Source organism: Chelonia mydas, chromosome 1, assembly GCF_015237465.2.
Source record: "Chelonia mydas isolate rCheMyd1 chromosome 1, rCheMyd1.pri.v2, whole genome shotgun sequence".
Taxonomy (NCBI): Eukaryota; Metazoa; Chordata; order Testudines; family Cheloniidae; genus Chelonia; species Chelonia mydas.
In genome coordinates this window covers 134,884,514-134,956,602 of record NC_057849.1, presented here as the reverse complement: position 1 = coordinate 134,956,602, position 72,089 = coordinate 134,884,514, and the positions used below count along the sequence as shown (strand labels likewise).

Here is a 72,089-nt window from a genome sequence, read left to right as displayed (position 1 = left end):
GGATTTGACTAGGCATCCCCAGAAGAGTGCTCTGACCACTGAGCTATGAGATATTCTGATGTAGCATGCCCTCAGTCTCTCCTGTAGAAGCTGTTCCACTGTAAGTAAATAATTAAAGAGTGACTGGAGCAGCAGAGTGACTGGACCCAGGGTATCTCACCTCCCAGATGAGTGCCCTAAACTCCGGACTACAGTCTCTCTTTCTGGCCCAGTGATGCTCCACTGTGGATAAATACTTAAATAACCATTGGGCCAGAGAAATAGAACAAATGACTCTGTAGCCTGATGGTTTAGGGCACTGACCTGGGAGGTGAAAGACCCCCAGATCCTGACCCCCTGCTCCAGTTACTCTTTCATTATTCACCCAGAGTGGAACAGCTTCACCAGGAGAGACTGGGGGAGCACCCACATCAGAATATCCCCATAGCCCAGTGGTTAGAGCCGGTGGTGTAAAAAAAGTGTCACATAAATTAAACTCCATATTCCCCAAATCAGCGTTAGAACCCCCTCCTGAGAGGTGGGATATCCCAAAGCTCCTTCTCCCCCTCCAGCACGGGAGAATTGAAATTGGGTCTCCCGCATCCCTGGTGAGTGCACTAACCCCAGCTAAAGTTTTGGGTGTGCGCTACCACCTCCTCCAGTCATTTTTTGTGGCGTATGGCAGGTGCCTAACTCATTCCCACAAGAAACTACTTAGGCACCTGAGCCTCCTGAATCCAGGACAGGGGTTCCTGGTAGTGGATTGCTAAATAGAAATAGGCACCTCCTTGCAGATTGGCCTTAATAGCTCCTATATCTGAGAAAGAGGAGGGGCTTAAGACACACCCCTTTCAGTGGCATCTCCCATTGGCTAGCTTAGGCAGCACCCCTCACCAGTGTATTGTTTTTGGAGGATTACCTTCTAAAGCACTTATCTGTCCCCATTCATTGTATAGGGAGCCAGGGCACTGAGCTCAGGCTTACTGGGTTGCAGTGTTGCTCCTGTGATTTTCTAGGTGCCTGAAAGTTAGGTGCCGTGATGCTCAGTGTTGCAATGCCTAAGTGCCTTTTTCGAATCAGGCCTCTGGGCCCAAAGTACTTGAAAAAAAAGCCTCTTTATTCAATGACATAGTTCTAACTGCCTCTGTATAACACAACATGGACTTCTGAAGTGCCCCTCCCCAGATTTCCCATCTGGGAAGCTACACCAATTAAAGGTACGGTTCCCAATATCACAATTAGTAGTATAACATAACCCACTGATGAATAAGTAAGCATGCTTGAGTTACCAGACCTACTTAACAGCTTATGAGTACCACAGTTTGGAAATACATGATGCATTTTGACTCGGTTTATTCTCTCAGCGATGACAGGAAGTGGGGAGGGGGTAGGGGGAGGGTCTGGAGGAACTGTTCAGAGCATTGACAAATTCCAGCCAGTGACGTTGTGAGAGAAAAAGCCCCTTACTGGCAATCTGAAGAAACAGATATTGATAGAAACAATAAGAAGACTAACAGACACAATTATAAGCAAAGCTGCCCCTCCTATAAGATTAATAAGTCTTGACATTTTCCAGATTCAGGTAGAGGAGCTCAGAGGAGTCGTAAACAATGGTAATGTATGAGCACTTAGCCTTTTGCAGGTGTTCAAGGCATCCAATTCAATTTTGACAGTCTCTAGGAATGAGCCTTATTCCTCTTGCCTCCTATTAGGGATGTTGAAAAATGGAAACGCAAATGTTTAGACTATTAACATATGCAATTTTTAAAGTGAGAACAAAAGTCTTTGCAGAAATGGCTAAAGACCAGCCAGTATATCCCACCAACCATGCTGCAGCCCTTCATATCTTGGTTCACTAGAATTAGCACTGGAAGCTTATAACCTGATTTTATAGACAGTACCATATCATAAAAAAACCCTAGCAGTTGCTACACAGAGTTGGAAGATCGTGAACAATTGCTGCTAAGTGAGTTGGAAACTACATTATGGCTCAAGGACTCTAGATGCAACATTCTGGAAAAGACACTGAATAAGATGTGGGATCAATGGTGAGCAACTATAAACACTGCTGCCTAGTTTATGTTATCATAACTATCACTGAAGTAAAGCTGAATCATTACGTTGAATTCAGAACATTTCTCTCCTTGGGTCATTTGTCTATTCAACTATTTTTAGTGTTCTTGGAAATGAAAGCAAAGGTAAATGTTTTCAGTGTCAAGTCCCACATGTTGCTAGGATATTTAATACCACCAGATTCCTCCAAACCTTTCAGTCTATAAGAAAAGAAATGTTAAAATATCAGTCAAATGACTGCCAATATGAAGTCCAAGTTTCTGATATCAGGAATCTGAGACTAAATAATGGGAGTCACAGATCAGTTTCAGAAAGACAACTGTATTGAGGAAGAAGTTGCTATCATTGTCGTCAGAGAACAAAGTTTTTGATAACAGGATTTTAATTACTATATTTTCTGCAATGTTGTATATAATGTGCCCAAACTTTGTGACGTCAAGGAACATACTGATGTCTTGCCAATAGCCTGAGGGCAGTAACTTGTGTATATACACTGTCATATTTTAGAAATAAAGCTAGATGCACACAATTGGAAAATTGCCTGTATAAAAATTGTCTTTGATAAATAGTAACCCTGCTGCTAATGGACCTTGTTCTGGGAGGAATAGCGTGAACTCCCATGGCAGCAGGAGGCTCAATGAAAGAGGCAGACAATACATCAAAGACCACTGGAAAAGAATGATATTCTCAATACGCTGGCCTGTCCAAGTCATTGCTCTTCTTCACGGGCTGTGCTTGCATAGCTAAGTTACAGATACAGTGTACCAGAAAGTTGGGCATGAGCTACATTTTAGGGTTCAGTGCATTTGGATCTCAGGCTTTTGTTGGGTATAAAGTACAAAGAGGGAGGATAATCATGTCATAAATATTACAGCTCTGTCAATCCTTCTTCAAACATTCATAGAATCAATTTTTCTTCAAACATTCTCAAGTAGTATAGGCATGCTCTTTATGAATTTACAGATTGTTAGTTTCATCATCATTTCCTTGGAGTTCCCATAGTCTGTCCCTAGGCGGTCTGAATATCTTCCATATTACTGAAGTTTGTTCACCAGTTTGGATACTTCCATCCAGTCAATGGTTTTCAGTACACCAAGATATTTTATACATAACACTACATTATATGTGAATGGATTCCCTTTGTTGTTTACATAATAATTATGGAATGGATCCTACCTGATTCTAGAGTTTTGTCATCAGCTGTTGCTTAATGGCCTTAAAGTGATTGCCTTCTGTCTTGATTATCCAAGGTATATTCTGGATTGATTTTCTTTGCTTTGTTTACTGTACTTGAAAATACTCTTATTTTCAAAGTAAAAAACTGCTTTATGCTTAGGGCCATAACAAATTTACGGCCATGAAAAACGTGTCACGGACTGTGAAATCTGGTCTCCCCCACAATAGCCAGATTTCATGGGGGAGATCAGATTTCACAGAGTTGGGCAGCCAGAGAGTGGCAGTTGCTGGCCGGGAGCCAAGGTCTGAAGGCAATGCCACCACCAGCAGCAGCACAGAAGTCAGGGTGGCATGGTATGGGTGGTAGTAATCACTTTTGTGGGGGCAGGGCTGGCCTTACAGGTGGGTGAGAGTGCGTGACTGCCGAGAGCACCAGGGTTAGGGGCTGCTGTGTTCACCCCCCCCCCCCAGTCAGCTCAAGGCCCCTTCAACCCAAGGGCTGGGCCTGGAGCCAAGGAGAGGCAGGGCTGGAGGTGCCCCAGCCAGGGGCTCCTACTGTTTGCTGGGCTCCAGCTGCTAGTCCTGCATGGGCTGGGGTGGGATAGGACTTCCTTTTCTTCTGCACAGTCTGCTCTCGAGGCTGAGTCAGACCCATCTCTGGGAACGATGGTTGCCAATTTTCATTGGATGTATTCCTGGAGGTTTCATCACATGACATTATCTTTAATTAAATCTTTAATTCTTGGAGACTCCAGAACAATCCTGGAGGGTAAGCAACCCTACCAGGAACCTCCCCAGGCTGCAGGAAGCTCCACGGCTGTCGGCTGGAAGTCCACCTCTGAAGGCAGTGCTGCCGCCAGCCGCACCGCAGAAGTGAGGGTGGCATGGTATAGTGTTGCCACCCTTACTTTTGCTCTGCTGCTGGTGGTGCTGCCTTCAGAGCTGGGTTCCCACCCAGCAGCTGCCCTCTGGCTGCCCAGCTCTCAAGGCAGCAGCACAGAAGTAAGGGCAGCAAAACTGCGACCCCACCCCCCCACAATAGCATTGCCACGATCTCGTTTTGGGTTGGGACCCCCACAATTGCAATACTGTGAAATTTCAGATGTAAATATCTGACATCATGAAATTTATGATTTTAAAAATCCTATGACCGTGAAGTTGAACAAAACAGACCATGAATTTGGTAAGGCCCTATTTACACTGTATTGATTAAGGGAGAAAGAAACTAAATTGTCTCATGAGGAACTGGGTAGGTCATGTAGTTCTCCAAGTACTCTCCAAGAGCTATTTAAATGTTCATATGTCTGTCCCCACTCCAGTACTACAGAGAGCATGGTATAGATACTTAAGCAAACAGATAAACAGGCCTAGTGTTCAAGGAGATATTTTTAAAATGTTTATTGATGCTCTTTAGGAGAGTTTGTTAAACACACTAACCTGCTGATGTTTTGTATCACCGACCAATGTTTAGAACAAACAGGTAAACAGAGCAATTAAAGAGACAGACCTCTTACATGAATACACTACAATTGTCTAGCAAGTCTGCCAAAGCATAAATAAACTACACACCCCTGGATTAAAAAGGTATATCCCCTCTATTTAAAACTGGGCAAACAAGAAGGTACATTATACTACAAGTCAAAATCCAAAACTTAATGGCCAAGATTTTAAAAAATGGGTCTCCAAAGTCAAGCTTCTATAATTATGGGAGCTGCAGAGTAGAAAAGTCAGGCCACTTGAGGTGCCTAAAGATGGACTCAGGAGCCTAACCTTAGGTACCAATTAAAAAACAAAACAAAACACTACGACCATACAATTTAAAAAAGTTACATTTTTAAGAAACTTAATGAAATCAAGCAACACAATGGGACAAACTTCAAAAAAAAAAAAAAAGATTAGCAATAGGCAAACTCCAGAAAATGTATCCTGCCCAGCCCCATTCTACGGTATGTCTACAGTAGAGATGGTACACATTTCCATGCATGGACTTGTTCCATAACCTCCCCATTTTTCACACTGGAACCTCTGAAGCACATGTCTCAAGGTAAGCAGGGGGCAAGCAAGCTAGCATGCCTGAGGCATGTGGGTAAGTTCACATGCTAGCTGTGGCCTGGCCCCATCCTGTGCCAGTTTGCAGTATGAATGGGGGCAAGGGACAGGTATATCTTGAGTTTCAATAGTCCTCCACCCCCATTCCCACAACGTACTGAACCCTTTTTTCCTGACCCTGTCCCCCCTCTATGCACTGGTAGCTGTCTGCTGCACTTATCACATCAGAACTGTCCCCTCTCCCTGAGCTCCCAAGAGGGAACTGACTCCTCTGCCCTGCAGCTCTCTTTATATATGGGCCTGCCCTGCCCTGATTGATTGCCTGCTGCGCAGCCTCCGCAGAGCAGCTTTTAACCCTTTCTTAACCAATGTGGGGCAGAGGCCCCATCACACACCCTCCCCCCTTAAGGCAATTCCTGGCGGGGGGGGGGGGGGAGGGACAGAGTGCATTCTATCTCTCAAGCTTTCCTCTCAGCTGGGCCCTCAGGGAATCCCTTTGCTGCTGCAGGTTATCCACCGACTGTAGCAACCTGCTTCCCTCTTCCAGGGTTTAGGTCCCTGCTGTAGCCTTCTCAGCTCCTGTGTGGGTTCCCTCTTCTGTTTGTTTTCCCACCATAGCCCATCCCACGCCAGTGTGGGTTCCCCTTTTTATCTGGGGCCACTCTGCCCCAGCTGATCTTTCTCTGAGGGTCCCAGTCCTCACTGCCACTTTGTTTTGGCCAATCTCAGCCCAAGCCCGTGTCTCAGACATCCCCCCATTCTGTCTCAGGGGGAAATGACATTTTCTATGGCCCTCTTGGTGGCATTGGAAGCACCCCTCATGCTTTCCCTTGGCCACGGCCTTCTCCACCCCTATCCCTGGCGTAGCTCCTCCCTGGGGGTTAGCCTGGGCCCTGCAAGTCCCATACAGGCACTGCCTCTTCAGGTGCCCTGGCTTCCTACAGGCCCAACATGTCCGTTGCCCTCCTGTTTGCTTCACAGAGAGGCCTCTATCAGGCTTCTCCTCCTTAGTCTCTGGGTGGGGACTCCATGCTCCATCCCGGTATGCGCACTCCCTTCTGAAGAGTCCAGGTCGCCCACAGGCAAAACAATTTCTTGGCCCAGACACTGGCCTCCAGCCCATGGTGCCTGGCCTCCAGTAAGTACCATGGAACCCCTTCCACAGCAGCCAGTACAACCCCCATTGCTGCTCGACAAGCCAGACCACCCAGGCTCTCCAATAAGAGTCCATCCCCATGGTCTCCACTCTAAGCCTCTTAAACAGGCAATAGTCCACAGTCCTTTCTCTTCCTCATGTATCAGGGATGACCATGTGCCCACATTCTCCACCACGTGTAACAGTTCCAACTCACCACTGTGGCACCTTCTGCTAGTTGTTCTGGGAATTAGCTCAGACTTTTTGCAGGGCGCTCTCCTCCGGTGGTGTATCACCTGCTGTTACTTCTGCTCTGGACCCTTGTCGCCTCAAGGATCACGGTGTCCTCTTCAGGATACAGCCCTCCAGCCGTGCCCCTTTCCATTCTCCCCCCGTCCGAGAGAATAGCAGTCCTCCGTCCAGCCACTCACTTCCATGGCTGACTGCAACCCAAGATTCTAGCCATTTGCCTCAGTGGCAAACTGCAGACCTTTACTGGCCACTCCCCTCAGGGGCAAGTGGGAGTGAGGGGCAGGAGGAGAAAGACCCAGGCCCGCCCACTACTCTGGGTCCCAATCCAAGGACACTCTATGTGGCAGCCACACACTACATATCCTTCAACCCCCACAGTCCAATTCCTGGGTCAGTTCGAGGTAGCCCTAGCACCCTCCCTGCCCCTGTATCAGGGCTTCATTCTTTCAGCCAGTGAGACAAGAGCTCCCTCTTGCTCCCCTGACCTGACCCGACCCGACCCGACCCGACCCTACTCTGTCCAGGGTGCTGGCAGTTCCCTCAGCCCTTTAGGGACCGAGTCCCTTCTCCCTGAGCTCCCAAAAGGGGACTGACTCCTCTGTCCTGAAGCTCTCTTTATTTATGTGCCTGCTCTGCCCTGATTGGCTGCCTGCTGAGTAGCCTCCCCAGGGCTGCTTTTAACCCTTTCTTCACCAGAGTGGGGCAGACACCCCATCATAATGCCAATCACCTGTGGGTAAACTACAGTCTTCATTGCCTCACAAATCTCCACAGCCATGACTCCAACAGCTCAGCTCTACTGTCAAACCTAAAAATTTGTGGTCAGAATACAGCATATATTTTATAACATTGGTTTTTAACCTTTTTTCATTTGCGGGCCCTTAAAAATTTCAAATGGAGGTGCGAACCTCTCTGGAAACTTTAGCCATGATCTGCAGCCCCCCAGTGGTCCATGGACCATGGGTTGAAAACCACTGTTCTAGAAAGACAGCCAATCTTGATTTAAAGATTCCAAGTCATGGGTAATCTACCACATTTGTAGGCAAGTTGTTATCTCACTATTAGAAATTTATGCTTTATTTCTAGTTTAATTTGTCTAGTTATAACCAGGGTGAGTAAATACTGATATTAAAAATCAAATTGTTTTTATTGAAATTGGACTTTAATTTTTTATTATTTAAATTAAATACAGATTTATTAAAAAGAACCTGTTTAAAATAAAATTTGAAATTGACAACCAATGTTAAGCCTTGATCTTATTATAATCTATCAGAATTGTTTAAATTAAATACAAAAAATAAGAGCAGACTTGAAAGGCGGGATTAATATCAATGGTGAGTGGCTAAACCATCTCAGGTTCGCAGATAATATAGTGCTGATAGCCGAAAATACAGCCCAGCTTGAGAGAATGCTTAAAGAACTGAATGTGAAAAGTAGTCAAGTCGGATTAAAAATGAACCGGTCGAAAACAAAATACATGAGATCAAATGTTCTGCCAAGAACCCAAATAGCGCTTGGAAGAGAGCAGATCCAAGAGGTTGATAAATACGTTTATTTGGGCCAGGAAGTCAACATGTGCCATGATCAGAAAGGCGAACTGTCGCTCAGAAAAAAAGTTGGACGGTGCGCATTTAATGATATTAAGGACACCCTCCAAGGAAAGATCAACAAAACAACTCATGCAAATCTTTTTAACTCAACCGTGCTTCCAGCGATGTTATATGACAGTGAAACATGGTTGCTGACAAAGATTGAAGAACATCAACTGTCTGTCACACAGAGGGCGATGGAACGAACATTTTTGGGCATTTCGCTCTGCGATCACATCCCCAACGAAATAATCAGGCAGCAGTCTGGAGTGCGAGACATTGTTGTTGAAAGCAGGCTCAGCAAAATGTGGTGGGCGGGACGTGTGGCCTGACTCAGCGACAACAGATGGACCACAGCTATATCCGAGTGGTATCCGTGAGAACAGAAACGGCCACACGGTCGGCCTCCAAAGAGGTGGGATGATTTCCTAAGAAGGAGATATGGACAAGCATGGCAAAGGATGGCCAGAGCGAGAGAAGATTGGAAGACATGTTGTCTACAAAAAATAATATTAAACAGTACATGTTTGCTGCCAAGTTTTAAAGAAAGTCATACCACTGAACTGATAGTAATCATTGGCTAAGCATCTGGAACCAGAGTTTGTTGAGGTGCTAAACAAGGTCTTGATAGCAGTACCCTCTTCTGTAGGTGCAGAGATATTTTTTTTTCAGTTCAGTTCATTCAACTAGTTCACTTCAATGACTAGTTCATTCAAAGTGGAGAAACCAACTGGGAGCTGAAAAAGCATGAAAGCTTGTCTATGACTTCGTCCAGTCTATGAATGAAAACTAAGTGTGAGAGGATGAGGTCTCCTATTTCTAAAATGTTGAAGGACACAATGACCAGAAAAAATCAGTTCAATTCACTAACAGATAATACATCCTTTGTTTGATAAAGCAGTCGTTTTAAATGCAAAACATGTTTTGATAAACTTACTTTTTTACGTATCCAGCATATTTAAGGTAGATTTAGTTAATAAAAAAATTAAAATGCTCTTCTGTGCATTTTTAATTGAATTTGAATTTCCATCCATGTTGTGATACTGGCAGACCAGATGCCAGCTCTTGCTAAGGTTTTAGGTCTCAGACAAGCCCTGAAAAAATCATTGCTGGAAACCAGTTTGTTTGACCTGTGTGTTAGTATGGTTAAGATGGGTATTGGACTTATAAAAATGTGTTTAGTGTTTAGACTTTATGGAATTCTTGTAAAATGCTGCATTCATTAATCTCATTTATAATTTCTTTATCACCTGCTATATGGTAATATTTAAGTTTTTGCTTTGTTACTGTAAAAAATCTTTGCTCTGAAACTGTGAATCCAGTCAGGAGGGATCATGTCCTGCCCATCAAGAAGGCCTATCAGAACTAAATGGACCATTGTCGGACATCACAATACAAAGATTTTGTTAATGGCCCCTTGGACCCATGAAGAGGCTAAGTGCAAAAGGGCTCATCCCAGCACCTTGAATTCTAGAAGAAGGAAATAAAAATAACTGACAAGAAAATTTTTCATTTCTTTTGCTGTTTGGACTCTCGCAGGTCCGAGTTATAAAACGGAAGCAGAGATCTCCAAGGTCAACCTGGGTTAGCCCTAAAAGAGATTCAGAGCTGATAATTGCTACAACTCTGTCACCTTTTGGAACTACAGACTGTAACTCATTTGTGTCTACATGCTTGCCTGCTTTAACCTTGTAATAACTCCCATTTCTTTTCTTAGTTAATAAATCCTTAGATAGTTTACTATAGGATTGGCTACAATCATTTTCTTTGGTATGAAATCTAAGGTGCAAATTGACCTGCGGTAAGTGACTGGTCCTTTTGGACTGGGAATAACCTGAATATTTTATTGTCTTTGGTGTATAGCAACTATCTGTCACTAAGTCCAGCTTGCCTGGGTGGCAAGATACGGATATAGTGTACCCTCCTGGTTATCAAAAAGAAGCCCCAAATTTAGAGTAAACACTAAATTTAGTTGCAAATCAATATAATGTCATCATTACAAACCAATGAAAATCATCTTTTCTTTAGGAAAATAACTAAAAATACAAATGTAAACACAATTAAAATCAATTATTTAAATCAAGGTTTCCTGCTTGTTGATTTAAATCATGATTAAAATTGATTATTTAAATAGTTTTGGTTTAAATCAACCCACCCCGGGTTTCAACTTCCAACCACTGGATCTTGTTAATTGGAAAATATAATTCTCCATTCCATTAATTAAATTTGAATATTTAGTGGAAAAGGTCAGGAAAGTATGCGCATACAGAAAGAAAAAAGTTTTAAACTGAGTTTCCATCTGTATATCTTGATCTAAATCAGATTGAAATGGATAGAAAGACTTGCACTGGCAGTCACTCATCTTCTAAACGAAGATCTTGTTTGTAACAAAATACTTCAAATCCTTCCCACAGGGTGTCTCTCTTGATCACAGTGTCATCAGTTCCTGGATCAACCAACAGTGACCTCCCTCACCGTGCCAGGCTGGTCACTTTCTAATAGTTCTCAGTTCTTTGTTAGCCTACTTCAGCAAATTCAAATCAGTCTATGCAATTTATCCCAGGGGGCAAGTCTTCTCCAGACTTGTTTACCTGCCTAGGGATTTGCATTAACTATCCCCCAGTGATTTTAGTTCCTGTGGGAAACCCCTGTAACTCCTCCATAGAGTTAAAATATAAAGTCTAGCCCATACAGATACATGTAAAATGTATACAGGTGATCCAATAGTCTCAAAGAAAGCCCCTGTGTCCCTAATAACTGTCACACTCTGTTCTTATATTCAAGCAGCATCAAAGAATATAAAGGAGATGTGCACAAGGATCTTTCCTTGCACTCCCTTTCAGCCTTGTTATCAAATCTACTCATCCATCACTTTGATCCACACAGCAAACAATGTTTGTAGCACACGACTACTTTTGCTTTTTAAGACCTGCACAGTGGTAGCCCTTTAAAACTGGCTAATTACCTTACAAAAGTAAGGGCTAGATTGTGCCCAGCTGCTCCATGGTTGTGCAATGGGATGTATCCTCTTCTACGCCTTCTTGTGCTGCCGTGTACTGATGGCTCAATCCTGCAAGGTGCTGAGCACTCTGGTCCCATTCCAGCAAAGCATTTAACATGTGCTTAGTTAAGCAAGTTAATAATCTTATTTTTAGCACTACCTGAGCACAGCTATAGTCCTTGTGCTTCCTGGGCTATAAACCAAAAAAACCCCTCCTGCAAAGGGTGTGAGAATGGGCAGCAGGACAGCCATCTAACTACCTACTGTAGTGCTAGTTTTTGCACATGCACCATGAAGGATAGAAATGATGTCAGACCATATTTTGAATCCACAGGATTCCAGATTTGCCAAGTTTAGTAATTGAATTATTAATAAATAATTTCCTGGGTCAATCTATTTGTATGTATGTATTTAAAACAGTTGTCCTAGCAGAGTTTTTGCTTTCATCAATCCAATGATTCGACTGCAAAGCTCAAATCCTGCCAATAATTGCCCATCATTGCTCAGTTTAATAGTAGCTTCTAATGTTTGGGAGTTCCAAGACTCTTGGTTATTTCCATTGAATTAAAAAATTCCTTTGGATCATCAACAAAGTCTTTGCATTCCCTTCCATTGAATGGAGTGATTCTTCCTAACCATGAAACAAATACATCCATCCAACTTTCTACGTCATCTTTAAGATGAAGAAGTAGACTATAAATCCATTCAAATAAATATTCTAATTGGGATGGGATATCTATATTCCCAACACCCTATGAGAATTTTTATCTTATGTAAATTAGAATTAATGTTTCATACTGACCTTATCACTAGCTGCTATATCTGTTCTCATAGCTTCTTTTATATATATGTATTTTAAACTCCAAACTCATTCCAAATTTTTCTTCTTCATTCAGGGCATTAGTATTTCAAAAATTTGGTGTTCTAATGCTAAGCATAACATCATTAGTATAGAGGGTTACCTGAAGTTCCATCTAGTGTAGCACAAACCTCAGATGGCTTTGTTCTTTCTAATTATTATGCCCTAGGTTCTACAATGATTGTAAAGAAGACAAACAAAATTGGACTCCCGGTCTTGTTCCTTGTAATATGGAGAAAGAATATAAACCTAACAGACAACCATCCAGCATTCTGTAACCACCTGTTCTGGACTTTACCTGGCTTCATTTATACACAAGACTAAAAAAGTCCTGGAAAATGTTTCTGTCCGATTCGGGGATTTGAAATAAATTACAACCTTATAGTTTCAGATATCCCTGTTTTTGGATTACTGAAATATGTTCTGTTTCATTGAGTGTGGAATAAGGCAGCCTACCTGCTCAGGGTGCAAGCCAATTTGAGCATAATGTACCTGTAGTTTGTAGGCTGCATTTTCTTCCTTTTTGTTTCCAAGTGCATAGTGTGAAAGGGTGTATTAACCCCTCACTGAGCAAATGAGGGCTGACCATTTACTGTGGGCCCAGGAGACCATGCCCTCTTGCCCCTCCTGTGTGTTCTGCAGATGGAGGAGACCGATAAAAGGAGGCAGCCCAGCTTAGTCAGGGCTGCCTGAGGAGGAGGAAGGATGTGTGCTGCAGGCTGCTGCAGAGGAACTGTCGACTTTCCAGGCCATTGGGACCGTGGACCCGTACGACACTGCTGACAACCAGTGGATCACAGAGACAACCCCAGCACAAGACCATGAGTGTGATGAAACCCCACCCAACGGGCCTGGATTGTCATGACAGAACTTCACAATGGAGACAATGAGAGACAGATGTTACGCGTGTGGCCAGGAGGGGCACTTCACAAGTGATTGCCCCTTCATGAATTGTAATTATGGCCAGGCCTGTGTGGCAGGCTTGCGGGTCCAGAATAGAGGCCAGCCAAAGCTTCTGATCACTATACAGCTAAATAGAACCCTGGTAACATGTCTGGTCAACTCGGGGTGCAGCCAGATAATTGTACAGGCCAAACTAGTGAATCACTCGGCTGGACAGAGGCTCCGATATATCTGCAGTGCATCCACGGGGATGTACAGCCATATCCCACCCCCAGGATAAAGCTAGATGTTGGTCATCGTGAGAAAACATGCCAGGGCAGCAGCAGAGATGCTAGCATACCCCTTGGTCGTGGGACATGACGGCATGGTTTGGGGAGGTCATGGAGGAGTGGGGAATCTGACTGCCAGTGGAAACAAACCCAAGACCACGGCTAAGGGTGCTCCTAGGCCAAAGCAGAATGAAGAGCCAGAAGGAGAGCCCCCTGACCCGTTCGAAGGCCCTGGACCATACTCCGTAGAGAGCGATGCACCGGAGGAAGTGGGACACGATTGTCTGATGGTCAATGGAGATTTCATGAGGGAGCAGAGGGAAGACCCAACACTGAGTTGTGCATGGGAACAAATGACCAACACCAAGGAGGAAGGGGGCAACGATCAACAGATACCTCAAGGGCCTCACTTCAAAGTCCACAATGACCGCTTATACCAGATGACCAAGGATCTGCAAACCCAAGAGGTACTGCAACAGCTACTGGTATCCCGGAAGTTCCAACGGGATCTGATGCATTTATCTCACTCAGTGCCATGGGCTGGACACCTGGGGCAGGAGAAGACTTTACAGAGGGTGGCCCTTAAAGTTTTCTGGCCCTGCATTCACAAGGAAGTGAGTTATTTTTGTGCCTCCTGTCTAGAATGCCAACGCGCTGGCCCTAAATGGATAAATAAAGACATCACTGATCCCCCTCCCAGTGGTGGGAGTGCCTTTTGAAAGGAACAGTATGGACCTGATGGGAATCCTTAAAGAAATGAGGGTCAGGGTTCCACCACATATTGGTAGTGGTAGACTATGCGACCCAATACCCTGAAGCCATCCTGTTGCATTCAATAACTGTGACTGCCATAGTGACAGAACTCCTGAAAATATTCCCCTGTGTCAGGATGCCAAAGGGGATACTAATGGATTGGGGGGGCCAACTTTTCATCTTGAATAATGGTGGAGTTGTGCAGGCTGTTGAACATTCGTGCCCTAAAGAAATCTGTCTACCACCCATAAACTGATGGTTAAATGGACAGGTTTAATGGGAACTTGATAAAAGCCCAGGAGACCCAGGAGCAAAGATACAACCAGGGGATCTAGCTATAGACCTTTGACCTCCATGACCAGGTACTATTGTTGCTCCCCTTGTCCGAGTTCAAGATGTTGGCCAACTGGCAGGGGTGATCCAAAAGGTCAGGCCAGTAGACTATGAAGTTTGGTTACCCAGGTGGTGACGAAGCACCTGAGTGTACCATGTCAACCTCTTAAAGGCCTGGAAGGCTCAGAAGGGCTTGTTGATTGCTCTCTACCCCGCTGAACTAGAATTGGGGCCAGTAGCGTTGAACCCCTCCCACTCAACAACTGTATCCATCGGACAGGAGCTCAGTGGACAGCAACAGCAGCAACTGGGCTCCTGTCCGATAGATACAGCCGTACTATCATCTCACCCTGGACAGACAAATATGACTAACTTCATATAGCCACCAGCCCAGGGCAGAAGGTGCAAGATCATCACCGGCCACTGCCCAGGATGATGTAGGGAGCCATCCAGGAAGAGATTGAGGCAATGCTGGGGCTCATGAAAGAAGCACACAGTGAGTGGAGGAGCCTCATTGTCCTCCTTCCAAAACCTGACAGATCCATGAGCTTCTGCATAGAGTTCCAGAAAGTCAATGTGATCTTCCGATTCAACGCCTACTCTATGCCCCAGATAGATGAGCTGTTTGAGAAGTTAAGGAATGTTGAGTTTATATCTACTCTGGATCTGAGAAAAGGGTACTGGCAAATTCCCCTGACCCCGGCCTCCTGGGAGAAGATGGCCTTCACCATGCTGCCTTTTCCAGTTTACAACTATGCCTTTCAGATTACATGGGGCCATGGCTACCTTCCATTGGCTTATGGATCAGTTGTTGCAACCACATGACCAATACACAGCATCTTATATTGATGACATAGTGATATACAGCACCAGCTGGGAAGACCATCAAAGACACCTCACCATGGTGTTGCAAGCCCTTGGGGAATCAGGCTAACTGTGAAACCATCCAAATGCTACCTAGGATAGAGGGAGGTAACGTACCTGTGATACAAGATGGGACTGGGTTGGTTGCATCCACTCATGAATAAGGTCCAAGCACTGAGGGACTGCCTGACAAACTCAACCAAGAAGCAAGTGAGGTGGTTTCTTGGGCTGGCCGGTTACTATAGGTGCTTTGTGCCTGATTTTGCAACCCTAGCAGTTCCCCTTTTGGACATGATAGAAAAACTCCAAGCCTAGGAGGGAACAGTGGTCTAGGGACTGCAAAAACACTTTCCAGACCTGGACGGATTGATTAAGTCGAGAACCAGTCTTTTTCTGCCCAGACTTTTTGAAGTGGTTTATATTTCAGACCAACACCTCAGAGATAGGCCTTGGAGTGATGCTTTCCCAGGAGCAGAAAGGAGAAGAACACCCGATACTCTACCTAATCAGGAAGCTATTTCCCTGTGAAATGAGGTATTCAATGATAGAAAAAGAGGGGAAAGAAGAAGAGGGAGGGCTGCTATCTGGTCCTGACTTGCAGGGATGTGTGTGTGATGGGTGTGTCAACCCCTCATTGGGCAAACGGGGGTGACCCCGCTTGACACGCCAACCCTCCATGACACATAATCTGAATTTGAGCTACCTAGGAGACCACCCTTCATCCTTCCCTGACAGTCCATGGATATGAACTCCACGGGACTGGAGGCAGGGCTCCACCAGAGCTTCTGCTCTGCAATTCACTCCTCTGCTTAGTCCTCCATAACCCAAATTTATTGACGGTCGAAGCACAGTGCAAGGTCCATCTATTTACTCAAAAATCTATTTGAGGGTGGGTAAGATAGGAGAGGAATTTCTCATAGGAAGGCTGCAGAGGTACTTGGTCATTCTGCCTTCTCTTGGGGTATTTTTGCTGCTATTTCCTGGGATTCAGAAAGAGGGATGTTTTTTGAGATTGCCTATGAAAGTTTAAAAAGTCATTCTGCATTTGTTCAGCTGATCATTGTGTAAATACTATGTTCACATAATAATCTGCTATGTCTTGTCTCAGGCCATCAGCTCATTTACTGTTTGATGGTGACCTTCCAAAGTTCCATCTCTACTGATTTCTTATTTTGTATTTGGTGACAGTTTTTCTTCATCTGCTCCATATATATATCTTCCCTGTCATTTTGTACTCTCCACTTTAAATATAATACAGGAAGCCTCAAAGTCATGCCTTCCAGCACGATTGTCAAACTTGTGTTGCAAGATAAATCATGTTTTGACATCTGTCTTTTGTTGCTCCCTTAGCTCAGCCCCAGTGCGAATGAGAATTTCTTCATTCCCGTTGTCACCAAGTCAGCACTTTCTCCACCCTTGCTGGCAAGCCTGGTGCAGCCTGCATAATACACAGCTTCTCCGAAGGGTCCTGGTGATGCCTTTATATCTGTAGCTGATTTCTTTCTTTCACCTATTTGTCAGCAGTGCTCCCCCCACTAAAATGTACCAATGGTGCTTAGTACTTAATTGGGGGACTTGCTGAGCTGCGAATGGCACCTTACCTCAGTGTCTCCTCTAAAATGAAATACACGCATACACCAGCCCCTAACATTCATTAGCATTCGAGGCTTGATGGTGGCCGCTAATAACTGCTCTCACTGGAATACCATGGTGTCATAAATATAAAGGGATGGGTAACCACCTTTCTGTAGACAGAACTATAAAATCTCTCCTGGCGAGAGCCCAAACCCTTTCACCTGTAAAGGGTTAAGAAGCTAAGATAACCTCGCTGGCACCTGACGAAAATGACCAATGAGGAGACAAGATACTTTCAAAGCTGGCGGGGTGGGGGGGAACAAAGGGTCTGTCTGTCTGTGTGATGCTTTTGCCGGGAACAGAACAGGAATGGAGTATTAGAACTTGTTAGTAAGTAATCTAGCTAGAAATGCTCTAGGTTTCCTTTTGTTTAAATGGCTAGTAAATAAGCTGTGCTGAATGGAATGTATATTCCTGTTTTTGTGTCTTTTTGTAACTTAAGGTTTTGCCTAGAGGGATTCTCTATGTTTTGAATCTGATTACCCTGTAAGGTATTTACCATCCTGATTTTACAGAGATGATTCTTTTACTTTTTCTTTAATTAAAATTCTTCTTTTAAGATTCTGATTGCTTTTTCATTGTTATTAAGATCCAAGGGTTTGGGTCTGTGTTCACCTATGCAAATTGGTGAGGATTTTTATAAGCCTTCCCCAGGAGAGGGGGTGTAGGGCTTGGGGGAATATTTTGGGGGAAGACGTCTCCAAGTGGGCTCTTTCCCTGTTCTTTGTTTAACACGCTTGGTGGTGGCAGCATAGGGTTCAAGGACAAGGCAAAGTTTGTACCTTGAGGAAGTTTTAACCTAAGCTGGTAAGAATAAGCTTAGGGGGTCTTTCATGCAGGTCCCCACATCTGTACCCTAGAGTTCAGAGTGGGGAAGGAACCTTGACACATGGCGTTATGTTGCCCTAGGTGGAGCCCCAAGAAGTATTGGTCCTCACAAGGCCTCCTGGAGTCTTCCATTGCACAGAAAGAGCACCCTGTTGCAGTAGCATGCGGAAGCAGCATTCAGCATGCACCCTGTCCTTTAGACGGCTGTAGAGTGCGGATGTTCATGGCTCCAGTTCTCCTCTGACTTCCTTTTCTGGGGTTGCTTGCTGTAGTGTGTCTAGCTCAGGAATGGCTGCACACATATACACAGGGGTGCTTGCTTGTGGCCTCTGCTTTGTGGGCTCCTCTAGTCCAAGGCTAGGTGTGCCAGGAAGGATGCCAGTGGCTGAGTGGAGCGATCAGGTTATAAGAGAGCAGTAGAACTCTGTTAACTCTGTTGTATCCCAGTACTCTATGCTGCACTCTGAGAGGTAATGCTACTCAGGAGAGCAGAGCGATTGCACTAGGCTAGCTCCTACATGAGGGTGAAAGGGGAATGAAGGGTCCTGGAGACATAATGTGGTTACTGATTGAGGTCCAAATCGTGTTTGAGGTTGTGACACTCTGTACCTCAGGGGAACACCCTGCACCCCCATGTTCATCCTTATAATATGATTGTGTGGTATCCAATGCAAAGTTTGTCATGTCGGGTGTCTTTGGAAGGGCCATGATGCACTGAGCATAGTTGTTATAGTGATGTTATAGTAATGTTATAGGTTGTAATTTCATGTGTATGGTTATGAGGCTGAAAATGTGTCCTCCTGGCTTAAAACAAGCCCAGGCAAAACTCTCCAGGAACAGAGGGGCAGTTCACACCTCATCAGGGCATGTATGGGACAAACCCAGCCCAGCCTCACAGGAACAAAGGACACTGGCCTAGGCAGCAACAAAGGGTCCATTGAACTCTGGAGTGAGTCATCCCCCCCTTCCCTTGGTCAGTCAGGGACTACGATGAGGTATGTTCACCTGACCCTGAAGAGTGGGGGGCAAAGCCAAGAGAGAAGAAAGAACATGATAAAAGGGAGAGACATTTGCCATGCTCTTCCTCTCTCTCTTCCACCTCCATCTACAGACATCACCACCAATCGACTGAAGCACTGATCAAAGCGGAGAGCCTGGCTGAAGGGCAACCAGCCAGCCTGTGGTGAGAAGCATCTAAGTTTGTAAGAACACTGAAAGTGTTAAGATCAGCTTAGAATGTGTTTTGCTTTTATTTCATTTGACCAAATCCGACTTGTTATGCTTTGACTTATTATCACTTAAATCTACCTTTTGTAGTTAATAAATCCATTTGTTTATTCTACCTGAAGCAGTGCATTTGGTTTGAAGCATGTCAGAGACTCCCCTTGGGATAACAAACCTGGTGCATATAAATGTATTTGTTAAATTGACGAACTCATATAAGCTTGCAGCGTCCAGCGGGCATAACTGGACACTGCAAGGCGGAGGTTCCTAGGGTTGTGTCTGGTACCGGAGATATTGGCTAGTGTCATTCGGTTGCACAATCCAAGCAGCTCACATGCTAGAGGCTGTGCGTGAACAGCCTGGGAGTGGGGGTTCTCACAGCAGAGCAGGGTCAGACTGGCTCCCAGAGTTGAGGATTGGAGTGACCTAGCAGATCACCAGTCCAGATAACACCACAGGAACATCACAGAGGTGCTCTCCCAGGAGCTCATCAGTGAACCAGACTCTGCAGTCCAGTCTTTCTTTGTGACCAATAGCGGATTACTGACCTTCTTCTGGGTCCCAAAATAAAAAGGGCAGGGGGTGTTTTCTCTTCTTTATGAATGGATCCTTTTGACTTTGCCATGGCAGCATTGTGAAAATTGCAGAAAGGACAAAATACAACTTATTTTCTATGTTAAATGGCCTAGATCCCTCTGCTCCATGCACTGAGACATTGAAGACATTAAAAGCATATAAAAAAGGAGCCAAAAGGACCCTGAACCCAGAGAAGGAGAAAGTAGAGCTGCTAAGATATGCTACTCTTTACTTTCACTCACAGAAACACCAGTCAGTATCTCTGTATGGATAGGACTCGAACATATTCAGGGGCTTCTTGGGGATGAGAAGTGGAGTTGGGGAGCAGACGCTCTGTATGGCATGTTCCCTTCAGATTTCAGCTAGCATACTTGTAAATTAATGCTGTTCCAGTCAGCATCAATTTCTGCTCCATAGAGAACAGGCACATAGGAATGAGCTGTGCTGCCTGTGAGAAATGGGGCCTAAGGAGCAATACAGAGCTTCAGGTGCCAGAGGGAAGAGCCTGCAAAATGGATAGACTCCACCTCACACCCTATCCAGAAATCAGCAAACTTTTTCCCATTACATGCAGAATTCAACTCAGAGTTTCTCAAGTACTTTCCCCCTCCTGTTGTTTTCTCTTTCATTATAGTTAATATCCCTAGAGATTAAATTCCGTGTGAAGCCTTGTGTAGTTTACTTTGCAAAACAATTTCAGTTGCACTGCTTGCAGCTCCCGCCTTTGGGGTATGGATGAGTATGCGAGACCATTACTGAGCCACCAGGAGGGCTGCTTCTCATAATCTAACCTGGAGGAGACTACAGGCTGGGGCTGGCAAGAACTCTGTGTCCAGTACATGTCATGCAGCACTGACCACCTGCCTGTGAAATAGAATGTTTTATTAGAACTTTTCTCTCCTGCGGTCCAGCCCTCCTGGCTGCCCCTGCTCATAGGCGTGCTCAGAGGAGCCACTACTCCCAGATGACGAGCAGGAGTAAGTAATTTCAAAACCTTAATAACTTTAATCCGGTGCTTTCAGAGAGCCAGATCTGCTGCAGCTAGCAGAAATCCTTCACAGTTCCACTGAAAGCAGTGGCATTATGCCAGTTTACACCAGTTGACCCATAATTTGCATTCACTGAATTGCACTGATCCAACTCTGCCCCCTGCCATTGCAGAGGCTGCGTAAGCCAATTTGTTGCCCTCAGCAATGCTTCAGTGTGCTGCCCTCCACTCCACTCAAATATGGTCCAGCTACCTCGGCCAGGCCAAATGTGAGCGAGTTGCATTGCAACCTGCTGCACAGAGTCACAGCACCAACTTTGTCAGCTTTGGCCCAGCTGCCTCTCCAGCATGGCTGAGAAGTGGCTGGGTCAAATCTGCTGCCCAGAAATCTGCCACCCGAGGCAGTTTTCTAGCTTACCTATAGCTAAAGCAGCCTTTGCCGCCATGCCTGCTTTCCCCAACACTCAGCAATGCTTATCTTGAATACAAGAAGAATGGTGTGTTGACACTGCTGTGAACTGGACCTATTTCTCTGCACTATTCAGAAACCACTCTGCATTGGTGCTCAGCAGCCACTCAGTGCTAGCCATTTTGTTCTCTGTGCTTCTTTCAGCTGCACACAGGAGCCCGCAGGGTCAAATATCTGATCTTTTCAATGTCAATTTCTTTTATGCTCACCCTATTCTCTTTTGTTTACGGGGCATCCGTAAACTGCAGGAAAAAGTTAGCATAGGCAGACAATCAAAATAATATTTAAAAGTCTTACTGTGTTTCCAAAAGTATATAGGAGAGCTAAGTACTAGTTTAATATCCTTATGAGAAAGTACTGTACAATGATGACACAAAAGGTCTATTTTCATGATAGTGTGTCACAAATAGATATAATGGCCAAACAGTAATATTTCCTGTTGATCATTATTGTAAATGGAGTAGAAACAGAGCACATTCTCAATACATTTGAAGATTGCAATCTTGTACTGTCGTAGGATGTGGTGCTTTGAATTGTGGAGAGACGGTGAGTTTGTTTTCGTGGTATTTATAGCAAAGAGTGTGTTCATAGAAGCACTGAAACATTCTAATGTTTTCAATGTGTTTTGATTGTTCCTTTCAGAATTCTGATCTCTCCGTCGGATTTTCCAGTATTAGCTGCTGTTTTAGAGAAATCGTTACTGCTTCTGGTTAAAAAAAACTGTTCACACCCCTTCTAAATTGGATTATCTTGTATCAATACAGTAAGATCTATTATGTTGAAGAAACTACTTAACTTTCCGACTAATTCACAGTTACTGCTGCCCCTAGCTATCTCAATAACTAATTTCGTAATTATTTTGCCATGATGACGCACACTAATGAAGTAGTTATGGAGAGATAATTAACACATCTCTGAAAACTCCAACCATCACTCAGCACTGGTTTGACGGAGCACAGCTTATTACTAGATTTTGAAAGAAACTATGGGTCTGATCCAAAGGGCATTGAAACCAATGGAGATTTTTCCATTGGCTACAATGGGTTTTGGATCAGGCTTGTATAGTCTGATTCAATTCCCCTTGAAGCTGTTGAGAAGATTCCTATTGATTTCAGTGGGCACTGGATCCAGGCTTAAATGGAGAAAACCTCACTGGAAAATATGTCACCCATGTAAAAAGGGTCCTTTTTATTATGGAGAGTTTTGCCAGGGTATAACTATGTAAAATGTAGTAGCTTGTAGGCTCTTCCATGGGGTTCTGCAAAAAGTAAAACATTAAAAATACTGCAGTCATTCCAACGTACAGCAGAATGTAAACATTGCAACAAATTTTGCAGTTGCCTAATCAGAGGTTGCTAGAGACCTTGTTATAGGATACATTCTATCTCATCCAGCATGGATAAAAAACACAGTACTATGCCACGTACGGTGAATTAAACCTCACTTCATGGATATTAGAACCATTTTCATTGATGTTTTGCAAAGACATTAATTCCATTGTCTGATTTCCCAAAGGGCAGGTGGGACTAGAGAAAAGTCTGTTTTGCTTTTGCTGGCCCTCCATCTGTGAGGATGGAATGTTGAATTGACCCTTCCATCATTTGCCATTAGTAATGACTGAAACCAAGATCTGATAAACGAAAGCAGAACACAAGTGATTAACTTCCATTTCTGCCCGAACCACAGAGTTCACTGTTGATTAGTACACCTGCAGAGATGTCAGCACAGCAGATAATTAAGATAATGAACAGCAATCCTAAATGTTTTTCTTACAGTTATATCAGATAAGGATTCCAGCTCATTATCCTGGCTCAGGTCGTAGCTTCTGTTGCAGCATATTGCATCCCAGCCTCATCTCCTGCATCCACGTGGACACATTTTACTTATGAAGTATAGATTAAAATTTTATTTTAATGAAATCTTTATGTCTGGGGAACTAAAATCTCCCCCAGACTTTCCAGAATAAAATGAGACCTATGTAGTTTTTGACCAATATAAAAGAGTAACAAGCCAAAAATATAATTTAGAGAAATGAATACATTTTATCTCTGGAGAGATTCAAAATGACATGATGAAGAGTTCTGGAAAGACACAGAAGACAGATGAACAATAGGTGTGTCATTCAAATCTGAGTAATGAGCAACTCAGAGATACTTGATGAGTTTTATTTACGCCGACATGTTGGAAGGCGGTACCCAGTGCTAGTGACATGCACGAATGTATTTCTCATCTCAAGGTCTCACAATAGATACATGGCAGCATGTCTTATCACAATTATCCATTTAATCTAGTGGAAATTGCAAGCATTGGAGTTTACACTAAGAACAGTTATGCAAAGGGCAATGAGAGCTCTGTTAATTAAGGTTGAAATAGACCTGTATTATCATAGGAATTTTAGCTTACATACAGTGCTGGCTCTAACAGAATTTTATCTATAAGTCTTCTTAGATGCACTCATTCATTAGTTAAGGAATCTTTCAGAAGTGTCCCTCACTGCTCCACTGTGACTGCTAAGCAGCTCAGTGAAAGGCTGGCACCTTTGCGAATGGGTTGGGTCCTTAGAGCCTTTTTTGGAATGTGCTGAGGCAGGCTAGGATTAGCCATTGCCTATTCATCGTGGAGTGCTACGCTGCCAGCAGGACACAAGAAGTAGCATACAAGTGGGAAACGTTATGTGGCGGGGCAGATAAGTGCCCCAGGGAACCAAGTAGTGAGCCTCTAGAGGCAATATGGACATATACTACAAAGCCACGTCATGGGCAAAATGCATATTGAGAGGCACGAAAAGGACGTTAGAAAGACAGAAATGTAGCTAACCAGTGTAAATGGTCAAGTGTAGACTATACAACGGAGTAGCTAAGCAGGAGTTCTGCTCCCCTGCTCTATAAACATTAACAAAAAGACACAAATACACTCCATACATTTATTGAAAAGGACAGAGACTTGAACCTGGGAACACACATTACAATAGAACCTCAGAGTTACGAACACCTTGGGAATGGAGATTGTTCATAACTCTGAAGTGTTTGTAACTCTGAACAAAACGTTATGGTTGTTCTTGCAAAAGTTCACAACTGAACATTGACTTAATACAGCTTGGAAACTTTACTATGCAGAAGACAAATGCTGCTTTTAACCATCTTAATGCAAATGAAACAAGCACAGAAACAGTTTCCTTACCTGGTCAAATCTTATTTTTATCTTTCCCTTTATTTTTTTAGTAGTTTACGTTTAACGCAGTTCTGTGCTGTATTTGCTTTTATTTTGGTCTCTGCTGCTGCCTGATTGCGTACTCCCAGTTCCAAAGGAGGTGTGTAATTGACTGGTCAGTTCATAACTCTGAGGTTCGACTGTTGTGAGCTGGCTAGAGAGCCTAGTTACTAAGAGGAAGCTGCAGCTTCTGGAGCAAGAGAGGGGCTGCAGCATGAGAAAGAGGACGATGGGGGCTGGAGGTGAGGGGTGGGGGGTGGGGAGAGACTGCAAGGGGAGGTGTTAGACCAGGAAGACAGATAATCCCCAGAACAGCCAGGAGGAGGCGCCGCCTGTGTTGAGTGAGTACCCCATGAGACAGCACTTTCCCTTCTTCACATCTTCACATCATAGATCTTCACATCTTTATATGTGGCACCTTCAAGAAATCAGCCAACCATTGACTGATGATAGACTGACAAGCAGCCAGGGATAGCTGATATTTTTATTTTAAGATAAACTTTCAAATGATTTGGAGCGATCAAACTGTACACATATGGAACCTCTTGACCTTATTGTGCTCATTTTCCCTTGCCTGTTTCCTGTCATTATTTGTTATTCACTTGTTTCAAATTAGATTGGAAGCTCTACGTGGTAGGTACAATATCTACTTGTGTGTTTGGACAGTTCAGAGCACAAAGGGGCCCTGCTCTACAAAGTAAGCATAAAATAATAAAATGAATAATAATTGGACCACTATAGGCTCCTGGGCCCAGCTCTTCAAAGATATTTAGGTGCCTAACTGCCACTGAACTCAAAGGGAGTTAGGCTCCTAAATGCCTTTGAGGATCGGGGCCCTAACCTGTTGCCAAGTGTGGGCCCAGCTCCAATTGACTCTACTGGGAAAAGAATCAGAGCCTATGTGAGCAATGCAATGGCATTGGCTAGTGCTTCCATTTATGTTTTTACTCAGATTTTTGCTTGTCCTATTTTACATTGAACTGAAAAATAATTAAGTGCATTGTTCCTTTCCAAAGTCTTTTAATCACTGGTCTGCTGCTGCAGCCCTGGACTTGACAAGAAGGTGATTGATGGGTTATTTTAAATGAGATTACATTTAGTTATTGTTGGAGGTATTTTTTCATTAGCTCTTTTTAAGAGTGAATGTTCCTTACCTAAGACATTTGAAATGTAATCACTCATGTACTGGTACACTGCAACTAGCTGTAGTGACAGTAATTTAGTCATTGCCATGTAAGACTACTTTGTTGGTTAAAGGAAAGTAGTATTTATAAGTCAGTCTTTGTGCAATTTTATTATAAACCCTATTTGCAGAGACTAAAATAACATCTTTCTGGGCTGAAAAGTTGAATGCAGAGAAAATTTCTAGTGATATCTGTTAAAAATTGATTTAATCATTTTGGCTAGAAACAGCTAATTTCCTGTTTCTAAAATAATAATTATTTTAACCAAAATGTTACTGGATAATGGGGGTTAACTCATTTCTATGCATCTAATCTACTTTAGGTATTTCTAGATTGCCTCTCACCACAATGTCTAAGTGCTAAATCCAATGGTTTTGTTTGGTGCAGGAAGATGTTGGTGGATTCTGCTTTTTGCTCCTCTCATGTTCTCGGAAGCTTTGATTTTCATAAGGAGCTTATTTTATTTTTGTGTGCAATGGCTTCTTTCCAAAAGTTTTTACTTTCAATGGATAAAAGACCCAATTCCAGTTTTACTGGAGTTGCTCATGGGATTTCAGTAGTTTTAGACACAGTCTCTGTTAATAAATTCATATTTTTGGGAGGAAAATAATCTGTCTAGGTAGAAGCCGAGTTTTGCAAGCTGTCAAGTGCTCTCCTCTCAGCTCACACAGAATTCAACAGGAGTTGAGGGCACACAGTATTTTGCAGGACCACACCTTATAATAAGGGGGATTTAGGAAAACATAAGAATCCGATCTAGATCATATTCATGAAATAGAATTGATTAACTAGCCTGAAGCATCGTAGTATAACTCCTAGGAAAAAATTAATGCAGCCATTATTTAAATAGCCATGAATCAGGGCCCTGTTAGTACTAATTAATGGAGAGCTTAATGCAGATCATGTTGAAAAATAAATATCACTAGATCTAGACTCTATTTAATATTTGTTTTAAGCTTCTGGCAGAAATCTAATCTGAGGACTGCTAGATTGACATTTTAAATATCAAATCCAAATCCCATCACACTAAAATCATAATATACCCCAAATTTTGTTGCAGAAAATACCTACATTTAACAAATTATTTTAGCTTTGAATCCAGGCCTTGTTACCTGGAAAGAGTTCACAACGCCTATCATACAGAAATAAATGCAGATGTACTACTAACTAATGTTAACTGAACTCCAACATATTCCCCAGTAGATCAGCTGCACATCAAGATTCAGTTATGCTTAGTGAATAAGTTATTAAGTGTTCTGCTTTTAGGGTCAGTTCCCTAGCTTTTGTGCATTTCTAGTGTCACAAAGTAATTTAACCTGAGCTCAGGCAATTCTTATTTTATTTATTATCTCTATAGATATATTAATTCCAGAATAGTTTACCTATGTTATGGATCAAAGACTTTTCATAAGATTGTTCAATAGTCAATCTAATTTTATCTGCTGTAATCTATCAGGATATTTCTAATGGACCAATCATCACAGTATCTAGGGGCCAGCTTTCAATGACTTCAAAAGATGTTAGCTACCTAGATGCTTTTAAAAATCCCACTAGGCACCTATCTGCACCTTTAGGCATCTAAATACCTGTTTAAAAATCTAGCCGTAGATGACTGTTCATTTAATTCCAAGAAGATAGTTGTTCACAAGATCACCAAAACACTATCATAATGACACAACTTTTGCTTGTCTCAGTAGAAAGGAACAGGATGGAATAAGCTTAGAATCTAATCTTCCTCTACAGTTCCAAAGATTGACCTTCTTCAAGTGCTGTGCTATGAGGAAGCCTGCAACACCTCTGTGCAGAAAGTAAGTGTTCCATGGAGTAAAAGGGGCTTTCTGTTTTGTGCAATCCACTGAATTAAATTTGCATTTAAAAAGATACTGGAATCTGTGACTATCAAGTTTCATATTCCCTCACATCACACACACATTGAAATATCTTAGTTTGGGTGCATATGCTGACTGAAAACTCCACTCCAAATATAGTACTCTTCTTATATATTATAGCACTTATTAATTTGAAAGCACCCCTGATTAGTATCAAAATGCAGTATAAAAGAGTAGCAATACAGCGCACACAACAGTAATGCTCACTGTTCAAAGGTAAAAAATTAGGTAAACTAGCTAGTGTGAATACTGTATTGAAGAGAATGCCTTCAATAAACAAACCTGGTATCTGGATACTGTATATGATACAAATGGAATGACTAGGTTAGAAATGGAACAAAGAGTATGAGCTGGAATATAAACATGAATCATACCATGCCAAAGAGAAGGGACTGAAATTGGCAGGACTTGAATGAACAGTATTGTTACTTTGATACTCTACTGCCATACAGCCTCCTTCACTCTTTATTTCTGAGTCCAGTTGACAGTGTTGTTTTGCATCAAGCGTGGGAAATGTTTAGTGAAGGACATTATTGCATCCTGGATCATCAGGGGTCAACAGGGACTCTCTTAAACACAATCTGCCATTGATTCTAGAAAAGCCGAAATTGCTATGCAATGGATGGTCAGTCAAAGCAGAATAAAAGTTAAACCAAGGCTGATCGATTTCTTTCAGTAGACCTGATCCAAAGCCCACTGAAGTCAATGGAAAGACTCCCATTGGTGTAGCTGCTGACAATTTCCCTAATGTAGAATGATGCCTTGTCCATTAATCAAGCAGACTAATTCAGTTGAACTCTGCTACCTGAAACTGATTATCATGGAAATTCAATTGTTCTAATGAATGCCATTCTTCTGACTAGATGCCAGCCACAGCTGTCAGAGATTTGGTAGCCAACTGGACCCCACCTAAGGAGCACTTTCCTGCTTAGTTTGCTTAGTTTGCTTACTGCCAGCAAAGTAAAACTTTAAGGACCAGATCCTCAGCTGCTATAAACGAGCATCATAGATAAAATGGACACATGGACCAAATTCACCCCAATGTAAGAACTCCCAGTGACAAAGGAAAGCTTAAGGATTTTATGTGATGCCACCTTTAACTTCTACATTTGATCAATATTGGAAAAGCAGCTGAAATGCTTGACAGCTGATGTCAATTGAACAGAATACACACTTAGCAAACAGGAGATTTGTTCTAAACCAAGAAGATACATTTTTATTTCATCTGTCATGCTTTATTAGCTACCGGGGTGCTGTTCAGTCAAACCTTCATGTAATTCAATATTTATCTTTTGATAGAGTGCATTTGATTTGAGCCCCCATTTACGTACAGGCTGTTCATGAGCATTTAAAAGCACATTTAAAACTAGAAAATATTTCAGAAACATACAGATGAAATTAAGGACACATATTTTAGCATTTGTTTTTCCTAAAAATTGGCTTCTGAGTCTTATTTTAAAGGAGCTGAAACATTACAATCAATGCAAGTTTTCTTTTTATAAGAAAAATAGTTGGTCAACAGATTTCACATCTCACTACACAGCATTCTGGAAAAGAGAAAGCGATGCGTGTTTCAAATAAAATAAATGTCATTATCTCTGTACACAATAACTAAAGTACGGTAATCCTAGCCAGATGGTTTAATAATGCATATATTACTTTATAAGGCAATAAATATTCAAAGTAGATATTAAAATCATACACACCTGGAGATAGGTACGGGTTTTGTTCAGCACTTGTACATCTAAACTCAGAAAATGATACAAAGGATGGCTGTGTCTTTGAACCACCTAAGTGTGAAGTGTTAATAAATCTAGTCTAGAAGGGTTTTAGAGTGGTAGCTGTGTTAGTCTGTATCAGCAAAAATAATGGGGAGTCCTTGTGGCACCTTAGAGACTAACAAATTTACTGATCACCATCATAATACTTCTGTAGAAAAACAAATACTAAATGGTCTTTTTACGAGACAGTTTTAAAGTGCATGGGTTGCCATCCATCCAAACCAATTCTATATAATACCCAACTGGTCCCGAATGCCCATCCAGAGCAGTTATAGTAACACATTTATTTTTCCTCCATGGATGGGAAGGTGGCTCTGGATTACTGTTGGAGTCCTGCTTTCAATCACCATCTCAAGGCCCTGCCTTGTGTTCACTAGATGGAATCCCCTTTGAAGCTTATTGGTGCTGCTTATAAATTGGACAGAGGGGCTGCATTGCTGTTGAACAGTGTGAGGGGACCCCCCCCCCCAACACAATCTCTGCACCACAAGTAAAATGCAGAGCTTTTGCAGCAATCCCAGTTCCTGCCTGTATCAGGAATATGGCACCCAGACTGAGAATAAATTCAGGTTTACCACAGTGCAGAATATTCCTGATAGGCCACCAACCTGGCCCAGCCTCCTTTGTGCATCCACAACTAATATACACCAGATGAAGGGCCATATTTAGTCACTGGCCTAAGGCAAGATGTTGCAACCTGCTTTTCACCCCCAGCCTTTGGTGCAGAGGTCAAAGATATAAGCACTGTGGGGCTGAGGTAGGAATGAGGTAGAAACCACAGTTGTCTAGCCTCATGTTTCTAATCCCCTCAATGTGTCTGTAGGAATGATGAGTGCTCACTCCACAGTTCTCCCCCCACCCAACCTTTTGGCAGCCCTGGCAGAGCGGGGGTGGATCCATAAGCCTTTCATTTCTGTGACCATCGCCCTCCCACAAGGGCCATAGCAAAGGAGTTGCCTCTTTGAGCACAGGCTGCACCTGACAGGCCCTCACATAGACAGTTCAAGGGTGAGGGAAGATCCTTGCTCAACCCCTTCTCCTCACATCTGGGTAAGGGGCAGTCACAAACTGGCCACAACATGGCTTTAGCAGAGTTACAAGGCATAGCTGGCTTAGTAGTTAACAAATTCATTTTACTCATGTGGTCTCTGAACTTTGTTGGTGGCCTCTGAGATCAGTGGTAATCTTAGGCAAGTGATTTCACCTGTCTGTGCCTCAGTTTTACCAAGTATAAAATGGGAACAATGAAAACTTCCTTTGAGCTCTAAGGAGAAATAGTGCTACATAAGAGCTGAATATTCTCATCATTCTCAGGGCTTATCTACACAGTTGGAAAAGGCGCACTACCTGAGGGGTGATTTCTAAAGTTTATTAACATGTTCCACGTTCGTTGGTCTGTATAAAGCCTCCCGGTGTGCACTAAAGGCTCCCTAGTACGCTTTAATGTAGTCCACTAAAGTGCACTAGGGAATCTTTAGTGTGCACCTGCAGGGTCTACACAGACCAATTAATGCACATCTTGTTAATGAGCTTTAGAAATCACATCCTGATCATGCACATTACCCCACTGTGTAGACAAGCCCTCAGTCTGCCTCTTGGTGCACGGACTTCTCACATTCACTTTCCAGTAAAAAGCAACAACAAGAGAAAACAGGTCCCTGTAACTGGATGCTTATGTCCTGTGATGGTCTGGTTATCAATAGCACTCCTATCTGCCTCCAGGGTGAAAAGTGCTCACAAATATACAAGATTCATTCAAATCAATATACTGTGTGGGCCCTAGAATCTGACTTGTCTTGCAAACAAACAGCAACACTTCTCAGCAAAAGGATATTCATCATTAATAAGCCTGAAGTATAATTAATTCATTTATACTAAAATGGATTTAATCCATAATTCCATAGGAATTCTACTATCGTGGCTCCACTTATTGTAAATATTCAAGCAAACTAATCACATGCATTATATAAAGTAGCTATTTCCAGAAACAAGCAATTATATACTTTAAAAAATGAGAGATTTTGAATGTGGTTTTATAGAGACTTGTAAAAAAGTCTCTTTGATAACTGGGGCACAACACAGACTTATAATTCCCAGTGAACTAATCATTGTGAAATGTAACATAGAAAGATTAACACTGATCTATCAAATTGTTCTACAAATGGTGGTATATGTTTTGATTCAATACAGTATCATTTCTAAAGTCCTGATCCTGCAAACACCTGAGCATGTGCCTTAAGTTAAATGTATGTAAACCTTTGTAGAACTGAGGGCTTAAAACTATACTAAATATCTATAACTCAGATTCCACATCTAGTTCTAGTAATTTAAAGGCCATGTGTTTTTTGTTAGTATGATTGGCACTGATTAATGTAACTGGGGCTGGGACAGTCTTATAAATCCCGGGCCAGCTCAGTTACACTGACAGAACAGAAAGCAAAATCTGGTCTAGAGTTTATAGCCCTGAACTAGCCTTAATTACGTTTGTGTGAATAGTACTGGTGTAACTAAAAGCAGAAACTGACTCATTAACTATACAAACCAAAATACAAATACTTGGCAAACCACATCCTCACAGTAATGGCAAAGTGTGTGTTTTTCTGATCCTAAATACAGATTTAAGTGACCCTCAAATCAACTACCTCTTTAACTGTAATCTCTTATGGCTCCTTGGCTAAGTAATGTGTGTTTTATCATGAGAGATTATATACAGTGGTACCATTAGAAACTGGATGAAGTGTAGGGTTTATCACAAATACTGCCATAAAGGTGCGGTAAGCATTCCATTTTTAAACGATGTCCTCTGTATATTCCACTGCATCCCTGAAAGGTTGCCTCTTTTCTCTTGACCAATACTATATATGGGTTAAACAATGTTTTAAAAAACTATATCGGCACATCTTATGTGACTCCACAGAATCTGTACTCTAAGCTGCACTGTGATAATGATGCATAACACTGGCAGTAATAACATTCAGTGGATTGTTTATTGCTCAGTTAGGCAGCAATGAATTTCATGCCTTTAGAGGCCAAACCTGAGCTAGGCTGAAAGACAGTTTTTTCTCATGGAATAAACACAGATTTTCTGCTTTAAAATGGGATTTTTTTGTCAGTGGGACAGAGGCACAAGCAATAATGGAAGTATCTTTTGCCAAATCATGCATGGAAAATGTCATCTTTCTATTCTATGGCCATAGCTTTACTTCCATACTGATCAAATTAATTATGAAAATTGCCTATATGTTTATCAATATGCCATATTTCCCGTTTCCTTGCTTGGTTAAAAAGCTTCCTTTAAATGAAAAATTAGAAGTCACTGCTCAGAGTAAAACAGCAGTCTTTTCTGCCCAAAATAAATATTTGGATTCAACAATAATATCACACTTATATTCCACCATGTGCTTGATTAGGTAATTGTTGCCATGCAGCACAAACATTTGAGGGTCAATAATTACATATTTGACCTAATACAATATTTAGAAACACTGGGTTACAATTGCACTACTGGTACAGAGCTGCATGGTGAATGAGAGAGCTGGATTTGTACCTTTCAATCACAGAGGTTTTCTTGTCTTTTTAGATTGTTTCTGGTGTTTTTCTTATGAACAATTCTAAAAGAATAATTCTAAGCCAATGCAATTTTAAGATGAAATCTTGGCCCTGGCCCCACTGAAGTCAAAGGCAAAACTCCTCTGCTGTATAAAGCATTGAAGGGACGGAGAGAGGCATAGCTGAGTGGTTTGAGCATTGGCCTGCTAACCCTGGGTTGTGAGTTCAATCCTTGAGGGAGCCATTTGGGACAAAAATTGGGGATTGGTCCTGCTTTGAGCAGGGGGTTGGACTAGATGACCTCCTGAGGTTCCTTCCAATCCTTATATTCTATGATTACAGTCTGATTAAGCAATATTTCAGCCTGATGTATACCTTGTGTAACCCCAGGTTGCTCTTTAGTGCTAATTGTTTCTAAAGTCCCATTTGTTTTTAAATAAGCAAAACAAAAAACAAAAAAACAAATTTCCTGAGACTACATCTTGGGCCAAATCCATGGGCTTACTGAAGTCAATGATAAAATTGCTATTGATTTCAATGAGATCAGGATTCAGACCTTTGCAGTTCTGTAACAAATTGCATCATGTTTTTGAAACTGGGGTAATGAGACAAGTAATAGACTACAAAAAATACAACCCCAAATATTTCATCGTCCTTAAAAACAAACAAACAGACAAACAAACAAAGCCCTCTCAAAGTCCCTGTCCTTCCTTATGTCCCAGGTTGTGTTTTGCTGCTACTTTAGCACAGTGACGGGCCAAAAACAAATGCCAGCTTCACACAGGCAAGAAAGCTGCAGAGAAAATTTGTTCTTTGTCTGATAGAAAAAAAATTCTTTGCAAATTTCAAAGAAAACACATTTGAGAAATCTGTCTGGGCCAGCCCAATTCGATCAAAGCTTTTTTCAGTGGAAAACTGGGGTTTTGATTAAAGGGAGACTATTTTGAGGAAAGTAGACGGTTTCTGAAATATTTTTGGCAGAAAACCAAACCCTGATTTTTTTTCTGCCCCACCGCAAGACCTGTTTTCAGCCAAACTGTTTTCGTTTTCAGTTGCTAAAAACCAAACACTTTTTCAGGTTTTCCACTTTTTGGTGAAAAGTTGAAATTTTCAGCAGAAACACACACACACACCCCCTTGACCAGCTTTAGATGTGAAGAACAAAACTGAGACATCAGGAGAATATAGTAAATTACATACATGAATTTGTAACTAGAAAGAACTCTCTTCTTTCACTGTACTGTCCCATCTATCTTGTGCACCGAAATTAGTGCATTTGCTTTTGAAGAACAAACTGTTACCTGCTGTTTGCATTTTGAGGAAAGCACTTTTAAATCAGAACAGCAAATCTCTCCACTGCCGCCCTCATAGATCTCAGTACCTGTACTTGCAGTAGAAAGGTGAAAACTAACAATAGTCAGTTAGTACCAGAGTCTGATGGGTTATTCACACTCAGGGCTTGTCTACACTTACCGGGGGATCAATGTGCAGCAATTGATGCATCGGCGGTTGATTTAGCAAGTCTAGTGAAGACCCGCTAAATCAAATGCAGATCACTCTCCCATCGACTCCTGTACTCCACCTGAATGAGAGGTGCAAGGGAAGTCAACAGGAGAGCCTCTCCCATCAACATCACGTAGTGTGGACCCCGCGGTGAGTAGATCTAAGCACGTCGACTTCAGCTACATTATTCACGTAGCTGAAGTTGCATAATTTAGATCGATCTCCCACCTGCAATGTAGACAAGGCCTAAGTAGTACCCTGAGCGACAGGTAGGTCCGTCTGACGTCAGTGGGACTATTTATGCTGTAAGGTACTACTCAAAATCGGTTAAGCCCTAAACAGTTTCCTCATTGTGTTCACTAATTCACATTAGTTGAATTTACTTAATTACTAGAGCAGTGGTGGGCAACCTGTGGCCTGTGGGCCGCACTCAGCCCGTCAGGGTAATCCGTTGGCGAGCCGCAAGACAGTGTTTACATTGACTGTCCACAGGCACGGCCGCTCGCAGCTCCCAGTGGCCCCGGTTTGCTGTTCCTGGCCACTGGGAGCTGCAGGCGGCTGTGCCTGCGGATGGGCAATGTAAACGCTGTCTCGCGGCTCGCCAACGGATTACCCTGATGGGCCGCGTGTGGCCCGTGGGCCTCAGGTTGCCCACCACTGTACTAGATCATAGAAAATATTCATTGCAAAATCCAAAACCACATATGTTCCTCTCATTTGGCATTTCCTGGACTGCTTGAAATGCAACCCAGAGTCTCTCAAAGGTTCCCAGACCTGGGCCCAATCTCATGAGCAGGGCCCTACCAAATTCACAGTTCATTTTGATCAATTTCACAGTCATAGGATTTTAAAAAACATAAATGTCATGATTTCAGCTATTTAAATCTGAAATTTCACAGTGTTGTCATTGTAGGAGTCCTGACCCAGAAAGGAGTTGGGAGGGTGGGAGGGTCGCAAGGTTATTGGAGTGGGGGCGGGGGTGCGGTACTGCTCCCCTGACTTCTGTACTTCTGCTAGCGGCGGTGCTGCCTTCAGAATTGGGCAGCTGGAGAGCGTCGCCGGCTGGCCGGGAGCCCAGCTCTGAAGGCAGAGCCGCTGTCAGCAGCAGCACAGAAGTAAGGATGGCATGGGATGGTATTGCCGCCCTTACTTCTGTGCTGCTGCTGGTGGGGTGCTGCCTTCAGAGCTGGGCGCCCGGCCAATAGCCACCGCTCTCTGGCCACCCAGCTCTAAAGGCAGCGCAGAAATATGGGTGGCAATACCGCGACCCCCCTAAAATAACCTTGTGACCCCTCTACAACTTCCTTTTGGGTCAGGACCCCCAAATTGAGAAATACTGGTCTCCCCCATGAAATCTGTATAGTATAGGGTTTCACAGGGGAGATCAGATTTCATGGTCCGTGACGTGTTTTTCATGGCCATGAATTTGGTAGGGCCCTAGTCTTGAGATCCCAGGACAATCAATGGTTTCACATCGAAACGAGACAAAAGTCGTTTCTACGGCTGTGAATGCTGAGTTAATATAACCCCCTAACTAAAATTTAGGGGACATGCACTCCCGTAGACTGAAAGAGAAGGAAACCAACCCTTGTGAACTGCTGAACATCCAATGTCTGCCCCTGGAGGCAGGCAGGCACCTCTTACTGAACTCAATGGGCACTGGAAGGTTTTGCTCTGATTATACACCAACCATTACATTATGTTTTTGCATTTTCAATCCAAATTTACCACAACATTTTGCTGGTTTCATTCTCTCTTTGTCTTTGATTCTTCCCCCCTCCCCCAACAAGACGCACCATTAACTCAGCATTCACTGCTCCAAGGGTCAAATTCTGCTCTCACTTGCACCAGTTTGCTTTAAGAGGCTTGTAACTGTACAGCTTAATCTGCATCCCACCTGTTTCAATGGGAATTGGATTCTGCCTTATGTTAACGCAGGATTTGCAATCTGCAGTGTCCGTGGCACATTATCTTCCTATTCTGAGAATAATGGATGCCATGGTGCCCCAACCACTTGGCAGTGGAAAATACTGAAGGCCTGATTCTCCACCAGTTTTATGATTTCAGTGGAAATACAGGTATAAATCTACTGTAATGGGTTTGAGACCAGGCCCTGAGTTTGTAATGACATTCATTGTACATCCCCATATTAGAATACATCCCAGTGAAGAACTTCTGTGCTTCATTTGACATTTGTTGTTCATCCTTAATCAAACACAACTCAAATTCTGTATTATACGTTTAATAAGGTAACCCCCATTATTTTGCCCCCTGAAGAGAAGAGCAGAATTGTCAGTGACTCTCAAAGTGCTGTGCTTTTCCCTCTGCAATATGGCAAAATGCACACACTCAAACTGTAAACATCTTCTAACTCACATTTATTCAAATGGTACATTGATAGTGTACAAGATACTACTCATTTCAGATGGGGCCAGCACACCCCAGTAAACACTGTGAAAATCTTTTTACACTATGAATACTGTATTCAAACATTTATAAATATTTGACAGCTCTAGGAAAGGATCTACACTTCACTTTTTTTAAAAGGGTTTCTCTCATTTAGATGAATTTACTTCAGCCAAAAAACAAGACAGAGAAAAAAAACTCCATGAAGCTGTTTCCGCAAACAAAGGGACAAATCTTGAGTCCCTTACACAGTTTTTTTATATGACCGTGGTTGGAGTCTGCCTGAGTCAGAACTGAGGCAAAATTATGGATCTCAGGATTTGACTCCAAGCCAGTGAAGGCCTGATCTTATAGGGGCTGAGTGCACTCAACTCTTGTTAAATCGGTGGGCACTGAAGGCATTCAGCACATCACACGAGATGTTCACTATGACGGTGTCAGGCCCTAAAGTACCTGGAAGTTCTTGTATGCAGTTGATTTCTCTATGCATGTATGCTACGCACTATCCCCGCAAAGCAGAGCAGGCAGCCATGCTAACTACACTGCACAACAGTTTCCAAAGCTGTCCCCTGCCATGTACCCTATATACAGCCTTCATTACAGATGTGGTTGCCGTTGATGAGGCTGAACATGGCCACTGAATGGTTGGTGCTCTTGAGGGAGGTCATTCGAGTGGTGCTTCTGCCCATGCTTTGGGACCTGATGAGGAGACGGGTTCTGCAGCACAACAGCTGGTTGTTGAACTGTTTCCTAAAACTTTTGCTGAGCAAGTAGAGCGCAAAAGGGTTTACGCAAGAGTTAGCAAAGGCCAGGATTCGAGCACAGATGCTGGTGATGAAGTGCAACACTGAGGTGTCTACCTCTGAATAATGGTAGGACCGGTATAAATAGATGATGTGATTAGGAAGCCAGCAAAAAGCAAAGAGGCACACAAACACCAACACTGTCTTGGCCAGACGCTTACGTGAATCGATCTGAAAAGAACAAAGAGAAAAGTAGATTAGCAAATGTTCCTCACTCTGGCAAAAGCTGGTGAAATTGGAAGCTAATTACTTTTCCTGTCACCAGGGCGTGGATGTGGGGGAAATGAGACAGTTATTGCAGGGGAGTCTGGACTGGACAGGACTTTAGCACTGAGCGAGTCAGCTGCCCAAAAAGTAAGAAACCAAACAACTAAAACATCTTTTCTATCCTAAAGATAAAACTCAGGTGAACCTAATGCTCAGTGACAGAGTATCACTAACCCCAGCATGGTCTATATAAGTCCAAGAATCAGCAACATATTAGCCAGGGTAGGGGCTACCTAGCATACTTCACAGAGTGCAAATACATTACTACTTGGGGCCATGTGGTAAACATACACGTATACAATGCCAGCAGACCCTGCTCGTCAGGCAGGTGGGATCATTGTTTCTCCTTCATGGAGACTTCTTCCCCAGCTCCTGTAGCCTTCCTTTCTCCTTCTCCAAGCTTCTTGTATATTTCCTTATTGAAACCCCTCCTAGTCTCCTGGGTTTCTTTGTTCTATGTTTAGTAACTTTTCTCCAGAAAAACCCTCCCCTCAGAGAAGAAGGGTAAAAATGGCTTTCCCTAAGTTGCAGTCACTCTTTAGGATAACTTTTGTATGATCAAAAACCATCATTAACATTAAGTATTCCCCATTGTCCTTCATCTAGTGAGTACCAGCTGCATGTCCTGTCAGCAATGATGGATCCACATACGTATAGGCTTTCCGTGACACAGAAATTTCATGATACAATTTAATAATATCATCCACCATTCGTAAGTTGCACAGACAGAACCCCCAACTTGTCACAGGGCCATCTCAGAAATGGCTGTGCCAATCTTCCAGTTCAGACCATGATGGGAGAAGGCCTAGGCGCAATGAAAGGACAAACTCCCTGAGGCCTGGCCTACACTAGGAAAAGCTGTAATTTTACCACATGATAGCTAACATGTTACACAGACAGGGCAAGCTGTGGTCTTATATTGATTTAGAGGGTGAAGGGGACATCCTGAGGGGGGCCTAGGGTTCACCTCGAGCAGCTAAATCTAAGTAAAGCTACAACCTGCCCAGTCTGCCCTAGGGTGATACAATGTGTTCTCTCTCTCTCATTGTAAAAACATATTTATGTCCCTAGAGAGGACAAGACCTTAGAGGGGACCCACCATCCAAAAGAGGAAGATACAGCTGCTCCACCCAGGGAACCTCTAGACAGTATTGCATCATAGGAGATGCAATGCCTCCTGGACCTTGCTGGCACAGACAGTGCACTACCACTTGTCTTAAGAGGCTGCTGTATGCATGTCACTTTGTGGTCATGCCCTACCTCCTCCCCACCCTTCCTAGAGTGGCTTTTGCTGCTAGCTCCACTTGCTCTGCATGTAAGTCTTGAAATTGTGAACGCCGCTTGGGGCCTCCCTGCTCTTCCATATCCGGGCAGCAGGTGGGCACATTCAGGCTCTTGCAGAGTAATGGGCTCGGTTCTGATTGCTTCAGTTGAGAAGGGTGAGAGCTGAAACTATGGGTATGACAACATAGCAAAAGCTGTGCACAGGCTCGCTTACCCATGCCTGACTCCAGTTGGCACAGGTAACAATAGCAAGGAAGACAGCACAGCAAGCTGGTTACATAACCAGAGTCTCACTACGTGCTCTCAAATTCTTGCTGCAGTGTCTTCACTGCTTTTGTTACCTCCTAGCTTGGATAGATCAGGGGTTCTCAATCTTTCTAGACTACCGTACCCCTTTCAGGAGTCTAATTTGTCTTGCGTACCCCCAAGTTTCACCTCACTTAAAAACTACTTGCTCACAAAATCAGACATAAAAATACAAACGTATCACAGTACAATATTACTGAAAACTGTTTACTTTTTCATTTTACCATATAATTCTAAAATAAAGCAAGTAGAATATAGATATTGTACTTACATTTCAGTGTATAGTATAGCAAGTCAATGTCTGTATGAAATTTTAGTTTGTACTGACTTCACCAGTGCTTTTTATGTAGCCTGTTGTAAAACTAGGCAAATATCTAGATGAGTTGATGTACCCCCTGGAAGACCTGTGCGTACCCCCCAAGGGCAGGGGTGGGCAAACATTTTGGCGCGAGGGCCACATCTCGGTGGGGAAATTGTATGCAGGGCCATGAATGTAGGGCTGGGGCAGGGGGTTAGGGTACAGGAGGGAGTGTGGGCTGTGTATGTGGGGGGGGTGCGGTGTGCAGGAAGGGGCTCAGGGCAGGGGGTTGGGATGTAGGAGGGGTGCGGGGTGCAGCAGGGGGCTCAGGGTAGGGGGTTGGGGTGCGGGTGGAGGGTACAGGGTGCAGGAAGGGTTCGGGGTGTGGCTCCGGCCCGGCACCGCTTACCTCGAGCAGCTCCGGGTGGCAGCGGTGTGCAGCGGCCCTAAGGCAGGCTCCCTGCCTGCCCTGGCCTCGCGCCACTCCCAGAAGTGACCAGCATGTCTGGCAGTGGCTCCTGGGGGTGGGGTGGGGCAGGCGGCTCCGCCACGCGCTGCTCTTGCCTGCAGTTACCACCCCTGAAGCGCCCATTGGCCGCAGCTCCCCGTTCCCGGCCAATGGGAGCTGTGGAGGGCGGTGCCTGCAGGCGAGGGCAGCGCACGGAGCCCTCTGCCCTCCCCCGCCCCCCCCCCACCAGGGACGTGGTGCTGGCCGCTTCCGGGAGGTGGCACAGGGCCAGGGCAGGCACGGGGCCTGGCTGCTGGAAATGTTGTGGGCCGGATTGAAAGCCCTGACGGGCCGGATGCGGCCTGTGGGCCATAGTTTGCCCTCCCCTGCCCAAGGGTATATATATCCCTGGTAGAGAAACACTGGTATACACTAGCCTGTCCACAGCTTTTGCTGAGTAGTCATATTCAGAATCCCAGCTCTCATCCTTGTAAAATTTAAGGAGAGTTAGATGGGTCTCATTTGAGGTATAGATGTTTATAAAGTGTATCAAAGTCTGATCAGCCACTCCTTTACACACTTGTGCTCCTTTTCACACCCCAATGTATAGCACTGAACAATCATTAGGTACTGCTTGGCACTGCTGGAGGCAAGATTTGAGGCTTTTTGTGCTCTGACCCAATGTGGCAAATGCTATATTCTCATTACTCACATGAAAGTCACATAGGCACATCCCAAAGCACTATAAGTAAATTGAGAATTAAGATGGTCACAACAAGCAGATCTTTTCCCATGATAGAAGCAAGCACGAAGCAGGAAACAGAACACTGCCATAGCACGTCATGACTTTATTTTGTGTTCCTTTAATTGCATAAGCTGAAAATTAGCTATTGAATTCAGAAAAGATTGACATGTACCAGATGACAGTCAAATGTCCCCAAAGATCTAACTGTAAATTAAACCCTGTGGGATAAGTGAACTGTACATATATATTTTTAATGTATCCTTAATTTGATACTGAAGCTATTGTGGCCCACATCTGCACTATGAAGAAAGGAAACAATGCAATAAAGAAATCAATATCACTTATCTAAGACAAAGACCTATCACTGCTGAATGCACTGCAGGAGTGAAATCATTGACTGACTTTGCTGGAGCAGACTCACTTTTTGCTATCTTTATAATTCTGTATACAAACCTTTGGGGAAAGGACAGGCGAAAAGTGACTCTTTATACTTCTAGTGCACTTTAGTGGGTAATCAAAGCAGTCACTAAACAGGCAGAAAGGTGGCAGTGGTGGGAGAAAGACTTATAAACATTCAAAAGTAATGTAAGATACGTCCTTCGTGAAATCCCCCCATTTACTATGTTGAAAGCACATCTTTTCACCCACATGGCGCTACCTGATAACCAGTGATGGGAAAATTTCTAAAGGTTCAAGAAATTCAGTTTAGATCTGTTACTGACAGAGGGTAAAGTCATTGTTTGTACAACTGACCCCACTCAGGCTAACAGCAGACTTGGAGCCTAAAACATAAAAGCATGAGCCTCTACTGATTGAGCTAAAGTAGCAAGAAAGTTGCTACCTGAGAAAGTTGCACTAGCTCAATTTAAGATGAGGATTTAAACTGATTTATTGAAACTGGAGCAAAACCCTGTACTAACACTTATTTCAGTTTAAGCATGGCTTACATTAGTTTACTTAAAATCAAGTGGTAATTAAGCCAGACTGAAATAATCCACATGTAAACTGAAATAGGAAAGTCCACACAGGGGGCTGTACTAATTTAAAAGTTTAAAAGCAATTCAAGTTAAAGAAGTGTAACTTTCTCATTTAGACAAGATCTAGGGGTAGCAGCACACTGGAGCTGGAGGGGTCATTTCCAGCTCAAGGAGACATACCTGTGCTAGCTCTGATCAACCTAGTGTGCTAAAAAGAGGAGTGGAGCCACACTGGTGCAAGCAACTTGTCCCCCAAGTACATGCCAAGGGTTTCAGACAGGATTATACTTGGGGCAGCTAGCCCAGCTCACTGTTTGTGCCCCCATGGACACTGTTATTTTTAGTACTCTCTCTTGATCAAAGCTATGAAGGGTTTGTCTACCTGAGTTGGAAATAACGCTATAAAAGTATAAACATACCTTAAGTGCCCTTAGCTGGAAGCAGTAGTAGATTCACAAATCTCCAGCCACTAAATGAGAACAGGTTTCAAAGTGGTAGCTGTGTTAGTCTGTATCAGCAAAAACAATGAGGAGTCCTTGTGGCACCTTAGAAACTAACAAATTTATTTGGGCATAAGCTTTTGTGGGCTAAAACCCACTTCATCAGATGCATGGAGTGAAAAATACAGTAAGCAGTATATTACAGCACCTGAAAAGATGGGAGTTGCCTTACCAAGTGGGAGGTCAGTACTAATGAGGCCAATTCAATTAAAGTGGAAGTGGCCTATTCTCAACAGTTGACAAGAAGGGGTGAATATCAAGAGAGGGAAAAGTACTTTTGTAGTGCTAACGAGGCCAATGCAATCAAGGTGGATGTTGTCCACAAGGGTAATGTACTTTCAAATAAAATAAATTCATACCTGTTTCCTAACATGTATGTTTCCTTCCACAGGTATATTGTAAGCACTCCGGATCAAATTTTTAGCAATGAAATAGTAATACACTGAAATGACCGATAGAGGAATGATGTAAAAGATCAGAAATGATGCCATTGAATGAATTTTTGGATGTAGCCCATCAGAATGGGGGTAAGGAGCACAGCTGATGAATGTTTTGTTAGTGTCTCGGTCATAGAAAGGGTGCAAGTCAGAAAACACTGCTTCAGGAATGGCCAGCAGCATGGATAAAATCCAGATCATAGCAGCTTTCACACAAATCTTCATCAGCGCGTGGGAGGCTTGGATATCCATCGGTCTCACTATCGCTTTATACCTAAGAGCAAAGGGAAAGAACTGTTACTAACTATGACATTGAAAATAGTCACACTGGGTCAAATGTATCTTTGTCCAATCTTTCACTGAGTCCCCTTTTCATTTTGGAAAATCCCAACAACAGTTTTCAACCGGTGCTGGTTGAAATTTTTAACATTTCTGAAATTTTGCAATCAGCTCAACTTGTCACCAGTTAATTCAATTTCAGGTGTATTGATTTTGAACATGTACAGATATATTCTGAAATCCACGTATGTGTACAAGTGGCATTAAGAGGAAGTAAAATAAATGAGTGTACTTTTAAAGCATAAACACCGTGATACTACTACTACAAATAGAATAGCACTTCATTCAGTATTGTTCAAGGAAACTAGACTAGGTATTGCTTAAAGAGTTTGTAAAAGCTGCTGGTGACTTCTTTTGGAGTTGAGGGTACACAGCACTTCTGAAACTCAGACCTTGTGTTTTCAAAATTGTAACAGATATTTTACCCATTTAAATTACTTATGTGTAGTCTAGGACGCAGTTTCCATTTGTCCATAATTAATTGTATCCAAATTAACTAGCTTGTGGTGATTTACAGAAGACAAGTTATGAAGAAAGAAATTGCATGCTACATTATGTAAATATGCATAATAGATTTTGTGTTTCTGTACACTTTTTCCTTTCAGAATTTCAAAATTTTTTAAAAGTTTGAATTTCCAATTCAGCACAGAAGCAAAATATATTTGAAGCTCGTATGTAGAATGAAAAGCCCATATAACAAAATAGCCACATATAAAAAGAACTCCAGATTGAAATAGGTGCATTTAAAAATTCACAATTCATAAATATATTTAAAGTATAAATTAGAAGTAACAGATGGCATTTAGGAAATAATATCTACAGGTTTTATACAGTATTATTAAATTAATCATACTCGTGATAATGGAATTTATATCCTATTCTCTACTTAAAATCTAGATATTTTTATTTGCCCAATCCCCTTTTAAAAGAGTATATGGAAAACGAATCCCTATAGAGTTAGGGGTTAAGTGGTCATCATAGAATAAAACATAAATGGCGACTCCCTTTCTTATAACTGTTCTTCGCGGTGTGTTGAATATGTCCATTACACTTTAGGTGTCTGCACATCACGTGCACCGGTGCTGGAGAGTTTTCTGTAGTGGTACCCATCTGGGTGGCTCTGCCCACTGCTGGGCTCCTCATACTCTGAAGCAAGGATATAAAGGGTGGAGTTGCCCCATCCCCCCTTCAGTTCCTTCACACCGGAACCGATAGTAGGCTCTGATGCATCAGGAAAGGAAGGTGGGTCGTGTAATGGACACATGCCTACGAACATCGTGAAGAACAATGATTATGAGAAGATGAGTAACCATTTTTTCTTCAAGTGCTTGCATGTGCCTGTTATACTCTAGGTAACTCCCAAGATATTACCCCAAGAGGCAGGGTAGGGAGTCTCATCAGAAGAGGGACTGCTTCCCAACATTGGCATGCTTGTATGATGCAGCATACAGTGCTTGGTGAGTTTATGAATGGAAACCATGTCTCTGCTCTACAGATGCCCATAACTGGGATTGTGCCACAAATGCTGCTGAGTTCAAAGGAGCTCTTGTTGAGTGCACTGTGTGTTGCTCAGGAGGCATTGCTCCTTTGCCAGTATAGCACATTGTAATGCAGCTGGTGATCCATTTCGAGAGTCTGAGTTGTAATCGGGTGGTCTCTCATATATTCCATAAAAGACGCAAAGCTGGGAAGAGACACAAAAAGGCTTTGTTCTAGCTAGGTAAAACACCAACGTTTGCTGAATGTCCAAAGTACGGAGCCTCTGCTTGTCTTTATGTGTATGTGGTTCAGGAAGGAAACTGGCCAGTGAATAAACCAATTAAAATGGAAATTGGCCACCACCTTTGAAAGGAACATGGGGTATATTCTCAGCTGACCCTTGTCTTTGTAGAAGACTGTGGAGGATGGATCTGTGGCCAATGCATTCCGTTCTCTCATCCTTGTGATGGAGGTAATGGCCTTTAAGAAGGCTACCTGTGCTGACAGATGTTGAAATGAGCATGATGCTAAAGGCTCACAAGGAGGGTCAATAAGCGCAGACAACAGCAGATTTAAATCCCAAGAAGGTGTTGGGTCTCTGATAAATAAAAACAATCTATCAAGACCCTAAAGGAACCTGGTAGTGACTGGGCAAGTGAAAACAGTCTAATCATCTGTGCAAGGGTGAAATGCCAAGATGGCTGACAGATGCCCCCTGACTAAGGGCTAGATCTGACTCCTTAAGGTACACAAAATGGTCCAGAATTATGGGAGGTGGCCCAGATGGAAAAACACTTCCATTTACTCAGGTAAGTAGCTCTTGTGGGTGGCTTTCTGCTATTAAGGAGTACTTTCTGAACTGCTACTAAGCAATGTGCCTTCTTTACATTCAGCCACTGATGAACCATGCCATAACATGTAGCACCCAGCTGTGGTTCTGTGTCAGGAGATCTCTGACTATTGGTAACAATAAAGGTTCATGAGTGGACAATTTGCAGAACTCTGTGAACCACATCTGTCTCAGCCAGGCTGGAGCTATAAGGATCATCTTGCCTTGATCTTGCTTGAGCTTGAGAATGACCTGGGAATCAGGGGTCCTGGCAGGTAGGCAAAGAGGAGCTCTTTGTTCCATGGAAACAGGAAAATGTCTGACATTGATACTGAGGTGTGTCCCGCCCTGGAACAGAAGTGGGGATACTTCCTGTTCTGTCAAGTTGTAATCAAATCTACAGATGGGAAACCCTCTACACTGAATACCCATGCTAGAACATTTGTGTTGAGGGACCATTCATGAAGTTTCTTGAAGGCTTTTTCTAAATCTTTCATTGTCACTCAGCATTATAGCATCCTGTTTGTTGGGTCACCTGTTCAACAGGTAAACATTCTTCAGAGCTGAGTACTAGATTCAAAATGGTCTCTACCCAAAAATATCTACAGACACATCCACGTTGACTGTTGTGTAGCCAGTGATATATTGCCCCAAACCACGGTGGGGCTCCTTTTGTCTCTAACTTAATGTACGATTAAGTCAATGGGAGTCTGCCCACTGAAATCAGCGGGAAGACATTGAATCAGACCCGTGGATGGGTAAAAGTACAGGAATCAACATCTTCGCTTCCCATGGTTACTAATACCACATATTTGGCGGGATGTAGTAGAAAGAGAGAGCCTGAGACATGAGGCCTGGTATAGCGGGTCTGGTGTAAGGCCTAAGGCCTGAACTAAAATAGTCAGGCACTGCTGATATAAAGCAAAGTTAGCAAAAGTTTGGCTATGAGCAAAAGTCAGGCCCTGTTACAAAGCAGATGCTTGCTTGCAGGTTCATGATCCGATATATGAACTTGGCAAGAACAGAGCTGTCATTGCAAAAACACAAGCATTCCTAGGCACTCAGAATTTCTGTAAACATATTCCAGAAGGCTAGTACCGGAATACCCCGATACAAGGTTATGGTATAAACACGCTCCCCGAAGATGATACATGGACACACTGACCCCCCCTTAAAGATAAGGTCAGGCTGACAGGGTGATGGCTAGAGACGTTTTGATCAAACCAACAGGTACAAGGTAAAGGGTGGCAACTAACCACATCAGTGGGGCAATGCGTAATTTGTTTGTATCGGCGTATAAAAGAGGGGTCAAAAAGGGGGTGTCTTTGGCTGGTCGAGGGGGGAACTGAAAGTCCCGCCATTCACTGAGCTGATCCATTGTCATGGGCATACATGTATTAAGTGTACTTGTAGCACGTATAGGGCATTAATACTGTGCTTTCTTGGCAATAAACCTGGCCAAGCGCCTCTGCCACTGAATGAAGTCTGTGGTCTTTTGGGGCAGTTTGATCGGAGCCTGCTGTACGGACTATCTGGCCAGAACCAGTGCAGCACGCAGCGAGAACACATACACAGCACATAACTGACCATAGGGAATAATGAGGATCTGCGCTTCTCCTACTCTCTATGTTAGACAGCGAGGTACTTGAGCACATACCTAACTTTAAGCATGGGCGTAATTGTGACACTCCCCAGCGTACCCAGCGGGGTGAGGCCCCTCACCATTCCCACCACCTGCCTTTAGCATGGAGCAGTCTTTTCTGTGCCTGCTGTGGATAAGCTCTCTGACAGCACAAGCACTGCCTACCAGCCTCCACAGGCCTCGCCTCCTCTGTACAGGTAGCAATAGGCACACACCAACCTCTGGGTCCTCACAGCATTCCCTGCAGTGCTCTGTTCCTGCTCCACTGGAGACTCGCCTAATTACCAGGTCAGCTGTTCCCAAAGTCACAATACACTCAGGATCGCCAGCTGGTTTAACACCACAGCACTTACGCTTTCTCTTGTTTTCACTATATCTATCAATCAATCAATCAATCAATCAATCAAAGAATAGAGATTCAAATGGTTTATTGTAAAATAAAATCATAACATGTTTTCTTTCTAGACCTAACTAACAGGTTAACTTCCTGACTAAAGAAGTTTCTCACCCAAAGGTCTCTCTAGCATTTTCAGCCAAGCCTGGCTGAGATCAATTTTCCCTCTAATTTTTTATGTCCATGTGCGGAATTAATTTTGTTATGTGCACCAATATGGAGGTGATGTATACGGGGGTGGGGCTGGGGGGGTTTGGAGTGTAGGAGGGAGCTCAGGGCTGTGGTAGAGGGTTGGGGTGCAGGGGGTGAGGGCTCTGGCTGGGGGTGAGGGATCTGGGGTGGGGCTGGGGATGAGGGGTTTGGAGTGTAGGAGGGAGCTCAGGGCTGGGGCAGAGGGTTGGGGTGTGGGGGGTGACGGCTCTGGCTGGGTGTGCAGGCTCTGGGGTGGGGCCGGGGATGAGGGTTTGGGGTACAGGAGGGGGCTCAGGGCTGGGGCAGAAGATTCCTGTAACCCACGTACACCCCCTCTGTGTCCCTTGCCAGATGGCACTGAGAGATTCCTGGGTCACCGTAGTCTCATTCATTTCAAATAGAACTTCGGTGGTAATATTGACAGTTAGCCATGAGCTTACGTACCCTGCTGAAGCAGGGCCTAACTGAAGCTCTTAATATAATGTGCTCTCTGCTATCCATGCAGTGAGACTAAGGGCCTGATCTTGTCATCATACACACACACACACACACACACTCAGGGCCTGATCCTGCCATTATATACATACATACATACACAAGCACACAAACCCCCTAAACTCAATGGCAGCTTGAGGTGTGCATCGTACGGCACCATTCAGCTCTCAGTAACAAACCTAGCCACCACCTTCCTGGTGCTGCTACCCCAGTTTGCTCTCAAATTCAATATCTCTAATTATTGTGTGATACTGACATTTTTCAGTTGAAAAACGCCTAAAGGAATTCCCACAAAGGATTAAAAAGCAAGAGATGATTCAGGGGCCGTAATAAAGGCCAACATTTGGAAAGGAGAACATGCCTTTTGAAGACTCAATCACATAAAATTTGATGCTAGTCAAGAAACACCGTCAGTGCCAAGCATTCCAAGTTGTCAATCTGCACAGAGGAAAAAGCCTGATTGCTGATTCAATTGGAAATATGAATGAGACTGACCTATGCTTCTGTTCAGACTTTGAACTGTTCTGTACCCATTGTACGCATTAGACAGAGAATCACACAGAAGCCACTAATGACCTCATATGCAGGATGGTTGCCTGAGTGCTATGTGCCTTGGGATCCTATTATTACCAGGACAAAGAAATCATAGATGAGGCTTTAAACAAAATCAATTACTCTTTTAAAACCCATTCTTAAGGCACCATACGTAGCAGGAAAGCAGTCAATCATTAAAACATAGGGCTGGATGCTCAGCCAGTGCTGCAGCAGTACAAAGCTGCCCTAAAGCCAGCTCCGCTAGCCCATTTCACAATTCCCCCTCCCTAGGGCACCCCACAGGGTGGCAAAGAGCTGCTACAACAGCTTCAGCGCTAGTCCTTTTTTCTGGACTTTTCAAAGGGGGCCTGGCCAGAATGTCCCTGCCCCTGGCAATTCCTGGCTGCTGGAACAGCCCAGGAGAGTCACGGGCAGCCAGCATAGTTTAGAACATGGCTACTCTAATCTGTGCCAGGGGGCTGGTCTAGTGTTGAAGTCGCCACTTGGAAGATCCAAAAGGTCCCTTTTGAATCTTCTCCTGTGAGCTGCACCCAGCCAAGGCCCAGGAACTGGCCTACTGACTCTAAATGCCAATAAACTTCTGTCTGACTGAATTATGTACGATGAATTTTTCTCAAATTTGAACAAGGCAAGAATCTGCCTAGCAAAACCTGACCCAGTGTAGTCCCTGCCATTGCCCTAGAAGCAGGATAATAGCTACACATACAATACTCAGTCGTGTTTCACCGAGAGCACTTCCTAGCCTCACCCCTTTTCGTGAGCCGTGGCTAACTGACTCCCTCCAATATGTGGTCTGATTTATTTAATTTTTGCTCTTTTGAATTTGTTATAACTGCCAGAATTAAAAACCACGCCGGGAGAAGAATAGAAGACAGGCTGTTGAGGACACGACAGTACTTAGATCTCTCTAAGTATGTGTCTCTAGACTAGGGTTGTCAGTTTTGGTTGGACATATTCCTGGAGGTTTCATATCATGACATCATCTGTAATTAGAGATGAATCTTTAATTCCTGGAGACTCCAGGGCAATCCTGGAGGGTTGGCCACTCTACTAGTCTAGACTGACTCCCAGCAGGCCTCTGTTTACGTGCATCTGGCTGGATCTGTATTGTGATGATTAGATAATTATTTCCTGCTTCTCCAATCATTGAAACTGCCTTAGCTTTCTAATAAATGCCATAGACAAGGGATCTGTATGGTTAGGTTTTTTTCCTACTGAGGTTAATATGTCACGGAAAATGTTGGGAAATTGCGTTATCACTCCGATATGTAATAATACTGCCAATAATAATACCACCACGGATGTACTTTCCAGCGTCAGCTACACAAACATTAGTCAGTGCAATGCAAACAGCACTAATGCAGCACCTACAGACATAAACAGACTAATATGTGTGCCATAAGAAAAAAAAACTGCACACCTATTCTCTAAAAGCACTCATTACAACAAATCTCCACACCGGGAACTCTGTTCCTTGCCAGCTGGTGTAAATTGGCTTAGCTCCATTGTGCTCCTCTACAAAGTTAAGACAATTTACACCAGCCGAGGATCTGCCCCCCAATGTATTATTGCTCAGACACCCCTAACTGTAGAGATTTGAGGGGCGGTTTTTATTCCACAGCAATGAGAGAGATGTTCTGTCCCTGCTGCCGCAGTCTAAGTCCCTAGTGTTTTTTTCCTCACTACTTACAGCTGAGGAGCGACCTATGGATGTTGCATCCATTGCAAACTAACTTAAAAATGACTAAATCTGGGGAAAGACATGTGATGTTTTCTCTCAGGGTTTAAATCCATTTAGCCATGTTTGTCTCCGTTTCCATCATTTGTTTAAAGGAGGTAATTCTGCGCTGTGTGAAGAAGCTGGTGCCCCTGGCAGCCTTACCTTTCTTTTCTGTTTCATGCCTCTTTTGAATTGATGACTCACATTCTCTTTTTTTTTTCCTCCCTCTTTCAGGTCATCAGTTGAAACAAGTGTAGGAGAAGTTTGAATCACTGCATCCCTGCTCTGCCACAAGGCCCTTTGATGGGGGTCCCTGTGTTATTTCTGATTGTCCCACTCCTTGAAGGAGTTGATGTAGATGGGGCAGACAACAGAGCTGGGTGAATAACTGACTTTTTCAGTTTTCTGGCAGTTCTGAAAAAAAAAATCTGTTTTGATCTGAACTGAAACCGACATTTTCCCAAATTTTGGGTAAATCAAAAGATTTTAAAAAATTGTTTTGGGTCAGATGAAACATTTTGGTTTTGGTCTGTTTTCACCTCTTTAAACAGAGGCAAAGGAAATGAAGGGCTAGAGTTACAAAAACGGAGGAGTTCCCCTCCTCATATCTAGTAGTCCAGCAGTCCGGGCACTTACTCGGGACACGGGGGAGACCAGGTCAAATGCCTGTTCTGGGGCAGGGATCTGAACACAGCTCTTCCCCAGCCCAGGTGAACACTCTAGCCAATGAGTTATTGGATATAAGGGGACCACTACTACCTTCTCCTTGGTTTTTGTGAAGCTAGCTCCAAACAATCAAAATGTTTTGTTTTCGCTAATGTTGAAAGAAAAATTCATTTCAACCCAGCCAATTTGCTGAAATGGATATGAATTTGTGAAATGTTTCTGTTGATCTGAAAATACATTTTTTGGGGGCAAAAACTAAATTTTGTCCAAAATATTTTGATTCAGCTCTCACAGAGAATGATTGCCCACTGATCTAGAAGTGGATATCTGGGCTACGTGCACAGAATAACAGAACAAACCATGGGAACCCTTGACTAAACAATGTCAGCTCTTTCAAGAGTCTGGCTGCCTCATCTCAGAGAAGCTGAAGTCATTAGTGTCCATATTAAACTACTCAAAGTCTCTGTCCATTGGGACACTGCTCTCCATTTCTGAATGTGCACATAACTGAAGGTGTAATTTTGTACTGCAATTATTTTTGCTCACAATTTAGGTCTGAAGTTCTTATTTGTGGATGCAATCAAAGACACAGACTTCCAAGCAACCTAAATTGTGGGTACAAATGAGCATGGCAACAAAAGGGGGCCTGCAACTATTTACACACCTACTTACAAAAATGGAGGCCTGGGTAGGGCCTAGTTTAAAAACTCAGAGTGCATAGGAGCCATACAGCCATTCCAAAGTCTCCTTTCCAATACAGATGTATAAGATATCATGGATTCACAAATCTGGCTTATCCCCATAAACAACTGGAGCCTACAGTTTCCCTGATAAATATGACTTGTCATGAAGCTTTATATGAATTTATAACAGCACATGTTTCCCAAAGTCAGTAGTTTCCAATAAAGAACATGCAATGGAAGGTGAGCCAGATGTTCAACAGTATATCTCAGAATGATGCCTATTTAGTGTACTAAAAACTCATCTTACTGATCAGAAGTCACACTTACTTTCAGTCTGACAATTAGACAGAGATCTCCCTTTAACATGCACTGACTTGGTGGCAACCAGAAAAATTTCCTCATTATGCTTATTCAAAGGACAGTATCTAAGATTGCATCTGCCCTCTGATATGATAGGCGTCTGGAGATCTAGCTCAGGAAATGATCTTTACTCAGAATATAAAAACAAACATCTTCTGTATTTTCCACAATATGCATCTGATGAAGTGAGCTGTAGCTCACGAAAGCTTATGCTCAAATAAATTGGTTAGTCTCTAAGGTGCCACAAGTACTCCTTTTCTTTTTACTCTGAATAGATGATCAGAACATGTAGTGTACTGTCCCCTAGCCTGCTGCATTTCACAGACCCCTCCCAGAACCTCTGTTCCACCTACTTCCTGTACCAGTCCCCTATCAGCCATGCATAGTAATGTCCCGCTTCTCAGGCATTACATATCTGCCTTACTGAGTGTGACTGCTAGGTCAGACTGCACTTGTTCCAACACTCCACCAGATTTTGGGTACACATGTGCCCTTACAGACTCCTGGTCTCTTGTCTCCCAATGCCTGCAGAGATCCTTGGTTTTCCCATCAGAGCACCATTCCGCTGGCCTTTCCCCTCCCACCGCAGACAGGGTTGAAGCCTTACTCCTATATGGCAGAACTCTGAGACTCTGCATGCATCTCGGGGAGAGACATGAGGAGAAAACTCTGCATCACATCTGCTAGACAGAGCATTCCTCTGGGTTGGGTCTGTAGGAAGGTCTTAGAACAAGGCCCAAATATTACCAGCTAAAAAGAATCCTATTGCTGCTGGGTTTTGGTCAGTCTATAAAACAAAACCGTAGACCATCCTCTACAATTTATAAATTGGACAGAAAACTCGGGTATATGGGGGGGGGGGGGAGGGAGAAGTCTGGACTCCTGGGCAAAAGGTTTACAACAAAATTCCAGAAAATTTGCCTGGCCTCTGTTTTAATACGAACTCAACATTCAGACTGTACCAGGTTTGCTGAATATTTTGTGAATCTTTCAGGCTGAGTTGGAGCCAATTGTGTGCATGGATGCATCCGATGAAGTGAGCTGTAGCTCACGAAAGTTTATGCTCAAATAAATTGGTTAGTCTCTAAGGTGCCACAAGTACTCCTTTTCTAATTGTGTGCTAGTATCAGGTTTTACATTGAAATCATGAGTCTTTTTATTTTTTAATGTTAACTCACACAGTTTGAGTTTTACTTTGAGATGCTGGGTTCATTTCATCCTGAAACTTAAAGAAAAAACTCAGTGGGTAGGATATTAATTCAGGTGGACTGAAGTGTTCACAAATGTTGAGGTGAATTTCTGAGAAGTGAAACTGCTGAGTTTTGCACAGATCTAGAAAACAAAACTCCCATGAAGTATCTAGTGTGTCCTGCTGTAATGAAGCAAAAAACAACTCTTATTACTGTCTTCCCATATTTGAGCTCCCAGCTGAAAAGAACAGAAAAACATGAACAATTTTTAAAAAGTCAACTTTTCCAAAGGTCAAAAAGGCTCAGGTTCAATGTATTTTTAAAATTTCACCTGAACTGGTTCCTCTGTCCCTTTTGCTAAACATAATATGTGCACCTCAAGCTCAGCTCCTGTGTATAAAGGGAAAATTTGAAAATTATTAAAGATATGTAACTACAGTTTTCTATTGTCACAGTGCAAGAGTTGCCTTGAAAACATGAACTGTAACGTATTGGCATTATTCCAGCTAACTTAATTTATATATAAAAGGCCATGAGCAGTCGGGAAAGTAGTTTAATCTTAATACAGGTGTGAATTACTATATTAATTAAATATAAGAAGGAGTCTTGTTGATAGTAAAGTAGCATTTCACAGGAGAAATTAAAAAGAAATCTGACTGGACATCTGCAGCAGCAGTGAGCGGAACAATACCATAAACTTTGGTTGTTTTTTTTTTTTCAGGATTGAACCGTATGAATATTTATACATCTGTAGATCAGTAAATCAGCAAATCTATTAAATAGATATATTTCCACACATGGTTGCTAGACTGTGCAACTCATCAAGACACTTCTGACAGCTGCCTAGCAATTCATAGAGGGCCTGTTTTTCCTGGGGCTTTGCTACAGATTGTGGTTAGAATGTTTGATTCCAGGGTGGACTTTTGTTGTTGTTGAAATCCGTATTTGAAGCTTGTTGATTTTAATAAATTGTACATCTATACTGGGACAAGCGAATACATAGGCAGCTAGTGTTTGGAATGTCAATCACTTCCTCTTCCTTTTCCACTGACTTGACATTTCAATGGCAGAGTTAGCATAGTAGGTACTGTTCACTTCTTGAGACTTGAATTCAAATCCTACTCCTCACTGGTGCGCATTACAAAATCACCGTACAATCTGAATGAATTGCAATTTCAAGTCAGGAATGGCTCAGGACTGATACAGCAAAGGATTAGAGCAGAATTACATTTCATTGGTATTTTGGGAAGGAGAGCTTAATAGTGACTATTAACAGTGACTGCACTATTCCTGGCTAACATCATTGCTATAGATCCTTCCTGTCATGAGCACTCAAATCTATCCCAAATTAATTTAAAAAATAGAAAACAAATCTGTGGAAGAGGTGAAGTAGTTTACTGCACTGAAATAATGGCAGCCCTAGGGACAGTCTATTCCTTAGCAAACACTTCTGTAGTTCTCTACCAGGGCACCATTTCAGATTTTAGTAGCGGGGGCCAACTCTAACAGTGATTCCAGTGGCTACTTTCTAATAACTTAGATATTAGCAGACAGGAGCACAGTATGTAATTCCTATATAAAGAAAGAAAATGTACTAAATATTAGACCCATGCAGCTCTAATACTAGCATGTTCTGACATCTTGTTTCAAGTAACTTAAGGGACACTGGTTAGGTTTAAAATTTTAATGTATATTCTTACTTTGTTACTAACTTGAATTCAACAATTGAAACAATTGTAGAAAAATCCAGATTACTTTCTATCACTTTTTTGCAGTTCACCAAGCTTGGAATAGATTATTTAACTTTTGGAAACATCCTACTAGGGCAAGAGCCTGTGAGTTTATATTGCAACTGCCTGGGGCTCTAAGGGTGTTACCCCCCTACAAATAATACTCAAGATACTGACTTTAAATGGAAGTGAAACTGACCCTTTCGAGTCACTTTCACAGTATTGCCAACCCCAAATGTTCAAAAATCTTTAATCAGGCTCGCCAACAATCAAGAGATTGGTTTTAAAAACATGAGATTATGTAAAAATAATCAATTCAGTGTTCTTTTTATTTCCCTTCTGCTTTTTGAGCTTTTAGGATGCACTAGGGTCACATTTTGAAGCTTTCTCCGCAGCCACAAGAGCTAGAAACTTCATTTTTCTTTAAGAATGAAGGCTGAAATCATCACATCTCCACTTGACTCCAGGAGCTGGGGCTTTAAGGAAAACAATAATTATCATGAGACTCATGAAAAAATCATGAGTTGGCAACACGGCTTTCACTTCTGTTTAAAGACTAATTACTTTCCAGGCGGCTCTTAAACACAGCACTGCAGTGATTGAGATGCAGTTCTCACAGGAGGAGATTTAAAACCAAACATCAAGAACATTCCACATTTTAAAGATGAGAAAAAAATTGAGACTTCTGAGGTATATCAGGGCCACTGCAGGCAGGAAAGGGAAATACACAGGCACAGGACCTCTGAGCAGCTCTTCTTCTTGAAAGAAAGTTGGACGGTCAAATCTTCTAATCCTTAATTAAATAAAACTTCTACTGCCATCAGTGCCTCCACTCATAGATATTAACATGTGCTCAATAACTATACATTTCAGAGTTAAATATCTGAGCCATCGTATCCAGAGTTATGCATCTTATATGCATTGGCTCAGGGACTACATTTTCTGGCATATGCTGAACTGTGCTGAGCACACAGATGGTGCCCTGCAAATAATACAAACCATGAAAATAATTTTTGACTTTATGGACTCTGTGGACGCAATTTCTGTTCTTTGTTCTGGAAGTGGCCTGGGTACAGCTGAAACCCTAAGAATTTCAGGCATAAACACATCTGATACTCATATGACGTTCTCATTCCTTCCTTTTCTCAAACTCAGAACAAAAAATGACAAAAATGTTAAAATCTAAAATTGCACAGCAGCCATTGCTCTACAACCCAGCCTGGGGCAGAACCTGCCACCCCCTGGGGGTTGTGATCTCCTTTCATCTGACTCTTGTTCTCTTTCTTTCTTCATCCTTCCTGACCTCTGTGTTGCTTTTCATGGTGTCAACCATGACATCCTTCCCAATTGCCTAGGACCGATTGCTGGAGTCTCAGAGAACTGGCCTTTTTGGTTTTGCTCCCATCTATCAGTCTTCTTTTTTTGCAGCCTACAGCAGAAAGATAGGCTGATCCAGTGTATAGGGAGCTACATAGGTGCCAACTCCATGGGTGCTCTGGGGCTGGAGCAGCCACGGAAAAAAAATAGTTTTGAGCACCCACCAGTCACCCGCCAATCAGCTGTTCAGTGGTGTGTGGGAGGTGTTGGGGGGAGGGGGCAGAGCGGAGATGGGAAGAGGTGGAGGAAGGGTGGAGCCTTGGGGGAAGGGGTGGAGTGAGGGTAGAGCCCCCCCTTCAGCCCCCCCCCCCCCCCCCCCCAGAAAGAAGAAAGCACACGTGCGGAGTTAGCCTTGAGAGACCTGGGTTGCGTTCTACTTCCCCTAGGGACTTCCTGAATGACCTCAGGCTGGTGCCTTAGAGACAGAGTTTCAAAGGTTTTTAGGCACCCAAAAATGCAGCTAAACATCTAGTGGGGTTTACAAAGCACCAAACCTTCTAAGTGCTTTTGAAAATCCTGTTAGCTGCCTAAATACCTTTGAAAATCTGGGCCTTAGTCTCTCTGTGCCTCAGTGGCCCATTTGAACAATAGGGATAACAGCACTGCTCTACCTCAGAGGGGCTGTGAGGAGAAATAGGTTAGATCTTGTGAGGCTTTCAGACCGTATGGTGATGGGTCCACATATGTACCACAGGTAGAGTGGGAACTTCCCTGGGTTTTGGCTGTTCCCTGGTTTTGGCTCACACACCTCAAATCTCCCTCTTTTCTGAATGTAACCTTGGCTCAGAGGGCTTGGCTGCATTTCTTCCTTTGGAGTGCCCTGCATTCTCTCTTCAACACCTCCCACCCCCTGCAGAGGGATTCCTGTTTTACAGGCTCATCTAAGGACTTCCAGATCCTTAATATAATTACCAGCCCTTTCTTATTGTAATCACCCTGCCTCTGTTTGTAAAGGAAACACCGACTCCCTGCCCCAGGGGCACAAGCTGGGAGCAGCACCTCTCTGCAGAACTCACATTCCACATGCATGCAGTGCTGTTGTTAAGAGTTCCACCTGGGAGCACACCTCCTGTAGGAAACTCGTGGGGGCGGGGGAGGTGCAGAAGCCCCTCCCTGTCCCACATAAATAGTGCCCCTGTTCTCTACTTGTGATTGTCAGTCAAAAGTCCTTGCATGAAATCCTGGTCCCACTGAAGTACATGGTAAAACTCTACTGACTTCAAAGAAGCCAGGGTTTCATGGTTTGTCTTTTAATGGCTTTTTGTTGCCTTTTGTGAAATGAGATATGTGGTCTCAGTCCAGGTCCTAGTAGGTGTTGTAGCCGTATATTTAAAAGCATTATAAAATTTGGAAGTCTTAGCAATTATGGCAGTCTTAGCACTGAGGCCAAGAACTGAATGAGCATGGAGACAAAAATGGCCTTCCGCTCTTGGAAGTGATCTGCTCTAGAACAGTTCTTAGGCATCGGTGGCGTGGTGGAGAAGCTTACACTGCCCCTGTTCTTGCTCTTCCTAATTTATGGAGGCCTGTACTATGTTTTAGTCTGATCATATGGTATCTTGCACAAGCACCACAAGTCACTCAGATGAAGATTAACAATCCATTCCACATCGTGAAACCCCAGATCCTGCATTCTTCATGGATAAAAATGGGTACGAAAGTATATAAAAATAACTGTAAAATGAAAAACAAAAAAGAAAGAAAAGAAGAGAAAAGAGCTTCTTGTTTAGCTAACAGCCTAATTAAACCTGAAGAATCTTTGTTAGTGGCGGTGATAAATGAGAAGGAAAATACAGGTTAATTTAAAATCCCAGACTGAATTTGCAAGGATCACATTTAGAAAGAGCCCATCATTTTACTTGTAAAATAAGCACATCTGATATGGAACCAGTGAAAAGCAGCCCAATGGAACCCGCACAATACCATGTTTAGAGTCACTTTTCAGAAAGAAAACACAATTTAAAACAATGGTGCCTATCCATTGTTCAGGATGTGTCAATATGTTTGATGCAAGTCCATTTTTCATGATTGCATGCTTATGATTTTCTGGTAAACTCTGTTCTATTTCAGGTAGGTTCTTATGCATCCCTCATTGTAGTAGTATCTAAGGCTCTGATCCACAAGTCTCATTTTTAGGTTCCTAAGTCCAAGTTTTACGGTTCTACTGTGAGCTACAAAACTCCCACTGAGCCGTGTAGGCACCTACACTCACTCAGCATTTAAGTTTTCACATGTGAAAGCTCCCTCAGCACCAAACTTTCTGTCTCTGGGAATGTGCACTGGTGCTTCACGCTTGGCGTCTGGATGCCTACCTCCTGCCTAAGCCCTAGAGTTATGTTATCCATGAACCAGGGGAAGATATATGCTCATCTACCTAACTCCTCTGCTTTAGGTGTACTCAGAGGCTGCGGGCTGGATTGGGTCTCATTCAAAATCTGTCTGGAAAAGGCAGAATCCCATTCACAATCCAGCTGGCGGAGGTGGTGCCCATCTTGTAACTTTTAGCCCAGTGGTTAGAGCCATCCCTGGGAATGCAGGAGACCCAGATTCAGTTCCCCCCCTCTCTGGAAATGGGGGAAGAAAGGATTTAAACAAGGGGGTCTCCCACCTTGCAGGGGACTGCTCTAATCACTGAACTATAAGATATTCCAATGTTGGAGCTTCCTCAGTCTCTTCTTTTGAAGCTGTTCCGCTGGATAAATAATGAAAGAGTGATTGGTGCAGAGGGACTGGATCCTATGTGGGTGCTCTAACCACAAGGCTATGGAATCACTCACTCTCTCGCTCCCTGTCAAGGTTCCTTCCCCACTCTGAACTCTAGGGTAAAGATGTGGGGACCTGCATGAAAACCTCCTAAGCTTATTTTTACCAGCTTAGGTTAAAATTTCCCCAAGGTACAAAATATTTTCCTTTTTTCCTTGGACTTTATTGCTGCCACCACCAAGTGTCTAACAGATATATAACCAGGAAAGAGCCCGCTTGGAAACGTGTTTCCCCCCAGAATCCTCCCCAAACCCTACACCCCCTTTCCTGGGGAAGGCTTGATAAAAATCCTCACCAATTTACATAGGTGAACACAGACCCAAACCCTTGGATCTTAAGAACAATGAAAAAAGCAATCGGGTTCTTAAAAGAAGAATTTTAATAGAAGAAAAAGTAAAAGAATCACCTCTGTAAAATCAGGATGGTAAATACCTTATAGGGTAATTAGATTCAAAACATAGAGAATCCCTCTAGGCAAAACCTTAAGTTACAAAAAGACACAAAAACAGAATATCCATTCCATTCAGCACAGCTTATTTTCTCAGCCATTTAAAGGAATCAGAATCTAACGCATATCTAGCTAGATTACTTTCTAAGTTCTAAGACTCCATTCCTTTCTGTTCCCTGCAAATGCATCACACACACCGACAGAGCCTTTGTTTCCCCCACCCTCCAGCTTTTGAAAGTATCTTGTCTCCTCATTGGTCATGTTGGTCAGGTGCCAGCGAGGTTTTCCTAGCTTCTTAACCCTTTACAGGTGAAAGGGTTTTTCCTCTGGCCAGGAGGGATTTTAAAGGTGTTTACCCTTCCCTTTATATTTATGACACTCCCACTCTTTCTGGCCCACAGACTATTGTAAGTATTTATCCACAGTGGAGCAGTTGTTTTCTGCAGTTTTGAAGCAGCCACCTAAGTCATTCCTACAAGAAACTACTTAGGTGCTGAAACTGTCTGACTCCAGGAGAGGGGTTCTGGTTTATGGAACACTAAGCAGAGATAGGCACCTCCCTGAAGCCTGGACTTAGGCACCTCAGTCCGAGAGAGGTGCAGGGTTTAGGACACACCCTTTCTCTTGGCATCTCTCATTGGCTAGCTTAGGTAACTCCTTGCTTTCTATGCTGGCTTTTGTGGATCTCATTCTACAGTGCTTCTCTCTCCCCATTTGTTGTATAGGGAAGCTAGCTCAGACTTTGTGGATTGTAATGTTGTCCCTGGATTTTCTAGGTGCCGCAATGCTGAGCGTTGCAATGTCTCCATCCCTTTGTGGATCCAGGCATAAGTGCCTTCCAGTAGTAAATTGATGGCCATGACTAATATCTGTCACAAACACTTGTTCCCTTTACAGAAAGCTCACCCTCCCAATTCACTTACATCCTATTTTTCTGTTTTATCCCTTGTTGTGTTCCATCTGATGTATAGATTGTGAGATCCCTGGGACAGAAACAGGGCTCTTTTTGGTAATTGTCTGGACAGTGCCTAGCAGAATGGAGCCAGGGTTCCTGACTGTGTTAGAGTAATGCCTAAAAACATCAAATATTAAACAATAACCCACCCATAATCCGCTGTTGCTTAAATATTGACACACACTGGCCCATTAGCACCAATTCTGCCCTCAGATTTTCATCCACAAGGCCCATTGTATGTGTTTCCAATAATGGAATTGGGTCCACCATGCTTAGGCCATCTGGTGTAACTGGAAGTGTAATCAAAATATTAAGAAAGCTCATGCTGTTTGTGCTGTTTTTCTTGGTGCAGATGGACAAGCGAGCTGAGCTAATGCAAACTAAAACCACGGCTGTTGTAAGGGTTTGTATTGTGTTGACACAGTGGAAATCAACACAGGATGTAAGATTTTGTACATCAAGCAAAAGAGATACGCATATCTACATGTATACCGTGCATGCAGCACAATAAGAACTATTCAAAAGCAATCACGAGGAAACAATTCATTAAGGGCCCAATGCAACTCCCACTGTAGTCAAGGGAGACTTTCCACTGAATTCAATAGGAGTTGGATCAAACCCTATGCCATTCAGCAGGTTCAGATTTTCTTATCTGAACCGGAAGTGTTAACGTTCACGTTCAGAGCTCTCATATCTGAATCCAGAAAGTAATTGTGAGGGAACTATTCAGCAAATTTTCATAGCTTTGAACAGGCAATCTTTTGCTATTCCGGGAACATGATTTACTCAGACTTTACTCAAAAGCTTCCCGTTACTACACAGAAAATTATAGCACAACAAGCAGATTATCTGAAAACAGTGCTTTAGTGCCCTGGAAGCAATACAGAATTTATGAAGTGTTATTGCTAGATTGCCTGGAATACATTCATAACCCAGATGCACACTGACATTTTATAACCCATGCTAAAAATGATTTCAAGCTTTTTTCACCCACAAAAGATCAAACCTTTAAAACAATAGCATGGAAATCCAATCTGAGTCGAAAAGCAAGCCACATTGTGGTTTTATTTCCCTGTGGCATGTTTTATTTAATCCCACTGTAGACACTATAGTCCACTAGTAATAAAATTGGACAGCTGAATGGATCTACAGGCATTACCCTTTCTTCTGGTATTATACATATAGTTACTAAAGTATGCTGTATGCCTACAGGGAGCAGGAGAGGTTAATTCAACAGGTAAGGAGACGGCTTCTCTAATTTTCAGTCCTCGGAAATATCTTCCCAAAGGATGTGGATTTCTTTTCCTTCCATGGTTTTCTTAAGATCAATAAACTGCTATAACACTACATAGGAGAAGCACACATTGTGTATAGTTACACTTACTGTAAGGGACACAACATAGTCTAAGCACAGGACAGAGAGTCAGGTGTGTCTGAGTTTTAATTCCATTTCTGCCGCTGTCTGAGACAACCCAAAGCCAAGTGTTAGGACCAATGTTTTCAAAAGTAGCTTCAATTTTTGAGTACCCAACTTTAGACACCTCAAGCCTGATTTTCAAAGCCCTGAACTACTGCAGCTACCACTGTCTTCAACTGTAAACAACCAAGGTCTAGATTCACAAAGGGATTTAGGTGCCTAACTACCACTTTAGGCACCTAAGTCCAAAATTCTGATCCTCAAAACTTCTACTCAGCTGCCGCCTAATCCAGTAGGCACCTAAACTCCCATCGCTGACTGAGTTTCCACCAAGAAAAGTCCCCTAGGTATCTACATTTCTGTCAGTGTTGCACAGCTACCTAAGGTCTGATGCCTTGTGCATGCCCAAGTCCCAGCAGGCTCCTCAAACTAGGCATTTCCCCACCTATCTTGCCTGCAGAGCCCAATATGGGAGGACTGCTCAGGGGCCACCATAGAGCATGCCTACCAGATCAGACACGCCACCACAAAATACAGGTGGAAGTCCCTTTCCACTCCCCATAGCCCAGTGGTTAGAGTACTCACTGGGAGTACTCAGTGGGAGAACCAGTTTCAAATCCCCTCTTTGTCTGACATGGAGCAAGAATTTGACCCCAGACCTCTTAGGAAAGTACCTGAACCTCTGGGCTCTGGATATCTTGAGGTCTCCTGCTGAAGCTGTTCCATTTTGTATAAATAATTAAATATGTATTGGAGGAGAGCCTTGAACCTGACTCTCCCCCATCACAGGTGGATGCCCTCACCATTGGAGCATAGCATCACTCTCATGCTCAATCAATAGTTATACTAAGTGGAACAGCTTCAACAGGAGAGAGCCCCATCCCACAATACCTAATAGTCTGGTGGATATGGCACACAACTAGGAAATGGGAGAGTTGTGTTCAGCTCTCTGCTCTGAATCAGGCAGAGTAGGGACTTGAACCCAGGTCTCCTACAGCCTGAGAGAGTGTTCAAACATTAGTCTATGGGGATGGGGGTCTACCTCCTCACTTTTTTGTGAAAAAGGGCTGATATGGCTTAGGCACCTCACTTCAGGAGAGGGCTCACAGCTGAGAATCCCAAGCAAAGGAAGCTGCCCAAGTCCTTTTGAGGGGTGGAGCTTGGGCCACACCCCTCACCTTCCTATTGGTTAGCTTAGACAGCTCCCCACTTAGCATGAACTTTGTGACTTTGGAGTCTCAGGTGCCTAACTCTCCCAGGCATTGTATAGAGAACCTGGGCACCTAACTCTGGGCCGTTGAGTCCATCAGGTGTCAGGGCACCTAAAGTTAGACATTGCAGTGGTGACCCTGAGTCCCATTTGTAGATCTAGCCCATCACTGTATGCTTGCAACTCCTGCACATAAATTTATCAAATGCTGTTGTATTCTATAACGATGCAGTTTTCTGAAAGAGCTGAGTGGCACACAACCCTGCACTCTGCCAGTATTAACACCTTGATAATCTAGAACAGTGTTTTTCAACCTGTGGTCTGTGGACCCCTTGGGGACTGTAGACTATGTCTAAGATTTCCAAAGGGGTCCGCACCTCCATTTGAAATTGTCCTAGAATGCTTAAAATAAATATGCCATTTGCAAACTCACTGCAACTACACTTCTTTCTCCTGTGTTTTGTGAAAACAAGATTATGTTGGGAAGATGAAAGGCTTGTAACTCACTGCATGAAAACCTTGACATTTGTTTTAACAATCTCTGTGAAAAACTGAGAGTGCGTGTTCAGTGCATGGCAGCCCAGCTCATTTAAATAAAAAAAAGTGAAATGCCTGTCAGCCTCATGCTCTGAGGGAAAACTCTTACAAACCAACAGAGAAATCTCCAGTGACAGGGACAATAAAATGAATTGCCTTTTTTCTTAGTTCACAGAGCATCACCTACACAGACAATTTTGACTTTTCTGGATGGGCCAGTGTCACACTTGTGAGCTCTCGCCACATAGCTGTGTCCAGCATACACCCAAGCAGACAAAGTCGGTCCTTGTGTGGGATTTAATAAACACTAAACACTTTGCCAAGACAGGACAATAACCCTGATGAACGGCCTTCCTCCAGCGGGGTTCACTCACAGATTTTAGAAAACATACACACTCTCTCTCCAAGGACTCACCAAGCCTCTTGTAGCCTGATCTCTCTCCCACCACACAGCCACGACTTATTTTCCTGTTCTTTTGTATCCAGCAATGGTGCCTGACAGGCCATGGAGCACAACTTTAAATACCCCACACCCTTTAGCGCTTTCCTATCTGCCCCTACACCCCTGAAGTGCTCAAAGGAAACCAGAAGCCACCCAGGTGGATACAAAGCCAAACTGCACAGGATACAACCTTCCTTGCTCATACCCAACACAGCTGAGCAGATGTGTGCACAATGTAGCCATCCTGACAACACATTCATATTATTGTTACCTCTTTCTTGTGCCCCCTTCCTCACTTGTTGTCTCATTCAAATGTTGTGTCTTTTCTTTAAACAGTCTATGCGCTAAATAATTTATTATTGGTTTGTACAGACCTAGCACAGTGGGGATGTGACCCTGATTGGGGCCTCTGCGCTTTACTGGAACACAAAGAGTAAATAAACAGTAAAGAGTCAGTAGCATGCCCCATCTCATCTAGCAAAACAGTTTCCCCACATCCTATAATTTAACTGATTCCTGTTTATTATGATCACACTATTATTCACAGGTTGGGCTTAAGGGTTTAGCGGATAGTTTGTGAGATGATTCTTTAGGGCAGTGGTTCTCAACCGGGGCTCCACGGCCCACTGGGAGACTGCAAGCCCTTTTACGGGGTCCACCCCGCAGGGCCGCTTGGAGTCCTGAGCCCTGACGGCTGTCACTCGGAGTCCTGAGCCCCAGCACCCTCCGGGGTTGAAGCCCCGAGCCCCCGCTTGCGGAGTTAAAGCCCAGAGTCCCAAGCCCCAGCACCCTGTGGGTCTGAAGCCCGGAGCCCCAGCACCCCGAGCCCTGAGAGAAGCTGCCCCACAGGGCAGAAGTCCCAAGCCCTGGCGCCCCACGGGGCAGAATCCCTGAGCCCGGAGACCTGAGCCTCGGCAGAAGCTCCTCACAGGATAGAAACCCGGAGCCCTCAACCCCATGGGGATAAAGCCCCAAGCCCCCCACCTTGCAGGCCTAAAGCCCTGAGCTCCCCCCAGCCCAATGGGGCGTAAGCCCCCTTTCCACAATCCCAGAGTGCCCTCCCCCCCTCGGGGCCATGGAGTTTTTATAGCATGTTGGGGGGGGAAGGGGCTCCAAAAGAAAAAGTTTGAGAACCCTTGTTTCAGGGTACACCCACATTTAACCAATTCAATTTGGGGGGAGGGGTAGGGGCTTTTCAGCTCCCATCCTAGTCTCCTACTCTAGGAGAAATAGAGCTCAGAACTTTGTCCTGGTGTTTGTGCATAGCTGCTAACAATGCCAGAAGTTTTGCAAGTGACAGTTCAATTGTCTAAATAAATTGTAGGTCCCTGGAGGGCAGGTCACTGGAGGAGTTTGTGTGTATGTTAGTGAAGTTTAGCATTCATACGGTAGTTTGCAAACACTCTGTGTGGTAGGATCCCTATTGTACAGATGGGAAAACAATAACAGAAAGATTAAGTGACATAGCTATGTCAACAGAGGAAGTCCACATCAGATCTACCCTTAGAAAGCAAGAATTCATTGCTCCTAGTCCTGTGCTTGTTCCTCTAGAGCAGAGATGGGCAAACTATGGCCCGCAGGCCACATCCGGCCCACGGAACCGTCCTGCCCAGACCTTGAGCTCCCAGCCAGGGAGGCTCGCCCTAGCCCCTCCCATTGTCCCCTCTTCCCCACCTCCCCTCTCCCCCACCTCCTCAGCTCACTGCACCACCAGCACTCTGGCTTACTGCTCCTGCTGGGCACCGCGGCGGTGTGGTTGGCTCTACCCGGGCGGTGGGGCTGCAAGCTCCTGCCACTCTGAGCGGCCTGGTAAGGGGGCGGGGAGCTTGGATAAGGGGCAGAGGGTTCTGGGGGGCAGTCAGGGGCCAGGGAGCGGGGGGGTTAGATAGAGGGTGGGGTCCTGGGGGGCGGTTAAGGGTGGGGGTGTGGATAGCGGTCAGGGCAGTCAGGGGACAGGGAGTGGGGGGGGGAGGGTTGGATAGGCATGGGAGTCCCGGGGGGTGGATAGGGGTCGGGGGGGTTGGATGGGGATGGGGTCCCGGGGGGCTGTTAGGGGCAGGGGTCCCGGGAGGGGGCGGTCAGGGGACAAGGAGCGGGGGGGTTGGATGGGTCATGGGTTCTGAAGGGGACAGTCAGGGGGGTGGGAGCCAGGCTGTTTGGAGAGGCACAGCCTTCCCTACCCGGACCTCCATACAGTTTCGCAACCCCAATGTGGCCCTCGGGCCAAAAAGTTTGCCCACCCCTGCTTTAAAACATTCTTACACTGCTGAACTGCGTCTCTCTGTGGCCTGAGATCACAAATGGTCACTCATCAGAGAAGTTCTGTTCATCCTTTCTAAGGAACGCTAAACAAACTGCTTAAAGACCACAAACTTCATGCCGCTGTCCTAGTGAATTCATTCTTCCTTATGACAGGCTCAAAAGGAAGAATGAGCCTAAAGAAAATATAAAACTAATGGTGCTACCAAGTCAAAAGGAAATACAAATATCTCCAAGCCAGTCAAAATGATCTTTCATGGAAGAACACTTCATTGAAAGCTTATCATGAGTGGCATCTTTTTGAGTGGGCTGTTTCTTAAAGATTCCAGATCTAACTGAAGGCTGGTGGAATGGATTTTTCAACAGAGTGGAAAGACATGAGAGCAATCACATGAGGTGATGAAACCACGGATTAATTGATGTTAAAATTAACTTCAGAAAACCAGAGAAGTATGAACATTTGCCCATAAAATACAAACTTTAATTTTTCATTAATGAAAAATAGTTAAGAAAAGTCACATTTCATTCCTGCAGTTTCCATCATTCTTACTGTCATTAAATAACGATTTCACTTTGCGCTTAGCAAAAAAATCTGTGTATGTGTGTAGGGCTGTCAAGGTTAAAGGGTTATTTATTGCCATGTGCTGCAGTAAGCTTGTCATGGACTCTGCTAATTGGGATGCTCTCTTCCTCTGAGCACAGGGTATGTTAAATTGAGTTGAATCAACTCATTCAATTATTTTATCTTGAGCTTAAAAATTGCATTCCTTCTACATTGTACTTTCATTAAACTTTTCCTGCCTGATAAATTCAGTGCATTTGGCAATTAAAAGAAAATCAGTAAAGTAAATAAATATATAAAGTTCTCTGTGGCACTAGGGTGACCAGATAGCAAATGTGAAAAATCGGGATGGGGTTGGGGGGTAATTGGTGCCTATGTGAGAAAAAGTCCCAAATAGCCGGACTGTCCCTATTAGATCGGGACATCTGGTCACCCTATGTGGCACTCAATCTGATTATGGTTTTTGTAACTCTTCTGGTTTCTCTACTAAAAGGAACTTAAAATAGTGTGGTGGCTCAGTGGTTAAAGAGTCATTATGGTCAAACATCTGGGTTTTCCTATTTATTCCTTATCCCTGATTTCCATATCAAATTAGCTTAATGTAAATACCAGAGCAAGATTGCAAGGCAGCAGCTCCCCAATCACTTCACCCTCCTCTCTCCAATCTCCTTAAAACTCACCTCTGCCATGATGCCTACACAATGGGGTGCTGTGGCTACTGCTTATTATACTATCATACTCATCTCACTGCTACCTTGTGACTCCTGCCCCCCCCCCCCATCTGTTTGTTGATTCTACCTATTGTTTCTCATTGTGTGCTTAGATTGTAAGATACGACTGTAAGCTGTCTGGGCATGGGACTCTATTTTTACTATATGGTCTTACAGCAGCTAATACACTGGAGCGCTGATCCCTAATTGGAGCCTCTAGGCACCACTTCAATAAACAATAATAATAGTATTTTTTCTAACTGTCAACACACTGTGCAACTTTGCCAATGGCGCCTGAGGTACACTAGAATTGAGTTTACTCTTATGCAAAAGATGAACCGGGGAAAAAAGTTTGCGATGCTATGACAAACCCCCTCCACTGGACACATAAAAGCAGGCTGTGCAGATGTTCATGCTCTCCTGGCTCCACAGCTTTGGTATAACAGGGCAGTGGAGTTCAGATTCTCCTGAGTTCCCCTTAGTGACCATCAGATGCCCTACTGGGCCCCTCAGACTTGGTTCCCCTTCGTGTGGATGGCATACCCTGCTGGAATCCTTGGGCTATGCTCCTCCTTGGTGAGGCTCAGATGCCCAGCTGAGTTCTGTGGACTAAGCTCACTTTTAGTGGGGCTTGGATGCCGCTCAAAGTAGATTGAGCAGCTCCTCAGAAATATGACCCTCCTTGTCCTTCCTAACATACTTGGATCAACTCTGAAATAGTAAACAATGAAATTGTAATCACTGGGTTTAAGCGTCAACACTTTACTGAGATGAATGACAAAGTTCATACACATCAAAGCTACCGTCTCAGTCTGGCTGCTGATTCAGGCAGAGATCACTGCATTGGTTTACAGGTGGTTCACACTTGGACAGCTTTCTTTGCTCCCATGAGGGTTAGAGTCTAGAGAGATGGGTTTTTTTTTTTAAACCATTCTGTAAGTTTTAATTGGATTCTGGAACATAAGCTGACAGTCTCCAGAAAATAAACATTATATTACTGAGCATCTGCAAACTGGCCAATGTGAACCCCTGTTCTTTTGCAACTTTATTGTCTCAGCAGCACTGACAATAACCAAAATAAAAATCTTAGTAAACTAAACAGAAAAGGCCCTTAAAGGAACAGTGTCAGTATGATGCATAGGATTTAAGATTCTTCACTCTAATTAAGGTTAATAGTAGTTCCATGGATACAGCCTCATACAGTGAGTTCAAAATCTACCTCAGAGAGTGGGCAGATTGTGCCAGAAAGAAGGGTGCCTTAGTTCCTTAAGTCATTTTCCCAAAGTGACATTTCAGTGTGGTGCAATTTTCAACTATCAGCACAGCATGATGGGCAAATGGCTTTGAGTTCAAATGGGGCTGAAATTAAAAGTTTCAATCTCTGGAAAACAGCTTGCTACAGCTGCAGTTTTCTGTTCAGCTCCCTTGTTCCAGCAATAGCTTGTGTTCACTGATTGTTCCGTAAAAAACATCTGCACTGTTTGCTTTTACTGTCAAGTGATTAGGTAGCAACAAATCTTTCCCTTGGTGTAATTTGTTCTTTACAGTGAACTCTTCTTTTCCTGACATGTTTTGAGTGATTTATATTAAACTCATAGAAAGGATACTAGTTTTCAATAGTTTCTCGAGAAAAAAATACTATCATGACAGATCCCTGCTTTTCGGTAACCTCTCAAATGAGCTGTGCTAGGTGAAGAGCCCTGTTGCCTGTCACACAGAAATGAAGAGCACAGGTGGATCACAGGATCCTGTTCTGGTGTATTGGTATAGCTTTGCTCATTTTCTCGCCTCTCTTACAGCGAGAGTATTGGCTTCACTAAGGTGTATGTTTTATCTAGGACTGACGCTGATAATGGTGTCTTTATGTGTGCACTACTATACAGTCGTCGAATCACTGTGACTACAAAACTGTATTCCATTCCCACTGACATCCAACCATGCTCTGACGTGTCATGGACTGGGTTTTTTTGTTTGTTTGTTTTAAAGCCACAGAGCATATGTAGGAGTCGATGTGTAAACTCCCTTTACAATGAAATGAAAATATTTGAAGTGATTTTTGAAGGAAAGCCCAACCAGACTGGCACATGGTTAATTCTATCTTCGCACAGCAGCTTATATTTGATTTCCTTATGAATAGGAAAATACCATCCATAATGTCTTTCTGTGCAGAGCAAAACGGACACCATTTTTCTTACTGGGAGAGTTGGTACATTTGTGAGGTTTCAGAACTTAAAGCAGGTATAGCACTATTCATTAATCTGTTACTTCAATTCTGCAGCCCAGAGTGCAAATGAGACAGTCTGGGCTGTTTGACATAGGCATGCATTTATGTAAGAGCTGTACTGCAAGTGAATTCTTGTAATATATCAGAAAAGTAGGCTGTATCCTTACAAGTAATATTACAATTCAAATGTCTGTTGACTTTTGAAAACTAAAGTTTGTAAAATTGGTTCAAAAAGCTTTACATAAATCTAAAACAGCTTGATTCCTACACTCACAGCAGTTTTAGGAAGTCAAATATAGATAGATAGACAGATAGATAGATAGATAGATAGATAGATAGATAGATAGATAGATAGATAGATAACCTGAACACTAACTGGAAAAACATGTTTGCCAGAAATTATAGCACAGATCAGTTTTGGTTAGATAATGACAAATCAGTGAACCAGGGCAAATCTTTTGAGGGCAGGATCTCTGAAAATCAGACCACTTAGGTGTCTGATACAGATTTAGGTCCCTAACATCAGGCACCTAATTTTGAATATTTTGAACATACGTGATAAACTGTTGCCTCAGATGAAATCAGCTGTGTGAAAGCTGAGCCATCAGAGAGAAATGATTTCACCTATAGTAAATTGCTACTTCAGTCTCTTCATACTTCTTGAAATATGACGTGGTGAAGACCTGTGACTAAATCATCTTATTTAAAAAACTTGTAATACTGCCTTAGGACAAATAATCCTTCACTAATGGATACTTTTCTCACCAGGCTTTAACTTTATCTTAATCTGCTATCATTTTTCTTTGCATTAAATTAAACTGACCATGTTAACTAATCTGTACAAAGACTCAGTGTAGCCTCAGAAAACTTCGCCACTAACATTTGTGTTTGGAGGCATGAACACCAGAAATAAACTGAAATTGCATTAATCTACTATATTAGATTGGCAACAGTATATATTTTACCTATCTGCATTTGTACCTTTTATGGCCTGTGGGTCCATAAAAGTCTAGATCACATTTCAGGCTTTCAGTAGGAAGCTCACCTGTCTGCTGAGAGAGCTGTAAGTGTGAAGACTGACACCCCCACTGAAGTGAGTTGTATAAAGGGGATAAGTTTACATCCAACCCGACCAAAGAGCCATTCATCAGCTAGGTACCTGCTGGCATCCACAGGGACACAGGTCACTAAGAGGAGTAGATCTCCTAAAGCCAGACTGGAGATGAACAAATTAGGAACATTTCTCATGGACTTCACAGTACAAAATATCTTAATCAAAGTGATATTGCCAATAAGTCCTATCAAAATGATGATTCCATAAATAGTTGGAATAGCATACAGGAAACCTGGGTAGAACCAATCATCACTCAGGATGGAAAGATTTGCACTTTGATTGATGGAGATGTTGCAAAGAATAAAGTTATCCACTTCCAAGTCTAGAAGAAAACACTCTTCAGAAGCCATTGTCTGAATTCAGTTCTACTGGAAGATAATGTTCTTGTTCAAAAATCCTCACATAAAGCTGCTTGAGTTGAGTTTTCTTGCTGTATGCTTGTTTTAAATAGACAGAAGAGACTGAACTTCATACATCACTGTGTGATTTTTTTTTAAAAAGTCACTGAACAGAACTATTTCCATAATCTGGAATCAGTTTGATCCTTGAACTTTTCTCCCTCTCATTCATTTGGCTTGCGAATACATATTACTCAGTTCTAAAAGGACATTTACCAAATTAAGAGACAAATAGACGCAAGGCATTTTCAGAATCCAGGCTAGTTAAATTCTCAGCATCAGCACACTGTTTCTGAGCAGAGTTCAGTCTGAATTACATGAATTACATTTTGCAAAAACTTTTGATTGTGGCTGTCAAACTGCATTTCCCAGTCTCTTCCGGTACTCAGAACCCGCAGCTGTAGGCTGGGTTTAAATGTGAGGGAAGGGAACAGCTCTTTTAAAGACTCTGATCCTATAGGCAGGAACCTCTGGACGTCAACACTCTCCCTGCTTTGTAGGAGGATAGCAAGCTTGCTTAAATGATTACAGTAATAGTATGGAAGCTGCAGGCTTCTGCTGGAGAATGCCAGCCACCTGCTGGACAATTTAATCACTGCCTGATCACAAAAGAACTCGCTGTTAACTCTTTAGACCAATAAAACTGTTATTGTTACCGCTTGTTTTTTTCAGTATTATAAGCGAAAAGAGCTTCATTGTCTCATTTAATTCACTCTTGGATGTGGTTCAGGGAATGCCTTAAAAATGACTGTTTTATTAGCCTGCAAATACCATGATTTGCCCAGCAATTATACATTTGCAACTGAGAGTGCTGGCATTCTAATATTCAATCTGCTTCAATAAAATAAAATAAAATC

At 43.2% G+C, this 72,089-nt stretch overlaps 1 protein-coding gene across 1 annotated transcript; it reads right to left on the bottom strand.

Moving 5' to 3' along the window:
* Positions 1 to 35,432: 35,432 nt before the first annotated feature.
* GRPR (gastrin releasing peptide receptor) lies at positions 35,433 to 71,690 on the bottom strand. Its single transcript, XM_007070525.3, has 3 exons — positions 70,766 to 71,690; positions 42,465 to 42,816; positions 35,433 to 37,451 (listed from the first exon to the last, which is right to left on the bottom strand). Exons 1-3 carry the CDS (start codon positions 71,182 to 71,184, stop codon positions 37,059 to 37,061), a joined length of 1,164 nt encoding a protein of 387 aa, XP_007070587.1. The 5' UTR covers positions 71,185 to 71,690; the 3' UTR covers positions 35,433 to 37,058.
* Between the last annotated feature and the right edge of the window lie 399 nt (positions 71,691 to 72,089).

Coding starts and splice junctions, on each gene's coding strand:
- GRPR (XM_007070525.3), bottom strand. CDS start 71,184: ATGGCTTCTGAAGAGTGTTTTCTTCTAGACTTGGAAGTGGATAACTTT. Junction 42,817..70,765: donor ACAGCTCTCTCAGCAGACAG/GTGAGCTTCCTA, acceptor CTTTGCTCTTAG/GTATAAAGCGATAGTGAGAC. Junction 37,452..42,464: donor ACATACATGTTAGGAAACAG/GTATGAATTTAT, acceptor TGTTCTTTTCAG/ATCGATTCACGTAAGCGTCT.